The sequence below is a fragment of the Cricetulus griseus genome, chromosome 5, assembly GCF_003668045.3.
Source record: "Cricetulus griseus strain 17A/GY chromosome 5, alternate assembly CriGri-PICRH-1.0, whole genome shotgun sequence".
In the NCBI taxonomy this organism is placed as follows: domain Eukaryota; kingdom Metazoa; phylum Chordata; class Mammalia; order Rodentia; family Cricetidae; genus Cricetulus; species Cricetulus griseus.
In genome coordinates this window covers 147,502,411-147,564,614 of record NC_048598.1, presented here as the reverse complement: position 1 = coordinate 147,564,614, position 62,204 = coordinate 147,502,411, and the positions used below count along the sequence as shown (strand labels likewise).

Below are 62,204 nucleotides of genomic sequence, written 5' to 3'. Positions count from 1 at the left end.
CCTAATGGGGTCTGGTCAGTTTCAGGAACTTCCTGAAGCGATTTTGAGTTGTGTACCTCCTGGCTTAAGAAGTTTTAATCTCCCGGGAAAATGCCACACAACAACGCAGGTACGTGTATGTGTGTGCTGTGTGCAGGTAGCCAGAGTCCAACAGACGGGTGCCTGCAACCGGAGGAGGTACCGGCCGGGCGGGCGGTCATGAGCTGCTGGAGTGGGGTGCTGAGAACCCCCGCTCTGGTCCTCGGCAGGTGTGCCGGTCTCTCCGGCCTCTCACGCCCACTCTCGGTAGATGAGTCTGCCAGCTGACCCGAGCAGGTTTTTGAAGCCCAAGTCCCCTAGGTTCTCTCAACCCGGTTTTCTGCACCGTGCTCGATCTGCTTCACTCGGCCTTCAGGCCTCACTGGAATCGGCTTCTTAAAAGGTGGTTCCAGCTCGGCCCTTCTTCACACCCGCTGCCAGACACGCTGTGACTGCTCGGCTTTACGTCCTGTGCCTCCCACCAGGTAGGCGAAGTCCCCTTCTGGGCTTGGAACACCTCATGCTTCTGGCAACCCCCTAGTGCCGCCTCATTGGACTCCAGCGATGATAGGGAAACATTCGGTGTACTCCTCCCAGCAGTGACTCCAGAGTGACTGCGTTTACAGTCAATGACCTGTTCTACAGGGCTGCACAGGAGCGGAGCGGCCTTCCTAAGTGTGCCCCGTGGGTTCTTTTTGCTGGGTTTCATCCATTAAATCTAAAAGGGGGGAGGGGGCATGCGTGGGGGCTACAGCAAGCGAGTGTCCTGGTCACGGGCCGACTCCTGGGAAGTTGGTTTTCCCTTCCACTCCGTGGGGTCTGGGGAATCAGATTCAGGTTGTCTGCCTGGCAGCGGTTACCTGTACCCAGTGAGCCACCTTGCTGCCCCCTAACCATTTAGGGGAGGAGTGGGGGATGGGGTGGGGGTGGGGGCTGCATCTGTGTAGCCCTTGCCTGGCTTGGAGGAACTTGCTATGTAGACTAGGCTGGCCTCAAATTCCGAGATGGAGCCTGCTGCCGCTGGCATTAAAGGTGTACACCACCACACCCGGTGTTCTTGCCTGGCCTTAAATTCACAGCGGCAGTCCTGCACTGCCTTTCCCTGCCCTGCACCCTGAGACTACCATGCTAAAAGGCCAGAGACATGTCTCTTTTTTTTTCTTTCTCCAAGATGTATTTATTTTATCTATGAGTGCTCTATCTGCATGTATGCCTGCACGCCAGAAGCGTCAGATCCCACTACAGATGCCTTGAGCCACCGTGTGGTTGCTGGGAATTGAACCCCGGGACCTCTGGAAGAGCAGCCAGTACTCTTAACAGCTGAGCCATCTCTCCAGCCCCCTACATATGTTGTTTTCCAAGGTGTTGGTGAGACAGCCTGGTACACTGTCCTCTCATTACGTTTGTTATGCACCCACCACCCAAGGTCTGCTGGGTAGACGGTACCCCAGCCCCACAGGAGGTACTTTGACAGTAAATCCTGGGCCTGCCAAGTCGTCTTCGGGGCTAAACGCACTTGCTGTTATTATGGCTGGCAGCCCGAGTTTGATCTCCACAGTCCACTTGATGGAAGACTCACAGGAGGAGCCCTGGGACCATCCTCGCAGTCCCTGCCCTCACACACTACACACACACATTTAAATATAATTTGGGCCTGGCAGTAGTGGCTAATGCCCTTAATCTCAGCATTCGGGGAAGGCACAGGCCAGCCAGGCCTATAGAGCTAGTTCCAGGACAGCCAAAGCTACACAAAGAAACCTTGTCTCAAAACAAACAAGTAAACCTCAGGACCTGGCGGTGGACCAGCACTTTGGAGATAGATCTGCGATTTCGAGGATAGCCTGATCTACAGAGCCAGGGCCAGGACAGGCAAGGCCACACAGAGGATCCCAGTCTGGAAAAAGACAAGATTTATTTATAAAGTCTGTGTTGGAGAGATGTGTCGGAGCGCCCTGACTTGCTCTTCACTAGGACCCCCGGGCTCTTTTCCCAGTATCCACAACGAGGCTCCAGTTCCGGGGCATCCGATGCCCTCTTCGACCTCCACGCGTTCCCCGGTGCTGCACACATGTGGAACACAGACCGTGGTCAGGTAAAAGTATCTCTAAACAGTATATAAGATCACTCCACTTCTTTCCCCTCCAAAAGAGACAATTTTGATAACACAATAACCCACGTGGAAGAGAACCATCGTACATTTGGCCCTCTATCGCCCCTAGGCATTTACACGGCACCTTCACATTTCCAAAGCATGGTACCAACATTTATTAATCCTCACAACACCCCTGTGAGGTAGGTCAGCGTGTCCTTTATAGCAGAGAACTGAGGCAGAAGTCAAGAGAATCTTGCCCAAACCCGATTGAGGTCACAAGGGCAGCTGGTGAGGGCCGGAAGAGTCCAGAAGCAGGGGCTGTCCGGTCCTGCACTCACCCACCGGTGGACACCCTGTGGGTGCATTTCTATCAACGAAGGTCGCGTACAGGAAGGACGGAAAGGACCTTTCGGCCAACAACAGGAGAACCGACCCTGAACAGCACGCGGAAACGTGTCAGTCGGGGAGGACACTGACCAGCACGCCAACGAGGGAAGAGAAGAGAACACATGCGCTGAGCAAAGGCTGGGCGGGGGGTCACGGCGACCGACCACCGCCTGCGAGGAGGACCCGGCGACCTTCAGACGGTTTGGAAAACTACAGTTTTACAAACTAGGAACCCATTCCAGGGGTGACCAGCCCAAATCCCGTGGTTTCCTTCAAGAGAAGAGGACTTGGGAAAAGACAGAGGTGAAGTCCGCCCAACCTAACTTTACTCAGGGAATGAAGATCGTGCCAGCTCCCGTCAGAGAGCCAGGGAGTGTGTGACACGGGACCACCACCGGCACTCCGCATCCCGTCTGCACACCGACTTTTGTCCCCGGGAATCTACTTCCCTCCCCACACAAGAGCTCTTCCTTCCAGCAGAAGGCTTGCCCTCTGTGCCAGTCAATAGGCTGTCAGGGTGGTCGTGGTGACCACGGAGGGGCTCGGTGGACAGATGGCTGCGCCCAACTGGCTGAGCTAGGGACGGGATCCAGGGCTCTATGATGCTCCTGCATTTCGGAAACGGCAGTCGTCTGCCTCCGTCCTGCTGTCCAGCTGCACCTTCTGGGTGGTGCTCTCCGGTAAAGCGTTCGGTGAACCTGGTTCAGTTGGCCATTTCAAAAGAAAGAAGGGGAGGAAAACAAAAACAAAAAACCTGCACTGTAAAGCATAATACTGGAGTAGATTTATTATCGCTACCCCAAATTCCAGAGCGATACAAGGAGCATGGAGTTAAAACGCCGCTGGTATCGCCGGGCGTTTTACAATATTGGTTTAGTCCACGAGTTTAAGGCAAACATGTAACGCATCTGCTTTTCTTCAGAGATCATATAAAGCTCACAGAAACTGACCCAAAACTCTACGTTCATTAATTCAAAGTAAGTCTCATTAAGAAGGTTTACACGGATACATGAAAAAACGCAGGACACAGGATACTTAAAAAAAAAAAAAAAAAGAAAAAAATCTAGAAAGGCAACCTTTATCATGTGTGAACAATGGACTCTGAGAGTGTTAAAACTGGACAAGTGATTCATAGGTAAATAAGGCCGGCAGCCATGAGATCGCTACGCAGGAAACAAACGCAGTTAAGACAGGCTACTTAAAAGAGAGTTGAACTTTGGGCTTCTTGGAAGGTCAAGTGTGGGTGGCAGACCGCTGCCCCGTGGCCAGTGAGCCGAGCCCCGCTCAGAAGAGCCGATGCACCGCACCGTGCCAGCTGTTTCTGTTGTCCCCAGTGAGCTTAGATGCCAGAGGTCATCAAAGAAAACAAACGAGAGTTGAAGGCAGCCCTTTTCAACGGAAGGCCGAGTGTGGCCTATGTGTCTCCGTTTAAAACCGCAAGGCAGTTCTGCAGCAGTTGGAGGTTGCCCTAGAGGGAGCAAACAAAATCAAAATCAACCGTCAACTTTTTTAGGCCCAAAAGCTCAAAGAAAGAGTCATCGTTTGCAAACATTTTCATCCTCACGTGATGTGTATGGGTGTTTGGCTGCACTTGTGTCTGGGCACGTGTGTGCCCGCTGCTATCAGAGGCTTCGCCAAGCGAGAAAGAAAGGATGAAAGAGAGAGATCGTATTCTGGCGTCAGAATTCTAGAAACATTTCTGTCTCGGTTTAAAGACACAAATACCAGCTCGTTCACCAAATAAATTTCTACATAGACCAGTATTAATGGTTTAGATAGTCTGACTGTTAAGTAAAGATTTGGTTTTATTTCATGTGGACGAGTGATTTGTCTGTGTGTCTGAAGAGGGCATCAGATTCCCCCGGAACTGCGATTACTGACAGCATGAGCTACCAATTGGGTGCTGGGAATGAAGAGCCTGGATCCTCTGAGAGAGCAGCCAGTGCTCTCAACAGTCCTACCACGGTCTCTCTACAGCCTTGATGTGGTTTGACAAGGGTAAAATAAAGACCCCCGTGTCTGATGTTAACTGATGAATTTGGTTTCTGATTTTGTGACCGGCCATTAAGCTGGTATTTTTAAAAGAAAAGTGCAAACATCACACTCAAATATTCCACAGCATTCACATGCAGCTAGCCATTTGTAGAACATTTGAACTTGCTTCAAAACTTAAAAAGAGATTTCACTAAAGGTGTAGCATTCTGGAGTCAGACACAGGTGGATCTATGTTGATTGAGCTCTAGGGCAGCCAGGACCCTGTCTCAACTCCCCCACACCCAACTGTGATGGTGTGACGAAAGGCCTCCATAGACTCCTATTTGAATGTTTAGGGAGTGGCATTAGGAGGTGTGGTCTTGTTGAGGGGAAAGTGTCATTGTGGGTGGGCTTTGCAGTTTCAAAGCCCAAGCTAGGCTCAATGCTTCTCACTTCTCTCTACTGTTTGGAGATCCAGATGTAGGACTCTCAGCTTCATCTCCAGCACCATCTGCCTGCCTGCCTGCCTCACCGTGCCTCCCACCACGACGATGATGGACTAAATAAACCTCTATATGCCAGCCCCAGCTAAATGTTTTCCTTTAGAAGTGTTGCTGTGATCACGGTGTCTCTTCATAGCAATATAATACCAACTAAGAGTTCCCCCCTAGCTGGGCAGTGTTATTGCGTGCCTTTAATCCCATTACTTGGCAGAGGCAGTTGGATCTCTGTGAGTTCCTGGGCAGTCTGGTTTGCAAAGTCAGTTCCAGGACACACAGAGAGACCATGTAAATAAAAAAGACCCCCCCCAAAGAAATAAAATTCATTTTAGAGATGTATACTAATATAATTAGGATTTAGATCACACACTTTTAAAAATTTTATATGTATGAGCACTTTGCCTGCCTCTTTGTCATCCGTGTACCACATGTATACCTGGTGCTTGAGGATGTCAGAAAGGGCATCAGGTCTCCCAGAACTGGAGTTACAGAGAATTGTGAGCCTCCTGTAAGAACTGGAAACTCAAGTGTCTTGCCTTTTTTTGTTTTTGTTTTTCTCTTTTTGAGTCAGGGTTTCTCTGTGTGTCCCTGCTGTCCTGAAACGAGCACTGTAGGTCAGGTTAGTCTCAAACTTACAAAGATCCACATGCTTTTGTTCCCAGAGTTCTGTGATTAAAGGCATAGACCACCACACCCAGCATACTAAGTCCTCTTAATCACTGAGTCCTCTGTCCATTGCAGTCTTTTCCATTTTAAAAATATTTTTGTTGCATATTGTGTGTATATGTGTAGGAATCCACACATGCACAGGAGACTTGTGTCCTATATTTTTTAACTTAAAATTGATTTACTCTGTGTTTGAGAAAGGGAGGGAGGAGGGGGAGAGGAGGAGGGAGGAGGGAGGTGTAAGCACACCACAGCCAAGGCCCTCCCCTCATGTGGAGGTCAAAGGATAACTTGTAGGGGCCAGTCCTCACTTTGTGCCTTCTTCTGCTGCTGTGCTGCACACCTCAGTCTAGATGACCCACAACCTCCCAAACAGTTCTGTGTCTGCCTCTCATCTTGTCTTAGGAGTGCTGGGTTACAGATGTGCCCTGGGAGTGCTGGGTTATAGATGTGCACTTGGTTATAGATGTGCCCTTAGAGTGCAGGGTTACAGATGTGCCCTGGGAGTGCAGGGTTACAGATGTGCACTGGGAGTGCAGGGTTACAGATGTGCACTGGGAGTGCTGTGTTATAGATGTGCACTGGGTTACGGATGTGCCCTGGGAGTGCAGGGTTACAGATGTGCACTGGGTTTTAGATGTTCCCTGGGAGTGCTGGGTTACAGATGTGCACTGGGAGTGCTGGGTTACAGATGTTCCCTGGGATTGCTGGGTTACAGATGTGCCCTTAGAGTGCAGGGTTACAGATGTGCACTGGGAGTGCTGGGTTACAGATGTGCACTGGGTTTTAGATGTTCCCTGGGAGTGCAGGGTTACAGATGTGCACTGGGAGTGTTGGAGTGTTGGGTTACTGGACTGCTAAAGCTACATGATAGAGACCTGTTGTAAAAGAGCGAGAGGGAGGGAGAGACACAGAGACAGACTGACTGACAGACTGACTGACTGACTGACTGACTGGGACAAAGAACAATCTGTCAGTTCGTTGTGGTAGATTACATCTATTATCTCAGCACTTGGGAAGTTGAGGCTCGCAAATTGAGATTTTGAGGCCATCTTTGACTACATAATTAAATTGGAAGCCAGACCTTAACAAAGAAAATAACAGAGTGTGGGGGTATGCTTATGTCATTCCAGCAAGTAAACAAGAGCACTATTAGGAATTTGGAGCCTGAGTTATTTGTTAAATTCAGGCAAGGATGTCTACATGGTGATACCAAGTTAGCCTCAAACTCACAGAGATCCATCTGCCTCTGTGGTGATATTTTGCTTATGATCTAACAAAAATAATGTTTACCTGAAGTGCAAAGCTAGCCATACTAGTTAGCCATAGATGCTAGCCAGTGGTGGTACATACCATTAATCCTAGCACTTGGGAGACAGATTTCTGTGAGGTCAAGGTCACCCTGGGCTACACAAGATTGAATCTGTCTAAAAGAGAAATAGAACACAAAGTGATGCCACCACTTGGAGTGACGTGCCTTTAATCCCAGCACCAAGGAGGTGGAGACAGGAAGGCATATGGTTGGTGTAGAGAGCACTATAAAGCAGGAGGAGCTAGGAGATCAGAGCCACATACCTCTGCTTGGATTAAAGGCATATGCCACCACAATTGAAAGTTTTGGGGTTTTTTGTTTTGTTTTTTTCCGAGACAGGGTTTCTCTGTGGCTTTGGAAGCTGTCCTGGAACTAGCTCTTCTAGACCAGGCTGATCACGATCTCACAGAGATCCGCCTGCCTCTGCCTCCCAAGTGCTGGGATCAAATGAAAGTTTTGTTTTTTTTAAAAAGAGATAGTAAAGCCTGGACTACTGAGTAAGTTCCAGGATAGCAGGGGCTACACAGAGGAACCCTGTCTTGAAAAAACAAACAAAAAGAGCTATTAAAAGCCAGGTGGTGGTGGTGCATGTCTTTTATCCCAGCACTTGGGAGGCATAGGCAGGTGGATCTCTTTGAGGTAGAGGCCAGCCTGTTCTACAGAGCTAGTTCCAGGACAGCCAAGGCTATACAATGAAACCCTGACTCAAAAAACAAAACAAACAATAGACCCCAAACAAAACAAACAATAGACCCCAAAACAAATCAAACAAAAAGGATGTTTTTTTTTTTTTTTTTTTTTTTTGTGTGTGTGTGTGTGTGTGTGTCTGTATAGCACATACATCCAAGTGCTTATTTAGGCTAAAAAAGGATGTTGTATTTCCTGGTTGCACAGCTAGGATGGCTATGAGTTATTTGTTGTGGGTACTGGGAACCAAACTCGAGTCCTTTAAAGAAAGGCAAGTGATCTTACCAGCTGTATCATCTCTCCAGTCCCAAAGGTGTAGCCCAGGGTGGCCTTGAACTTGGGACCCTGCCTCTGCCTCTTCAGTGTGTCCTACAGGTATGCACTACCACAACTGTAAAACACCAGGCAGTATAGGCAGCATTTTTCTTTTTTTAGCATTATTTTGTGTGTGTACGCACCAGTGTGTTTATCTTGACATGTCTGGAGGTCATAGAATAACCTCCTAAGTAGAGGCTGAGGCAGGAAGATCACTGAGTTCAAGGTCAGCCTGGTCTACCTAATGAGCTCTAGCCTAGTCTGAAGAATGAGAAGATGCTTCGACAACAGCAAACAACCAACCTAACTCCCATTCTGTCAGGATGGGAATGCAGTTCAGTGACAGAGTGCTGGCCAGCAGGCACAGAACCCCACACTTAATTCTAGTACTGAAAACAACAAAACCCCAAGTAAGGGCCAGTAGAATAGCCAATGAAGGAAAAGCACTCACTGCATAAGCCTGAACCCTGAGTTCAATCTGGAAACTTATACAAGGCAGAAGCAAAACTCTAAAGGTGTCCTCCAACCTCCACACATGTCCACACACACAATGTAAAAGAAAATATCCAAATAAACCAAGGACAGTTGTGTCATTCCTCCTATAGGAGGCTGATCAAAGGATCAGCGTAATTTAAAATTTAAATGATTAAATATAATAGTGACACTACCTTTGCATGCTTTAGTTCTAGTTCTGCAAGTTCCACCAAATTTTTTCTGAATGCGGCCACTCTTCTCGTCTTAAAATCTATCAGTTCTGTAAACAAAAGCAAAAAAATTAGGACACAATCACAAAGCCCACCTTGCCCAGGAAGTGAAAGATTTTAGTTTGCTGAGAGAAAAAGTTTCCCACAGGCCTTGGCCCAGGACAAGAAAGTTGGTCCCAACCTGAGGGCAGACAAACAATCCTTTTTGGGTTACACCTGGCCAACAGACAATCGGGGACTTTCCAGGGTACATTCTACGGTTTTTCCTTTATAGAAAAGCAGGTCACACTTGGGTGACCACTCTAACATGAGATCATAATCATACTTTGTAATCAATCACTTTGTGCCCCTTGCCTGTATGCTGATCTGCACACACCATGCTGGGGTGTGCAGCTTTCCCAATATTGCTGATACCCGAATTCGCATTCATAAGATAAACTCTCTTACTTTTATAGCTCTTGGTCTGGTTTCTGAGTCTCGGGGGCTCCTCGGGATCCTGTGGCCCTTAGGGGTCTGGGGTCTTTCAGAAGGTGTGTTAACTGTACCTTGTTTTGCAGATTCAGATATTTTTTCAAACTTTTGACAGCACAACTGTTGGGAAGTTTCAGCCTGTAGAACATCTTTGTTTTTTGCTCTTGCCTTGTCCAGTGCTTTATTGGCATTCTCGTAGTCCACCAGTGACCTTGACCTTCTATAGAGGAGGTCCTGCAAAACACAGCATTGGCAGTCTATCATGTGCCCTTCCTGCAGTTAGACGCAACCTCCACAGCAGCAGCAGTGGCACTTAATCGGGAACTTCTAAATGCAGCTGGGAGTAAAGGTGTCCGTCTATCCCGCCCCTGCACCCCCGGCTGTGGTGCACATCTTTAATCCCAGCAAATGCCCTACAAACCATTGTCCTGCACATGTTACATAAGCTCACCATCACTAATTTGGAAATTAAGAGTATTCTCGGTGCTTTTTAAAATATTTGTTTTCTTTTTCTGAGCCTTTGCTGCTGATTACTCAGTCTTTTATACACAGCAGGAAATGTGAGTCGTAGTGTTCGCATCTCAGTCAAGGACTTATATCAAATTAGAAATCAGTACATATCCAAATCTTATTTGGGCATTTTGCTTTTTTAGGTTTTTTGAGACAGGGTTTCTCTGTGTAGCCCTGGCAGTCCTGGAACTCACTCTGTAGACCAGGCTGGCCTCAAACTCACAAATATCCACCTGCCTCCTTAGTGCTGGGGTTAAAGAAAGGTGTGTGACACTATGCCTGGCTCTGAGAAAGGTAATTTCATATAGCATTTATTTGTTTTTGAGACCAGGTTTCACTACAGAGTCCAAGCTAGCCTCACCTCATTTCTCCTGCCCCAATCCACCAAACGCTGGGATCCCAGCCAAACAGCACGGCACTGTTTGAGAATACAGACCAATATGCCCATCATCAACTCTTCACAACCTAAACGAACCTTAGCTGCTTGCGACTCCCTTAAGTAGTACTTGAGCAGGTCAGAAAGCTTGAGGTCCTCATCAGCAGACACCCGGGCCTCTATTTTCTGAAATGGGAAACGGCATTAAATCACCTGTTGTTACATTTGGCTCTACATAAAAACTTTTTTTTTTTTTTTTTTTTTTTTTTTTTTTTTTCCCAAGACAAAGTTTCTCTGTGGCTTTGGAGGCTGTCCAGGAACTAGCTCTTGTAGACCAGGCTGGTCTCGAACTAACAGAGATCTACCTGCCTCTGCCTCCCAAGTGCTGGGATTAAAGGCATGCGCCACCAATGTCTGGCCCATAAAAACATTTTTAATGTGTAGCTACATATAATGTGTTTCCACTCTGCTTTATCTGGGTGTCTTTCAAAATTCCAACAAGAAATGAACAGAAAAACAACAATGAATTTATGAAGAAATTCTACATTTGGAAACTTAACTTCCTTACCATTTTTAGCTTTGCTATTACAGCAACGGCAATTGATAGGTGCTTATCAACAGATGAAGGAATTTGAGACGAAATGGAAAGGGAAGCTAAAAAGAACTCTTTGGGGGGCTGGAGAGATGGCTCAGAGGTTAACAGCACCGTCTGCTCTTCCATAGGTCCTGAGTTCAATTCCTAGCAACCACATGGTGGCTCACAACCATCTATAATGAGATCTGGTGCCCTCTTCTGGTGTGCATGCATGCAGATAATTGTTTATGTAATAACAAATAAATAAATAAAATGTACACGCCATGCCTGCCAAAAATCTTTAAAAAAAAAAAACTCATTGCCAGGTGGAGGTGGAGCACACCTTTAATCCCAGCATTCAGGAGGCAGATGTTGGATCTCTGAGTTCAAGGCCAGTCTGGTAAACCAAGATCCCTGGAACCCACGTAAAGTAGAAAGCAGGGAACCAATTCGCCAAAATTGTCCTTTGACCTCTCTATGTCAGAGCATGTGCACCCACATACACTCAATACACATGCACACTAATATATACTTAAAATAATAATTTAAAAATTTAAAAAATCCTCTTTAAATTATCTGAGCCAGATGTGATGAAACATGCCTATAATCCCGGCTGGGGCAGAAGAATCTTGAGTTCTGGGCAATATAGTGAGATAGTTTCTCAAAAACATTACCTTTTTTTTTTTTTTTTTAGGTTGTTTTGGTTTGATATGGTTTTAGTCCTGGCTGGCCTTGAACTCAGAGAGCCAGCTGCCTCTGAATCCTGAGCGTTGGGACTAAATATGTGTGCCACCACATCTGGCCTAAGAGATGTTTTATATCAGCTAAATGCAATAAGAAATTAATCTGTCTCCTGACTTGTTACCATGAAGTCACTTAAGTAGGAAGAAGCAATGGGGAAATCTGTACTTGGTGACATTGAGAAAAACAATATCACTGGTTATATTTTGAGGCAGGGTTTCTCTGTTGGCTGTCCTGGAACTTGTTCTGTAGACCAGGCTGGTCTCAAATTTAAGACATTTGCCTGTCTCTGCCTCCCAAGTGCTAGAATTAAAGGCACGTGCCACCACCACATGGCCTTTCTTCTTCTTTTCCCCCTTTTCATTTTAGTATTGGCTATATTAAAAAATAATTATCAGCCTTAAAGAATTGAGATGTGCCGGGCGTTGGGGGCGCATGCCTTTGATCCCAGCACTCGGGAGGCAGAGGCAGGCGGATCTCTGTGAGTTCGAGACCAGCCTGGTCTATAAGAGCTAGTTCCTGGACAGCCTCCAAAGCCACAGGGAAACCCTGTCTCGAAAAAAACAAAAAAGAAAGAAATGTTCATTTTCAGGAAACCTTGGTGATGTGTATGTAACTTTTTCTACTACTCTATATTCTTTTCTATAAATCTGAGACTAGGTCAGGTATGGTGGTGCACACCTGTAATCTCAGCACTTGAGAGGTGGAGATTCGGCTTTATAGAGTTCAAGGCTAGCTTGATCTAGACCCCAACTCAAAAATAAATATCTGAAATCACTATTGGAATTGTTTGCTTTTCTTAAGAGGCATGCTCACTGAGTACTAAAACACGGGTAAACCACCAAGTGCGAGCATGCTCACAGAGCAACCTGAATGCTTACATTCTTTCTAGTGGGAGTAAAGCGGGTACACATGTGCCAGTGCTGAAGGTCTGAGGTCAGCCTTCTTCCGTCACGGGGGTTCTAAGATTGAACCCAGGTCATGACAGCAAAGGCCTTCAACTCCTGAGCCACCTCACTAATCCTAATTAAAAAAATGTTTTTTACATTTTTCTGGGGGTGGAAGTAGGTCATGCTATATAGGTCCAGGCTTGTCTTGAAATCAAAGTCCTCCTGTTTTAGCTTTCTGAGTGCTAGGATTACCACAGCTGACACTTTCAACAATATTTTTATGTTAATTTTATTTTGTCTGTCTCAGAGGCACATGTGGAAGCTGAGAACTTAGGGAGACACCTCCTGTGTTTCAGTTTTAGGGGCACAATACAATATTGTTAACACAAGTATGATTCTATGCAGTAGTTCTTTCATGGTTAATACTTACTCTTGTTTTATCAAACAGTTCCGAAACTTTGAGGAAAAATCTGCAAGGGAGAAATACTTTCATCAGAAGTAGCATTTGATTAATTTTTCACTTTAAGTGTTTAGACATGATAACCCCAAACCATATTAACAAAGGACATTCTTGTTTCATCAATAAAGCACCCAGTGGTCTTGTTAACTGCACTTTTTACAACAATAAACTGAATAATACTCTTTTGATTTCTCAGAAGCTATATGGTGTAGGAGAGAACAGATCCCCACAAGTTGTTCTCTGATCTCTACACTCTTGCTATTACATGTGTGCCCCACCCCAAACAAATAGACAGGCCTGGTGGAGCACACCTTTATTCCCAACACTCAAGAGGCAGAGGCAGGTGGATCTCTGAGTTCCTGGCCAGCCTGGTCTACAAAGACATTTACAGGGCAGCCAAAGATACAGAGACATTGTTCTCACCCACCCACTAAAAAATGTTTAATGTTAACTTAAAGAAGTAAAACACTGAAGACGGAACAATTCTTAGAATCCTCTGGAAATATTGTTTGTTGTTTATTTTTGGCTGTTAAGAAAACTGAGCTCAGGGCCTCACACATACTAGGTAAGGTTTCTACCACCAAGCAACAGCCCCAGTTTAAACATTTATAGATATAGAAACTTTGTCCTGAAAACAAAAATGAATAACAATTGCTATCTCAGAATACACTCTCAAATAGACAGCATGGCAAGTCTATTATCAGTTTTAAAATATTCTAGGCTGAGCAAAGTGGCTCACACCCTTAACCACAGCACTCTGGAGGCAGAGGCAGGCAGATCTCTGTTAAGAGGCCAGCAAGAGTTACATAGTAAAACTCTATCTCAACACAGAGGATGGGGCCTGGAGTAATGGCTCAGCAGTTAGGAGCCTTGCTTCTATTCCAGAGTACCTGAGCTCTGTTCACAGCACCCATGTCAGGCGACTCACAGTAACCTGTGACTCTCGTTCCAGGGGATCTGACACACTCTTTGGCCTCCAAGGGCACAAGCACACAGGTGTGATACACTCATGCAAATACTTACACATACAAATGAAAAGAAAAAATATGTATGTAGTTTTTATAGAACAAACAATGAGTGTGTGTGTGTGTGTGTGTGTGTGTGTGTATGTGTGTATGTATTCATTCCTTAAATTACTTGTTTTTATATGTGTGTTTTGCCTGTATGTAAGTACACACAAGTTTTTAAATTTATACATGGGTATGCCGTGGGACCACCACATATATGTGCAGAAGAGGGTGTTGGAGCTCCTAGAACTGGAATTACAGGTGGCTATGAGCCACATACACACATACTAGGAACCAAACTAAGCCTAGTTTTTGTCCTTCTCTTTTGGTTTTATGAGGGTCCAGGCTGGCCTAAACTCAAAACTGCTCTGCCTTAGCCTCCCAGGTCCTAGGTCGAGAGGCCCTCTTTCTTTCTTTCTTTCTTTTTTTTTTTTTTTGAGACAAAGTGTCATGTATACCAGATTTGCTTCAGCCTCGTGTCCATGATCTGCTGTGATACACATCCCTAGCACATATATATACACACAAAATAAATATAAAGTGTTTTGTTTATGTTCAACTGGAGTGCTAGGAATAGAGGTGTGTGCCTATAAATCCCAAAAGCCAGCATTCAGGCAGCAGAGTTAGGAGAATCTAGAGACCAAGGTCATTCTTAGCTACATAGCCTGTTTGAACACTGTGGGCTACGTGTGACAAAGTGTGGAGAAGAGCTGGGGGAGGGGTATATTGGGTATTTAGCTCAGTGCTAGACTACTTGAATTGAAAAAAAAGTTTAGTTTGACTTCCAATGAAATAGATAGCAAATTTGTGAAATGTTCAATATTTATTTACAGACAGGGTCTCACCATGTAGCCATGGCTGGACTAGAACTAATGTAGACCAGGCTAGTCTCAAACTCTAGCCTCAAAATCACAGATATCTGCCTTCTGCCTGCCTTGGCTTCCTAGGTGCTGGGATTAAAGGCATGCACTACCATCAGCCTGAAGTGTTGAATATTTTAAAATAATAATTAGAGAATGAGAAGACAAAAAAGAAACCAACTACTTTATTTTAATAAAAAAACCAGTTTATCATGAATGGGTTGATAAAAATACCCTACAATGGCTATGTAAATTATAAGCACTATTTCCTCTGCTGCCAGCAACCCTTCCTCTGATTTACTTGTACTCAAGTTCTTAACTATAATTCTTACTTGCATATATCTGTAGAGTCCTGAGTTCCTAAAGCATATAATGAAGACCCAATTCTATTGTAATCATCAGCAGCACCTATGGAGAAAGTTTTGAGAATTAAAAACCAAGTTTTAATAATATATTAATTTAAAAATACTTACTGATCACCTATCTGCAAAACGTAATATAAAAAAAACGCAGTAACAAAACAAAACAAACAACTGTAATGTGATATGATAGATACATCAGACATGTAAAAATTGCTTTAGAAGTATGTAATGCAGTTGGAGAAGACCATGGAAACTAAAGAATGAACTGAAGTGTGGCCGGGCGTTGGTGGCACACGTCTTTGATCCCAGCACTCGGGAGGCAGAGGCAGGCGGGTCTCTGTGAGTTGGAGACCAGCCTGGTCTACAGAGCGAGTTCCAGGATAGACTCCAAAGCTACACAGAGAAACCCTGTCTCGAAAAACTAAAAGAATGAACTGAAGTGTGTAGGGTGGGCAAATCTTCACTAGGCAAAGAGAGCACACACTAAGGGAAACGGCATGGAGAAGGTCACACGCACAAACAGAACAACACACTCAGAGCAGGTGAGACTCAGTACTGTTGGAAACCAGGGGGAGTGGATAGAGTGAAGACAAACTAGAAATGTTTTGGAAGTCAAAGTCTTGCAAACCAAAAGAGTTTGGGTTTGTGGGATAGATATCACTAAATATTTAAGTTGAAAGGTGGCAAACTCAACCTAAAAAGAATTTTAGAGATCCTCCACCCCCCGAAATCTGCTATATACAGTCTAAAAGGGGAAAGACAGAAAAGGCAAGAATGACCAACCAAGAAACTGCTACAATAATCTGGGTAAGAGATACTAGCAAAGCTGCAAATCGCTGAGGAAGTCCCTACAGGTAGGAATCATGAACAACACACTTGATATACACAGTACACACACACAACATGATAATCTCTTTACTCAGATGCCACAGGGCAAAGGACTCAACTTGAGCAAGCTATCCACTTGCTGGAGGAGGACTACAGTAAGTGCTTCTTTTATTTCATACAACATGAAACCACCCGTATGAGGATAACAATGGTACCCACATAATTTATGTGGAGGACTGAATGTGTTACTAAATATTACAAAGTATTTGGATACTATACATGTTAATTACCATATATTAGCTAGTAATAAATTCCAAGATACTTATCTGAAATATAGTAGCAGTATTTTTACTAGTATCTCTCTCTTTTTGGTTTTTCAAGATGGTTTCTCTGTGTAGTCCCGCCTGTCCTGAAACAAGCTCTGTACAACAGGCTGGCCTCGAACTCACAGAGATCCTCCTGCCTCTGCCTCCAGAGTGCTGGGATTAAAGGTGTGCACCACCACTACCCAGTCTAGTGTCTGTCTCATTTTTTAAATTTCAAGATAGTTTATTTTCAAAATGGGTCACAACATTAGCTTCTGGCACTCTGCCAAATGTACAAGCTACAAATGCTTGCTCAGAAGCTGAGGGGCACACGTTAGTACCATGTCTGAAAAGTGATTAAAAATCCAAATAAAACAAATATTCAGTTTCCATAGGACCCATCTCCTAGCCTCCCATACTGCACCTGTGCCACAGTGCCTGTCTCTTAACAAAACAGAAACCCTTATATTTATTCTGCATAAAATTACTTTCAACTGATAAGCACTAAACTATTATTGCTATTTAAATTAGATTTGTTTTCATTGTAAATTATGTGTACCTGTGCATGGATATGTTTTCTTGAATACAGATGTCCTTGGAGGCCAAAAGAGGATGAACATTAGATCCCCTGGAGCTGACATTAAAGGTGGTAAAGGTGGTTGTGCGCTGTCCAACATGGGTGCTGGAGTCAAACTTAGGCTCTTTGGAAGAACAGCAAGCGCTCTTAGCCACGGAGCCATCTTTCTAGTCCCAACATGTCTATTAAATTTTGAATAAATTAGGTGTGGTGGTGCATATCTGCAATTCCAGAATTTATTATGAAGTAGCCTAAGGCTCACCCATAATCTTCCTGTCGCTGCCTCCACAGTGCTGGGATTATAGGCATGCTACCGTGTCGGCCTCATTTTATTCTGGGGTTATCAGTACAAATACACATTCATCGTTGTTCTTTAAGCACCACCTATTTGGCCAAATGAATAGGAATCACCAATATTTTCTTCAGTTCATTGCCTTCCTGTCCCTTTCCTCCTCCTCCACCTCCTCCTCCTCCTCCCCCTCCTCCTCCTCCTCCTCTTCCTCCTCCTCCTCCTCCTCCTCCTCTCCTCTTTTTCTTCTTTTTTTTTGAGAGAGAGTTTCTCCGTGTAGCTTTGGAGCCTATCCTGGCACTCCCTCTGGAGACCAGGCTGGCCTCCAACTCACAGAGATCTGCCTGCCTCTGCCTCCCGAGTGCTGGGATTAAAGGCGTGCTACCTACACCCAGCTCCTCTTCTTTTTCTTACTTAAAATGTATCTATTTAAACTTTGTATTATTATCTGATGTTTGTGATGTGTGTTTGAGTGTGGGCAGGGCAGGGCACGGCACGGCACAAATGTGCAAGCCAGAGGACAACTTTGTGAGGTGATTCTCTTCTTCCACCTTTCTGTAAGTTCCAAGGATGGACCTGAAGTCATCATGCTTGTACAACAAGCATCTTTCTTTACCCACTGAGCCTTCAAGGCAAGACTGAATCAGAACTGCTGTGGGGACTAGGACTGTAGCTCAACTGTGTGTGTGTGTTAGCTTACATTTACATAGTTCTAGGTTTGACAGCCAGCACCACACGCCTGTAATCCTAGGTTAGGCAAAGAAAAGGTAGGGGGATCAGAGGCTTAAGGACATTTTTGGCTACACTGTAATACACTCTGTTCCAAAGAGGACACTTGGAGGGAACCTGAGTGTCACAGACTACAATTTAAGAACCACTATTCAGACTTTCATTAAAAAAAAAAAAAAAAAAAAATACAAAAAGAAAAAAGAACTGTAAGTAACATGTCAACCTTACAATTATTTCAACTTAAATGTAAGGTTTTTATGGGGGGAATGGTTAATTGATTAACTTAACCCAGTGGTTAAGTGCTAGTAGAGGACCTGGGTTTAGGCCCAGCACCTGTATCAGGTAGCTCACAACCACTTATAATAACCCCAGTTCCAGAGGAGCTGATGCCCTCTTTCTGGCCTCCACAGTACATACACATACACTTTTGTTTGCTTGTTATTTTCGAGACAGGGTCTCTCTACAGATCCCTGGCTGTCCTGGAACTCACTGTGTAGATTAGGTTGGCCTCAAACTCAGAGGATCTGCCTGCCCCTGCCTTCAGAGTGCTGGAACTAAAGATGTGTTATAGCCGTGTCCATAAAACAAACAAATCTTAAAGTTTTACCACAGAAGTCTTACTTTTGTGAGATCTTGTCATCCTGTCAGATTTAGCAGATGCATCTTTAACTCGGTTATGATATTCTAAAAGGAATGTTCGTTCATGCTCAAAGAAGTCATCTACGTCCTGTGGGATGAGGAAAGAGCTGTTTACACACGTGCTCTAATGTGACTGAAACCTTGCCATCATTACAGAACCGATGTCAGCAAAGGAGGACAACTGTCTTCTAGCACTCAGGCTTTACACCGCCCTCCTCCACACAGTCAGACTTTACCAGACAAGCAATGGTTTACAGCTGAAGGCTAGAGTGCCCTGTGTGCTAATCCTGACCAAGCCTATGCTCTGCTGCTACACTGCTGCCCAGAGTGAGCAAATGCTTTTGAGGAAAAAGGAAAAACATTCTGGTAGCTAGAAATGAAAAAACAAACAAACAAACAAACTTATTTTTCCTAGTCTATTATGTATTTCAGGGGTTACCTATACTAGCTAGCTACTTAGATGAACTTAGTCAAATAAGTCATTTGGGAGCAAATGATACAATTAACTACCATTTTCAATCTTTTTTTTTTTTTTTAAATTTTAAACGTTGACTTTTATTTTATATGTATTGGGGTTCTGCTTACATATGTCTGCATACTACTCGTGTACCTAGTGCCATAAGAAGAGGGGTGCTAGATCCCCTAAAACTGAGTGGCAGACCACAGAGATAATGGGGATCAAACCTGGGTCTTCTAGAAGAGCATCTCTCCAGCCCCTAGATATATGTTTTAAAATTTTAAAAAGTCACTAATAGTGCTTTCTAGCAACTGTTCTTAGAAAGTATTATAATATAATTAGGATTTATAGCAATAGAAACTGAACAGCCAAAAGTCTGCACTAAAAAGTGTCATTTAACCATCACTTCAAATCTGTCAGTTTTCTTAACCATAAAAATGGTGATAAGTATATCTAACATGCAAGGTTATAATGAACACTGCAATCAAAAGCTACAAATTAATATATTATACATGCTAAAAATATCTGTTGATTATGAAAATCACAACTAACAGTGGTTTACATTTACTAGCTAAGAAAATGTTAACTGCAATACAGAGAAGCCTGATATGTCACTAGAGAGAAGTTTGCACTTGGACTGTCAGCACAAGCTTTCATGCAGATATGAGAGCAGGCAGTAACAATGAAACGGAAGCACTGTTCACCTTTCCTAGTATCTGCTGATATTGTTTACTGAAAAAAGGTACCAGGGAAGTAAATTCTCATACCATTTGAAAAACATCATTAAGGAAAAAGCTACTATTTAGTAACTATTAGAATATTTTCACACACATTTAAGTCCATTCTTACCACGATACTGTGAACCAAGTGGTATTACTTCATTTTGAAGATGGAAAAACAGTTTTTCTCAAGATCATACATTTAAACCAAAGACACTACCAAAACCTCAGCTGAGATCTGACTAAACCCAATCCTGGGGCTGTCTATCCTGCACCTGAAGGCAGGTGTGAGGCACACATCCTTAATCCTAGAATTTGAGAGGCATAGGCAGGAAAGTATAACTTTACCTTCACTCCTGAAACGATGACTCCATCTGCTGACTTAACCATGTTTTTAAAGAAATCCTCCAGCTTTTCTTTTTTATTTTTTCCTCGAACACTCAACTGAAGAAAAAAAAAAAAAAAAGGCAATTTAAATTAGCATTTTTGGAAGCTACAAACAGTAATAACCCTTCTACTCTTAGACATTTAAATGGAAATCTTTTGTTTGTTTGTTTTAAAGATTTATTTATTTATTATGTATACAGTGTTCTGCCTATACTTCTGCAGGTCAGAAGAGGGCACCAGATCTCATTGTAGATGGTTGTGAGCCACCTTGTGGTTGCTGGGAATCAAACTCAGGACCTTTGGAAGAGCAGCGAGTGCTCTTAACCTCTGAGCCATCTCTCCAGCCCCTAAATAGAAATCTTAAAGGACCTCAGTTTCTAAACTTAAAGTAGCCCTCCTGCCCCCTTTGGTTTTCTTGAGACAGGATTTCTCTGTGTAGCCTTTTGCTTTTCAGGAACTCACACTGTAGACCAGACTGGTCTTAAACTTAGAAATCCAGAGATCTGCTTGCCTATAGCTTGAGTGGTAGCATTAAAGGCATGCACTACCATGCCTGGCAAAAGTAGCAATCTCTTGTGTGTATATATAAGAGTAACAGCCATGCTGGGCAGTGGTGGTGCATGCCTTTAATTCCAGCACTGGCAGGTGGATCTCTGTGAGTTTGAGGCCAGCCTGGTCTACAAAGTGAGTTTCAGGGCAGCCGGTGCTAATCAGTGAAACCCTGCCTCGAAAAACCAATAGATAGATAGATAGATAGATAGCGAGCCATGGCATAACTGTATGTCAACATGCAAAAGATTACAAATAGACTGATATCACTATGCACAAAACTCAGCTCCAAGTGGATCAAAGACATCAACATAAACCAGTTACACTGACCCTGATGGAAGAGAAAGTGGAAAGTAGCCTTGACCGCACAGGAGACCATTCCTTAAATAGAACACCAGTAGCACAGACACTGAGAGCAACAATTAATAAATGAAACCTCCTGAAACTGAGAAGCTATTCCTACAGAATGGGAAATATCTTCACCAACACCTGACATAGGGCTCATCTCCAAAATACATAAAGAACTCAAGAAGCTAGATATCAAACTACCAATTAAAAGATGGGGTACAAAGCTAAACAAAGAATTCTCATCAAAAGAATCTCAAATACCCAAAAGACATCTAAGGAATTGCTCAGCATCCTTAATCATCAGGGAAATGCAAATCAAAATGACTCTGAGACACCATCATACACCTGACAGAATGGCTAAGATCAAAAATACCGAGGTCATCTTGATGTTGGAGAGGATGTGGAGAAAGGGGAACACCCCACTAATGCTGGTGGAGTACAAACTTGTACAGCCATTTGGAAATCTGTATGGTGGTTTCTTAGAAAATTAGGAATCAATTTACCTCAAGACCCAGTAATACCACTCTTGGGCATATACCCAAAGGATGCTCAATCATACCACAAGGATACTTCTTCAACAGTGTTCATAGCAACATTATCCGTAACAGCCAGGACCTGTAAACAGCCTAGTTGCCCATCAACCAAAGAATGGATTAATGTGGTACATTTACACAATGGAGTACTACTCAGCTGTAGAAAACAATGACATCATGAAATTTGCAGGCAAATGGATGGAACTAGAAAAAAAATCATCCTGAGTGAGGTAACCAAGACTCAGAAAGACAAAAACAGTATGTACTCACTCATAAGTGGATATTAGATGTAAAGCAAAGGATAACCAGACTACAATCCACAGCTCCAGAGAAGCTAGGTGACAAGGAGGACTCTAAGAGGGACACATGGATCACCCTGGAAAGGGGAATTAGATAAGATCTCCTGAGTAAACTGGGGGTTGTGGGGGGTGAGCAGTAAAGGGGAGGGGATGGGAGATGAGAACACAGGGAACAGATGGTTGAGTTGGGGAAGGGACCGAGTGGGAGAGCTATGAAAGAGATACCTTTATAGAGAGAGAGCCATTATGCATTTAGGGAAAAAAAAAAAAAAAAAAAAAAAAAACTGGTGCTAGGAAGATTCCCAGAAATCTACAAGGATGACCCCAGTTAAGACTCCTAGCAATAGTGGAAAGGATGCCTGTACTGGCCTTCACTTGTAATCAGATTGGTAAATACCCCCAACTGTCATCATAGAACCTATATCCAGTAATCAATGGAACTAGATGTAGAGATCCACAACCACCCACCAGTCTGAGCTGTGGGAATCCAACTGAACAGAGGGAGGAGGGAATAGATGAGCAAGGGAGGTCAAGATCATGAAGGGGAATTACAGAGACAGCTGAACCAACTACAGCTGTTGAGACTCCATGGGCCTGATCTAGGCCCTATGCATGTGGGTGACAGTTGTGTATCTGGAACTATCTGAGGGGCCCCTGGCAGTGGGCCCAGGATCTGGTGCATGAGCTAGCTTGTGGGAGCTCTTTCCCTATGGTGGGATGCCATGCTCAGCCTTAACACAGGGGGGAGGGGCTTGGTCCTGCCTCAACTTATTGCGCCAGACTTTGTTGACTCCTCATGGGAGCCCTTGCCCTAGGGAGGAGTGGGGGGAGGGGTGGACTGGGTAAGGGGAGGGAGAGAAAACTGTTTGGAATGGAAATTGGAAAAAAAAAAAAAAGAGTGCCAGCCATGGTGGCACATATCTGACACTTGGGAGGTACAGGAGTTCAAGGTCACTCTCAGCTGCACAGCAAGCTTTCCTGCAGCCTGGACTACACAAGAGCATCTCAGAAAACCCTGAAACCTTTTTCTTTTTAATTTTAAAAGTAAAAGCGGAGCCGGGCATTGGTGGCGCACGCCTTTGATCCCAGCACTTGGGAGGCAGAGGCTAGGTGGATCTCTGTGAGTTCGAGACCAGCCTGGTCTACAAGAGCTAGTTCCAGGACAGCCTCCAAAACCACAGAGGAAACCCTGTCTCGAAAAACCAAAAAAAGGTAAAAGCGGAAATTAGTAGAAATACAAATGCTCAAGTGTCATGCTCCAAGATTCAGGTGGTAAAGGCCTACTTAATTTTACAACATTATCTGATAATTCAGTTGCAAGTAGCTCTCTCATCTTTCTCTGTCAAATATTGATATATACTAAAGTGGCAAGTAAACATTTAATTCAGAGCTTGGTGTGGTGATGCATACCTTTAATACCAGCACTCAGGAGATAGAGGCAGGTAGATCTCTTAGTTCGAGACCAGTCTGGCCTACAGAGCAAAGTACAAGACAAACAGGGCTACTCAGTGAAACCTTGTCTGGAAACAATATAACCCCCACTGAAAATGAAATACAAGCCGGTCGGTAGTGGCACATGCCTTTAATCCCAGCACCCAGGTGATCTCTGTGATTTCCAGGCCAGCATGGTCTACAGAGCAAGTGCCAGGACAGGATCCAAAGCTACATAGAGAAAAACACCCTGTCCCAAAAAACAAAACAAAACAAACAAAAGAAATATACTAGAGTAAGTACAACACGAAATACATTAGGCAAATTCTTTATTCCCTTTACTGTGAATAGAACTTTTTGTCTCATGTTTCGGTCAGCAACTTAAACTACAAGTGAAACAAAAGATAACTCTGAATGATTACTGGGGGGAAACTAACAAAATTCCAAGTATCAAACATGAGACACCCTCTTTTGAGTTGTTGGCCAGGAATGTCTAAGAGACTCCCAAAACATAGTCTATTGTTGTTGTTCTTGGCTATATCCCACTCCCCAGAGGTAGGAGTTAAGTCCCTATTGCTAAAGATACCATGCAGAGTTCAAAAACAGGGCCCAGAGGCTTCTGAGCTAGAAGTGACCTGACTGTTCCCTCCCTCAGGCCTGGCTTTCATGGTACCAGAAGATGCCATGCAAGCTTCCAAAGGAGGGAGGCAACCAGCAGTCCCACCCAGCTCTGATGCCTATGAACCACAGCAGCGCCCAGCACAGCATGATAACGCCAGGGGGCAGTAGTGGCACACATGCCTTGGTGGTAACAAACAACTCTCTAATAGGACTTAAGACCCTCTCAGCAAGAGGGGTATCATGCCTGGTGCTGGAAAACAAGCCAACTACTCAGTGATGGTAAAGTCATTGTTACTGGAGCGAATCTACAACCACTAATTTACTAAACCAGCACAGTCCCTAACAACAATCTAAAGACATTTGTCCTTGTACCACAGATAATTGTAGTCCCCATCCTTTACAATAGATGGAGACCACTACAGAAAACCACAACCAATCAAAATATAGAGCTGTGGAGCCTAATCCCAGTGGACTCAACATTTCAAAAGTGGGGGTGTATAAAGATTTTAAGAGCCAGAGGATAAGGGAGGTTGCTGTAAGATTGTACTTCCTAGTAACTATAATACCTCAGAAGCTACACCTTAGAAGTCTCACTAACATACCTGGCCAAATATGACCTGAAATAGGATGACATCAATGAATGTGCTGAACTGGATGGAAAAAAGCCCAGCAGACTTCAACCCTACACAAAGAATTATAGGCAACTGTGGTAGCTTGAATAAGATTGGTCCCCATTAGCCAGGCTACACAGAGAAACCCTGTCCTGAACCACCTCCCTAAAAAAAAGATTGATCCCCATAAGCTCAAATGCTTAGATAATGGCATTAGGAGATGTGGTCTTATGGAAAGAAGTATGTCACTAGGGGTGGGCTTTGAGGTTTCAGAAACTCAAGCCAGGCCCAATGTCACTCTCTCTTCCTGATGCCTGCTGATCCAGATGTAGAACTCTCCAGCACCATGTCTGCCTGCATACCGCCATGCTTCCCACTATGGCAATAATGGTACTGAACCTCTGAACTGTAAGCCAGCCTCAATTAAATGTTTTCCTTTATAAGAGTTACTGTGGTTATGGGGTCTCTTCACAGTGATAGAAACTGTTGGAACCCAGCCCCCATGGGGTCTCTAAGAGTTGTTTTCCAGCATAACCACAGGTACCTACTGTTTTCCTGACCTCACCCCACTGGGATCAATATCCTGTTGTGAACCCTTTGACCTGGGGGTTTTTGTAAGATTGTAAATAAGGCTGTTCCACAATAAAAGTGGGAGACATTCTCTCAGAAAAGGACTAGGGGTCTTGTCTCCAGGCTTTCGCCCAATACTTGGACTTAGTGGCCAAGAGCAGCCACAAGTGGAGGTCCTATCGAGATCGAGAAAGAAAGGGAGAAGGCTGCAAAGCAAGTAAGGAGTTGTAAGGGTGGATTGCAAAAGGTACTAGAAAATAGGTACCTCAACTCCTGAGAGAGTTGGACTGCAAAGGCACTGGAAAAGAGGTGCCTCAACTCCTAAAAGAGTTGGATTGGAATAGAGATCACAGTCAATCACACAGAGAAAGTTTAAAGAGACAAGGTACTGGTAAGATTTCATTTTAACTTTGGATAAGAAAATTATTAGAGAAATACAGGAAATCCTCCACTGAGGAATCCCTCCCCCTTGAGCTGTGCACCAGCAGCCAGCTGACCCAGCAGCCCATGCTCTTGTCCACTCGAGCCTGCTGCAGGCTCCAGTCAGCTGGCAACGATGTGGTGTGCACAGGCTGGCTGGAGAAATGCCTCCTGAGAAAAAGTTGGGGCACTATGCTTGGAAGAAACGCTGGTTTATCCTGCAGAGAGGTCAAATGAGTGGTGACCCAGATGTTCTGGAATACTACAAGAATGAACACTCCAAGAAACCCCTGCGGGATATCAACACCAATGAGCTCACCTTCTACCTGGTGGCTGAGACAGAGGCTGACATGAATGGGGCAGGTCCAGAGCACCTGCCAGATCTGCGGCTTCAGTCAGACTAAAGAGAACACTGATGCCCTAAGAAACCTTTCTTCAGTCAATCATAGTCTCTGCTCTTCTCCAGCTGAATTCAGCAGCTCCAGTCAGCCTCTGCTCCGAGCAAGAAAGTCCTCGGCCCTTTCACACTCTAGCCAGCTACGTGTGTCAAGCCACATCCACCCTCCCTTGTCCACCAGTGCACCTCAGGAGTATCAACACTTGCACCAATGCATAAAATGCAAGGGATGCCATCTTCTCTCAGAGCACCGGACAGGAGAGTGACAAAACTTGCCCAGGGCAACAGACACTGTACAACACTGTCATCAATGAGCTCCCTTTCAAGACACCTGTCACCAAGTCTTTGTCCACGATCAACCACACCTTTAACTCCAGCTCCTCCCAGTACTGCCATTCCATCTCCAATACAGACTCCAGAGACAGTGATGTCCCTATGCAGAACCCAATGTCTTCATCCCCTGTATCCAGTGGCACTAACAGCCCAGCTCCAAAAAAGAGTCTGGCAATGTGAATTCCCTGGACTTTCAGCCGGTCTCCCAGAGCCCCCATCGCAAGCCATCCACATCATCTGTCACATCAGATGAGAAAGGAGAATATGTCCAAGTGGATAAAGAAAAGACCCAGGCCCTACAAAAGACCATACAGGAATGGACAAAGATGCGGCAGTCCTCAAGACCCTCCAAATATGACACCTCCTCTCCTTTGTGACTTTTGTTCAAAAGATATATGTGTGTGTGTGTGTTCTGTGTGGCCACACATGTGTATGAAGTGTGATCATAAATGTGTGACTGTTAACAAAAGAATGCTATTGTGTTGTCTTTAAATAGTTAATTGCTGGGGAAGGAGCAACAGTTGTTAAAGTACAGGTTACTTGGGGTGGGAGAGATGTCTGCTTTTGTTTCCATGGAGGGGTGAAGGGTTGTGGATTCCTTCCAGACTGGTATGGTTTCATGGGGCAGGACCCCCTGGAGCAGTGGCCCAGGTGATCGGAATATTTGTTTTCATTTAAATTTGGTTGGTTAGAAATGGTAGTGGTCACAGTCAATCACTTTTAAAAGGAAAAAGGAGGAGTATGATACAGAAATGATACTTTGTATTGGAATGGATCCTCATTTGTTAATACTTTGTATTGGAATGGATCTTCATTTGTTCATACTAGTTAGGTTTTCTAGATATATAGATATTCTTCAAATCATTCAAAGACCTACAGAAAATATGGCATTTAAATGGTTCAGGGTTTTTCTTGACAGTGAGACACAACTGCTCCTGGCACACCAATTACATCTGAGAGGAAGATGGGCATCCAAGAAACTCATTATAGAGTTTGCCTTTGACATGGCAAGACCAGCCATTTGGGCAAGAAGCTACTCTTGCCTGAACTATTTAACTGTTGCTTTATAAACTGGACATGCAGGACCCACAGGAAAATGCCTAAAGGGTTCCTGCTTCATGGAGGAGTACAAACTACCAATGCAGGACAGTTTAGAATACCCTGCTTCATGGAAGACTCTGCCAGATATTCTACAGGACACAGAAAAAAGATGTCAGACTAACTGCCAATGCAGGTGGACAGTTTAGAATTTCCTGCTTTGCTGAGAAGTCTGCCAGATACATTGTGGCATGTAGGCTAAAGATGGATGCCCCAACATTACCAAGAAACTTTGGGTGACTGTCTAGGAAGCAAGATGTCTCTGTCAGTTCTAGAGTTTATATATTATCCTTCTATGGTTTTTGATGGAGTTGAAGACAGTTATAGTAACACACTAAGATAGAATGGTTAAAATATTATAGTTCTTACTTGATAACTCTTTTGTTATATATAAAGAAGGGGAAGATGTTGGAACCCAGCCCCCATGGGGTCTCTAAGAGTTGTTTTCCAGCATAACCACAGGTACCTCCTGTTTTCCTGACCTCACCCCACTGGGATCAATATCCTGTTGTGAACTCTTTGACCTGGAGTTTTTGTAAGTTTGTATATAAGGCTGCTCCACAATTAAGGTGAGAGACATTCTCTCAGAAAAGGACCAGGAATCTTGTGGTTCATCCAAATCTGCAGGCTTTCGCCCAATATTTGGGCTTAGTGGCCAAGAGCAGTCACAAGAAACCCTAACTAAGAAAGCAACTGAGTCAAGCTAGGAGTGGGAGAGGTGGTCCTCCCAGGGAAGAGCACACCAACTGGTTGTCCAGTGCCAAAAGGTGAGCCCAAAAACATATATATAAGTAAAATTATATGGACTTTGCTGGGTGGTGGTGACGTATGCCTTTGATCCCAGTACTCAGGAGGTAGAGGCAGGCAAGGAGGATCTCTGTGGGTTCGAGGCTAGCCTGGTCTTCAAAGCTACACAAAGAAACTGCCTCAAAAACTAACTCACACACTCTCTCTCTCTCTGTATATATATACACACACACATATATGCAATATATATATATTGCATATATTCACACACAAAAACACACACATATGGACTTAACAGGTTATATTTATAGATACATATGTATGTACAAATACATACATACATGCAACAATAATTACTGATAAAAGAGGCCATGAGTTTGAATAGGACTGGGGTGGGTTATATAGGAGGTTTGGAGGGAGGAAAAGGATGTGAAAAATGTAATTAAATCATAAAGTCAAAAACAAACAAAAAACCCCAAACAGCCAGGTCACAGTGGCACAAGCCTTTAATTCCAGCACTCAGGTAACAGGAAAGTGGATCTCTGAGTTCAAGGCCAACCTGGCCTACGGAGTGAGTTCAAGGACAGCCAGAGCCACACAGAGAAAACCCGTCTGAACCCCCCACCAATAAACTAATATAATTATTTTAAAAATGGGCTAGAGAAATGGCTTAGCAGGATCACAAACAAAAACATTAAAAAAACAAAACCCCTATAAGCCAGGTGTGGTGGCACACACCTTTAATTCTAGCTCTGAGGCAGAGGTAGATGATCTCTGAGTTCAAGGCCAGTTTGGTTCCAGAACAGCCAGAACTACATGGTGAGACTGTCTCAAAAACAAACAAATAAATAAATGAACTATGGCCAGGCATAATGACATACACTTTTAGTCTCAGCATTCTGGGAGGCTGAGATAGGAGGATCTTTGAGTTAGAAGCCTGTCTGGTCTATAGAGCAAGTTTTAGTACAGCCAGGGCTACTGAGGGTGACCCTGTGCTGCATAAACCACTGTCTTTTACTCAGTCTCCAAATGAACACCATGAAAGGCACACTGAATGGTCAGTAGCAGGTGCTATTTGTAACCTGATCTCCAGCTAGGTGTAGTGATATATGGCTATAATCCCAGCACTGGGAACACAAGGCAGGAGTCTGCAAATTTGAGAGTAATGGACCCTGTTTCAAAAAGCCAAAATAAAATAAAAATCTTATCTCTATTAATGACTTTTTTTGAGATGGGGCCTCTCTAAACAGCCCAAGATGGCCTTGAACTCTCAGCCCTATGCACCGCACCGGCTCTATTAAACAACTCTTGAAAGTACACACCTTCTTTTCTCTGACAACTCAAAACAGCTACCAAGAGTTGTTTCAAATATTAGTGAAAATAGAAGGGCATGAAAACCATATTAAATAAGGACATAACCCACATTATCAAACTAGGAAGATGGCTGAGCAGGTAAAGGAACACTGAGCCTAGCAACCTGCCTTCATTCCTGGAACCCACATGGTAGAAGGAAATACCTCCACAAGTGCACCCACATACAATAATGTAACTAAAAAGTCTTTAAAAAGTGCCAGCTAGGTGTGGTGGCACACACCTTTATCCCAGCACTCTGAGAAGCAGAGGCAGACAGATCTCTGTGAGTTCAAGGCCAGCCTGGTCTACAGAGCAAGTTCCAAAACAGCAGGGGTTACACAGAGAAATCCTACCTCAAAAAACAAAACAAAACAAAAAACCCATGCTGGAGTCACATATGATGGTGCTCCCCTTTAATCCCAGCACGAAGGAGACAAGCTGGTGAATTCCCTATGTATAGAGTTCAAGACCAGCCATACATAGGGACACTCTGTCCAAAAAAACGAAACAAACAAACAAAAAAGGCCTGGGACCTCATAAATGCAGATCATCACATGCCAGGTGACCGACCACCTACCTACAATTGACATGCATCTCTACCCCTTCTACAATTATTTACTTCTTATTTCATGTCAATTGGTGTTAAGCCTGTATGCCTGTGAGGGTATTGGGTATTAAGAGAAAAGATTATATGAACTTAGGGACAGAACTCATGTCAGGTGTCTTTCCTCTCAGAGCCATCTCACAGTCCCTGAAATTTATTGAGCATGAAAAAGTTTAAAAAGAAACTACCACGGAACTCCTACAGCTGATAAACAAAGTGGCAGGATTCAAGATTAACTCAAAAAAATCTATAGCCCTACTATATACTGATGACACATTGGTGGAGAAAGAAATTAGAGAAACATCACCCTTTACAATTGCCACAAGCAACATAAAATACCTTGGGGGTAACACTAACCAAAAATGTGAAAGACCTGTACCGTAAGAATTTTGACTCTCTAAAGAAAGAAATTAAAGAAGATACCAGAAAATGGAAAGATCTCCATGTTGATAGGTAGGATCAACATAGTAAAAATGGCAATCTTGCCAAAAGCAGTCTACAGATTCAATGCAATCCCCATCAAAATCCCAACACAATTCTTCACAGACCTTGAAAGAACAATTCTCAACTTTACATGGAGAAACAAAAGACCCAGGATAGGCAAAAACAACCCTGTACAATAAAGAAACTTCTGGAGGCATCACCATCCCTGACTTGAAGCTTTATTACAGAGCTATCGTCCTGAAAACAGCTTGGTTTTGGAACAAAAATAAACAGGTAGATCAATGGAATAGAATTGAAAACCCTGATATTAACCCACACATCTACGAACACCTGATTCTTGACAAACAATCCAAATTTATATGCTGGAACACAGAGAACATCTTCAACAAATGGTGCTGGCATAACTGGATTCGAACATGTAGAAGACTGCAGATAGACCCAAGCCTATCACCTTGCACAAAACTTAAGTCAAAATGGATCAAAGACCTCAATATAAACCCAGCCACACTAACCCTATTAGAATACAAAGTGTGAAATACCATTGAATTAATAGGTAAAAGAGACCGCTTTCTGAACATTATACCAGTAGCACAGACACTGAGATCAACAATTGATAAATGGGACCTCCTAAAACTGAGAAGCTTCTGTAAGGCAAAGGACACAGTCAGCAAAACAAAAACAGCAGCCCACAGACTGGGAAAAGATATTCACCAACCCCACATCTGACAGAGGGCTGATCTCCAAAATATACAAAGAACTCAAGAAGCTAGTCTCCAAAACACTAAACAATCCAACTAAAAAGTGGGGTACAGAACTAAATAGACAATTCTCAATAGAGGAATCTAAAATGGCTAAAAGACACATAAGAAAGTATTCAACATCCTTAGCCATCAGGGAAATGCAAATCAAAACAACTTTAAGATACCATCTTACTCCTGTCAGAATGGCCAAATTCAAAAACACCAATGACAGTTTATGCTGTAGAGGATGTGGTGAAAGGGGAACACTTCTCCACTGCTGGTGGGAGTGCCAACTTGTACAGCCACTTTGGAAATCAGTATGGCAACTCCTAAAGAAAATGGGAATGAGTCTACCACAAGATCCAGCAATTCCACTCTCAGACATATACCCCAAAGAAGCACATTCAAACAACAAGGACATCTGTTCAACCATGTTCATAGCAGCACTATTTGTAATAGCCAGAAACTGGAAGCAGCCTAGATTCCCCTCAACCGAAGAATGGATAGAGAAAATGTGGTACATTCACACAATGGAGTTCTACTCAGCAGAAAACAATGGAATCTTGAAATTTGCAGGAAAATGGATGGAACTAGAAGAAACTATTCTGAGCAAGGTAACCCAATCACAAAAAGACAAACATGATATGTACTCACTCATATGTGGATTTTAGTCATAGAGTAAAGGATTACCAGCCTACAATCCACACCGCCAGAGAAGCTAGTAAACAAGGAGGACCCTAAGAGAGACATACATGGTCCCTGGAGAAGGGGAAAGGGTCAAGATCCCCTGAGCAAATTGAGAAGAGGAATTGAGAACAAGAATGAGAAGGGAAGAAGAGGAAGGATGCAGAGGTCATGAGGGAGCAGAAAGGTTGAGTCAGAGGAAGAATAGAAGAAAGGATAGGTGATAGGTAGGGTTTTAGTTGGGAGGGGGGTGGTAGGGGAGGACGGAGGGAGAAGGGAACTGGGATTGACATATAAAACAATCTTGTTTCTAATTCAAATAAAAAAAATCTGAAAAGAAAAAGAAAAGTTTAAAAAGCATAAACACTTTAGAATTCATTCTGGCCCTGATGGTGCATGCCTGTAATGTTAAGAACCAAGTAAGTAAAAGAGAGTATTGAGAGTTCAAGGCTTGCCTGAAATGTAGACTAAAAAATGGGAAAAAAGGGTTTTGGTCTGGGGATGTAACTCAGTCCATAGAGGCACCACATAAAAACTGGGCAGAGTAGCACATGCCCATGATCACAGCACTCATGAGGAGGGGCAAGAGGATCAGAAGCTCTGTATCATCCAGGGCTGCACCTGTGATACCTGGGCTACTGTCTCAGAATACAAAACAAACTTGTTATTTTCAGGTTTTTGGATTATGGAAGTTCAATTTATAACTAGATTTAACTGATCCACTCAAGTTCTTTGCTTCACTACTAAAAATGTGGCTACCTTGAAACATCAGAGCATTTGGGCCAGTGAGATGGCTCTGCCCTTTCTATGATTATAAAACTTTTGGTACAGGCTATCAAACCCAGGGTCTTGCTCCTGCCAGACTAGTGCTGTCTCCTCCACCCTTCCAAACTCTGTAATTCAACACTTACATCTTGATTATACTCCAAGAAGACGTGGAAATTTAAATCTTTTCTCAAAATAGGATGTGCTGCCACACGACACAGGAACACCTCATGCATTGCAACTGTCTTCTTAAAAATTGCCAGATATTCACTAGAAACAACACAGAATTAAGGGTGAGCAATGATGTCAACTACAAGTCATTCTAGCAACAATTCTCTGGAGCATTATAAACATAAAACCAGGAAGGCAAAGACATAATTCATATCAACAAAGCTTTTAGTTGAACTGTTTAGTAAAAATATAAAATTCAATCCTGAAAAGCCTCATGCTATTTTAGTATTTATTGTATCTAAACGTTAGTATCTTAAGTCTTACAAACTTTTCTATTATGCAAGTTGATGTTAGGTCACTATTGGGGTATACGTTTTTTAGCTCTAGAGAAACTATCTGATACAACCACAAAAATTCAATTTTTATTTAATTACAGCCTGACACACCTGAACACAAAAAATACCTAAATCGTGTTAATCATATTTTCAGTTAATTATTTTCATATAGTAACCTAAAATATGTGAGAAAGACCAACCACGGAACATCTATTTATGACATTATATTGAAGAAATGTGTTTAAGATGTATTATCAATGCCTCCAAGCAACCATAGAGCAGCACATGACAGTTGGGGGAGGAGCACTAGAGGAAAAGGCCTGATATTCTTGCTTCAACTTCGAGCAAGAAGCATACGTTTTACATACCAGCACACAGCAGGCTCAGTGTTGGGAGCAGTTTGATCTCTGTGAGGGAAGCCATTCAGTGAAGACAAAAAAGAAGGGTGCAGAGGATGTAGGTGGCAGTGGACACACCCAAGGCTCTGCTATCCAACCCCTAACCAGACCACAAAAGAACCACAATCAGGGCCCCTGGAAACCAGGGGCTTCAGGAGTGATGTGTCTGCTAGTTTCCAGCTCTCAGTATTCTAAATGTTAACTATATTAGTGTGTTAGACTACTGCACCCAGAATGGACAGAAGTTCAACGTGTACTCTGTAACAAGGACCTAGTTCATTTATCTTTTCACAATAACTTAGCATTCTGAAAAGTTTAGCAGCACTGTGAATAGATGCTTGAAAACACACTAGAAAGAAGAGTAAAGAAAATGCACCAAGGAGAAAAGAGAAATGGAGGTGGCAATACAGGAAAATGTGTCCCTCAGACAGTGCTCAGAGCACTGACAAGGTCCTGAGTGCTTTCACACACATGGCCTGCTGCTGTCACTTGTTACTTTAACTGAGTATGTGTGCGTGCGTGCGTGTACACATACTTCCATGTGTGGGGTCAGCTCTCTCATTTCACCTTCTATGGGTTCTGGGGACTCAACTCAACTGCTTTGCCTGTTGAGCCACCCCATTTCCAGCAGGGTTGACACTGTATCTATACTTTCCCTTTTGTTGGTTTTTGTTTGTTTTTGTTGTTGTTGTTGTTGTTTTTCGAGACAAGGTTTCTCTTGTCTTTATATTCTTGCATATTCTTATCTGTCCTGGAACTCACTCTGTAGACCAGGCTGGCCTCAAACTCAGAGATCCACCTCCTCTGCCTCCCGAGTGCAGGGATTAAAGGTATGTGCCACCACCACCTGGCTACTTTCTCTTTGCTTGCTACTGTGAAATAAATAATATTATAAATAATATATTAAAAATGTGAAGTTCACATTCTGTTTTCCATGACTATCATTTAAGATCTGGAAATGTGACTAGCAGGTATCTTTGTTGCAGGTAGCTGGATGGACGCTCTGGGATGGACGATCACATATTGATGACTGATGCTGGCCATCATAAAATTAAACTTTCAGGCTGGAGAGGTGACTCAGAGGTTGAGAGCACTGGCTGCTCTTCCCAAGGTCCTGAGTTCAATTCCCAGCAAGCACATGGTGGCTCACAACCATCTGCAGTGAGATCTGGTGCCCTCTTCTGGCCTTCAGGGACACATGCAGACAGAACACTGTGTGTGTCTGTCTGTCTGTCTGTCTGTCTGTCTGTCTGTCTGTCTGTCTGTCTATCTACCTATCTCACACCTCCAAAAAGTAGAAAGTTCAAGTTTAATTAAAGGAGGGTGAAACTATTTTCTCAAATATGCTAAAAGTGAAAATTTAACAAGTTTTCAAGGACTTAATATGTTCTGAGTATATATAAAAATAATAATCTTGTCTACATGTGTTTGTGCACATATTTGACTGCCAAGGGGGCCAGAAGAGGATATCAGATCCCACAAAGTTGGGGTTACTGCTGTAAGCCACCTGATAATGCTTCAGTCCTCCCCAACAGCATCAAGCACTCTTAACTTCTGAGCCATCTATCTCTCTGGCCCCCTAAAAGTAATTTAATGAGATAAAAAAATTCTTTTAACTATTCACATTAGTTTGTCCCTGTTCTTTTTCTTTAGGCCAGAGCCAGCAAAGGAAAGGAAATTAAATATACACTTTTTGTTGTTTTGAGATAGTGTTTTATGTAGCTTTGATCTCACACTATAGATGAGGCAATGAGGATAATGTGCTAATGGTGTGTGTGTGTGTGTGTGTGTGTGGTGTGTGTGTGTGTGTGTGTGGTGTGTGTGTGTGTGTGTGTGTGTGTGTGTGTGTGTGTGTGTGTGTGTGTGTGTGTGTGTGTGTGTGTTGCTGGAGTTTTCTTGTCCCACCAGGTCCCACTGCTGCTGCAGCCCTAAATAAACAAACACGATATTAATTATTAAACTGTTGGTCGATTGTTAGGGCTTCTTATTGGCTAGCTCTGTCTTAATTATTAATCCATTTCTATTAAATAAGTATTTCTACATGGTCTTAACTTACAGGAAAAGGGTCCAGACCTGTTACTACTTCTTCCACTACATGGTTTCTCTCCACCTACTTTTCCCAAAATTCTCATCTCTTAGTCCCGCCTATCTTCCTGCCTCTATTGGCCAAACACTGTTTTATTCATCAACCAATAAGCGAAACACATATACAGAAGGATATCCTTCATAATATGTGTGTGTGTATGTATGTGGGTTTTTTTTTTGGGGGGGGGCAGAGTTTCTCTGTACATCCCCGGCTGCCCTGGAATTCATTGTGTAGACCAAGCTGTTCTCAAACTCAGAGAGATCTATTTGCTTTTGCTTCCCAAGTGCTGGGATCAAAGTTGTACACCACCATGCCTGTTACATATTATTACCTATTTTAATTTTTATTATTTATTTATTTTGGTTTTTCAAGATAGGGTATCTCTGTAGTTTTGGAGGCTGTCTTGGAACTTGCTCAGTAGACCAGGCTAGCCTCAAACTCTCTGCCTCCCAAGTGCTGGGATTAGGTGTGCACCACCACTGCCCACCTCATTTTAATTTTTAATGAAAGCATGTAAAGAGTTGCTCAGCACACTTTCCCTACAAAAAATGAAAGCTGTAGAGTAGGTACATTCTGAAAAAACAGAGACTAGACTAGTAACAACTGAGGTGCTATAAAAAACAATTTTTAGAAATTTTATACTTTTTTTGTTTTGGTTTGTTTTTGAGACAGGATTTCTCTGTGGCTTTGGAGGCTGTCCTGGAACTAGCTCTTGTAGACCAGACTGGTCTCAAACTCACAGAGATCCGCCTGCCTCTTCCTCCCAAGTGCTGGGACTAAAGGCTTGTGCCACCACTGCCCGGTAATTTTATACTATTTTAAAAAGTCATGTTCTCAGCCAGGCAGTGGTGGCTCACAGCTTTATTCCCAGCACTCAGGAGGCAGAGGCAGGTAGATCTCTGTGAATTCAAGGTCAGCCTGGTCTACAGAGTGAGTTCTAGGATAGCTAGAGCTATTATACAAAGAAACCCTATCTCAAAAAACATCAATGAATCAATCAATTAAAAATAAGACATGTTCCCTTCCTAACATGTTAATAAGGTTTTAGATCCTCCAGGGGAGACAACTGTGTAATTTTCATGAAGAGGTTCTAATCATGATCATTATTAACACAGGCTGTTAGGGCTTAATCTGGATTTTTCAGAGTCACTACAGTGACATGGTTAAAAGAATGGGTATCAGAGAGCTCAGAACAGGCATTTAAACAAGCACAGTTAACAAGACTGACAGAATCCCATCACATACGCTTCCAGTTCCTGCTTCATCTTTGTGAATTCTTCCTTTGTCATTGACCCTTCCCCTTCTCCAAGCTTCTGCAGTTTTTCCCGTGAAGCATCAAAATCAGGTCTTGGTGGTGCTGGTGGGATCTATAATAAAAACAAAACACCAACTTTAAGGAACTAGTTCTTTCTTTTTTTAGCATTTATTTTAGGTGTGCATACACACACTTGCCCAAGCATGTAAAGAGGTCAGAGAACAACCTGCAGGACTTGGTTCTCCCCTTCTACCATATGGGACCCAGGGCTCACACTCAGGTCTTCACGGCTTAGTGGCAGATATCTTTTTACCTGGTGAGCCATCTTGTCAGCCCTATTTCATGTCTTTCAGCACTGTACCACACTGCCTGAAGATGGCAGCTCCCTGTACTCAGGAGGCAGAAGTAGAACAGCTGCAAATTGGAGACCAACCTGGCTTACCTAATACTTTTCAGGATAGCCTTAATTACAAAGTGAAACACTGCCTCAAACAAAACAAAACTCTGAATTGATAATGACAAGATGTAATAAATGAATTGAGCAAGGCTGGAAAGATAGCTCAGTTGTGAAGAGCACTGGCTGCGCTTCCAGAGGTCCTGAGTTCAATTCCCAGCAACACATGGTGGCTCACAACCCTCTATAATGAGATCTGGTAACATGTAACACCGCATATATAATAAATAAATCTAAAAAAAAAAATGAATTGAGCACCTGACATACCAAAATTATTGAGATCAGAAAACTTCACTAGTTTTAGAAACCAAGATCTGTGGGGTTCCTTTATAAGAAAAAATATAGTATAACATTATTTTATTAGCTTGCAGCTCAAGATGACCTACAACTTGCAGCAAACCCTCTTGGTTCACCCCTCCACGTGCCCAGCTCCCATAATACTATTTTTTTTCCCAATTAGGGTTTCTCTGTCACTGTGACTGTCCTGGAACTCGCTCTGTAGACCAGGCTGGCCTCACACGCATAACAGATCAGTGTCTTGCTCAGCCATCAGAGAAGCTGATGGCAACAAATACAGAGACCCACAAGGACAATGCATAGAGAGTGAGAGGCCTTGGAACACCCAATCCTACCGTGAGATGTCATTATTAAATCCCCCCTCTTGGGGCTCAGGGACCTGTCTGGAAGACGAGATGGATGACACCAAAGAAACAGGGCCTTCTAAATATAACAGGACTGACACACACATGAATTCAGAGATGGTCTGCACAGGTCCAAGCCAGATGGGGTCCCAGAAATGACAGGAGGAAGTAGACGTGATCTCCCATCCCTAACCCAGAAGCTATCTCCAACTGATAACTTCTTACAAAGCAGTCTCACTGGGTATACAAACCATGCTAAAGGGCAGGCCTCATGCCCAGCAGTAGATGGCCAACATAAAAGGAATTCAAGAGTATCTTTAGAGATTTTCTGAGTGTGTGTCTATGTTTTATTGGTCTTTTGCTTATATATTATGGCTTCCAACCTATGTGTGAATATGTCCACCGCCCTCTATTTGTTGTTTTATTTGCCTGTAGGTTTTCTGAAGAGGAAAAGAAGGTGTGGGGCTGGATGGGTGGGGAGGCAGAGAGGATCTGGGAGGTGCTGAAGGAGAGGAAGCTATGATCAGAATATATTGTATGGGAAAAAATTACACTTCCAACTTTTAAAAAGCCCAAATAAATAGATAAATATTCATTGATTTGTTTGCTTGTTTGAGACAGGGTTTCTTTGGGAAACAGTCCTGGCTGTCCTGGAACTCACTCTGCAGATCAAGCTGGCCTTCAACTACTCACAGAGATCTAAGTGCTGGGATTAAAGGCGTGTATCACCACCCCCCAGCTCATTAAATTTTTTAATTAAAAAAAAATGATGTGCATTCTTGTTTTGCCTGTATGTATGCCTTTACACATGTGTGCCTAGTGTCCACAGAGGCCAGAAGAAAGCATTGGGTCCCTGAACTGGAGTTCCAGATGATTGTGAGCTGCCATGTGGATGCTGGGAACTGAACTTGGGTCTTCTGCAAGAGCAGCAAGTGCTCCTAACTGCTGAACCATCTCTCCAGTCCCCCTAAATTAAAAAACATTTAAAACTAAAAAATTGCTATGAGAAAAGGGACAGAGTCAGAGAGCAGCAGGTACAGTTCCGCATATACTCCCTGAGCAGCTCTGACACAGCAGGTACAGTGTGGAATCCATGGTATATAGACATCAATCAGACAGTCTAATGTCTACTGATAGACAAACTAGAAAAAAGGCATCTTCACACAAGAAGGTGGGGGAAAAGATGCAATTAGAATGCAAAAAGAAGACTGTATTATTGGTCATTCACCAAAATCTAAGCTACAGAAAGGAAACACTTGACTCAAGTGGTTGCTGGCCTCTGGATGGAAACAGAGTCAGGCCATAATGACCTCAAGGAAATCATAAATTTCAGGACTCTGAATGTGCTCAACAGCTGAGGAAGAATAACCGCTTACTCTTGATTACAACATCTTAGGCACCTTCTAATCTCTAGATTTCTCTCCATTCAAGCATCTGAAAACCAGTACAGTTTGTAACATACCTAAATTAATCACCTACACCAATACTAATTATCCATGTTTAGGAGGGCTCATGCCTATAACCTTAGCACTTGAGAATCAGAATCAAGACTGTTACAAGTTCAAGGTCACTCTGAACTACACAGTGAGTTCCAGAACAGCAAGGGGCTAGACAACACAGCAAGACTCTAATTTGAATAAACAAAAAAAAAAAAAAAAAAAAAAGAATTCAAGGTTAAGCAAAAAAGTATAGTCTTTTCAAAGTAAGACAAGACAGCTCAGGATAAGAGGCCAATGCCTCACAACTGGCATTTTTACAAATCACATCAGTTACTAAAATGCTAAACAAAACCACCTGAGTTTCTAAAATGTTCTTAGGAAATGAAACTCAGGCTGGGGAGACGTTTAGCAGTAAAGACACAAGTTCTTGCAGAGGAAAGGAGCCAAGATCAGTTCCTAATACTGTTGGGTGGCTTACAACCACCTATAACCCCAGCTCCAGGGACATCTGAGGCCTCTGGTCTCCGCAAGCACCTGTACTAACATGCACACAGCCACACACATAATTTAAATAAGAGATGGAGAGATGGCTTAGCAGTTTGGTACTTTCCCACAGGACCCTAGTTTGGTTCTTAGCACCCATGTCAGGCAGCTCATAAAGTTCCTGTAACTCCAACTCCACGGAGTCTCTTCTGGCTTGTGTGGACATACACACACCCCTAGATGCATGCACATTAAAAAAAAAATCTTAACAAGAAAATAAAACCTAATACTTACAATGTAACCTGCATAGTCTTCATTTTCAACGAAGGAATCATGGAGCCAGATAAATTCCTCATGTTGTCGAACGACTGAAAATTCATTTTGTTTAAAATTTGGCAATGAACTCTGCAAAGACAGAAATTTTTTTGAATAAAAGTAAAATTATCCTTGGATCTTTGAAAAAAACCATCAACAGGCACCCATTTATTGTACCATTATCATCACTTGAAAGTTACACTATCAGTTGGGTATGGTGGCACTCACCCAGAAGTCAAGAAGCAGAGGCAAGGCAGATCTACAAAGTGAATTCCAGGACAGCCAGAACTACACAGTCAGACAGACAGACACAGACACACACACACACACAAACGTAGAAATTAAATTTATAGTTGTTGTCTTAATTCCTAAAATCATAAGTAACCTCTCCTGCCTGGTCTATACAGCCAGTCCCCAGACAGGCAGAACCACACATCCAAAATAAGCAAATAAATAAATAAATAAGCAAAGCAAACCAACAAAAAGTAACTTCCCTAAAAGTTCCAATCAATATATTACAGAAGTAACAGCATTTTTAAAGGAATACAAACTACAAAGTCCCACTTTACCTTCGTGTGAACAGTGAATTTGACTTTATCCCTTTCGCTAAGAGCATCCGAAATGTCCACTTGAAGAGCAGCATCACTTTGGAGATCTACATTTATTGCTTTAAGCTAAAAAAAGAAAGAGAGCACGGCATAAAGAAATTTCTATTTTAAATGTATGTGCGCATTTGTCTGCAAGTATATAAGTACATCTTGTGCATGAAGGAGCCCATCGGGGTCAGAAGAGGCGTGAGATCCCCTGGAACTGAAGTTACTGCAGTTATAAACTGCCATGTGGGTGCTGGGAACTGAACTAGGATCCTGTACAAGAGCTGGAAGTGGTCCTAACCGATGAGCCATCTTTCCAGTCCCCCTTTCTCTTTTTAAAAAGATAGTAGGTTGCCCTCAAACTTGTGATCTTCCTGTATCTGCCTTCTGAGGGCTGGAACTAAAAAAGTGTGCATCACCAAACCTGGCTCTGTGTACTTGTATGTAACTTCATTCTCCTTCCAACAATAAGACAACACAAAACCAAAACAGATAAGGGCATGAACTCTTCTGAGGTCCCAGCACTCAGAAAGCTGAGGCAGAATGATAAACACAAGACCAGTTTGGACTACATAGCTAGACCCCAACTTAATCTCTACCATCAAAAATGTAAGGAATCTTTTTACTTTTTGGTTTGTTTTTTAATCCATGTCCAAACCACTTTAAAAATAATTACTGTGGCAGGCTGGCTAATGGCTCCTAAAAGTATCTCTACCCAAATCTGCAATCTGTGAATGGGCCTTATGTGGACAAGAAGCCTTTGCAGATTTGATTCAATTAAAGAGTTCTGAGATGAGATTATTCTGGTTCATCTAGGTATGCCTTTAATCTTTAAAGACAAACAACTCCAAATGATGGGCCCAGTCCTTTGGAGGCAGAAGTGGGTGGAGCTCTGTGCTCTATAAGTTACAGGCAACCTGATCTACAGATCAAGTTTCAAGCCAGCCAGGGCTATATAGTTTTGCAATACTGTCTCCAAACAGGACTGACTACTTCAACTGAGAGAAAGCAACATGACTACAAAGATGGGAGCACTGCAGCCACCAGTAAGGACTGAAGAGAAAGGAAAAGACCCCACAGAAGATACCTGGGTTAATGCTGATTTATTTATTTTATTTGTTTATATTTCATGTATGAGGCTGGAGAAATTGGCTCAGTGGTTATGAGCACTGGCTGTTCTTCTAGAGGACCTGGATTCAATTCCCAGCACCCATGTGGCAGCTCACAGCTCACAACTGTAACTCCAGTTCTAGGAGATCTGACACCCTCACACAGACATGGTGGCAAAACACCAATGCATGTGAAATACAAATATATTTTATGTATGAGTGCTCTGCATGTATACCTACAGGCCAGCAGAGGGCACCAGATCCTATTAAGATAGTTGTGAGCCACCATGTGGTTACTGGGAATTAATGATGGACCTCTGGAAGAGCAGCCAATGCTGTTCTTAACTGCTGAACTATCTCTCAGCCCCTAATACTGATTTCTAACTTACAGAATTATGAGAATAAATTGATGTTGATTTAACCCATTTGTGGTAATTTGTTGCAACACCCAGAGCAAACTAGTACATCAGGCATACAGGTTTTTGGAATAATTTTACATTTCCCTATTTTGCTCTTTTTTTTTTTTTTTTTTTTTTTAAAGCACAAGCTAGGTAGGGGTGGGTGGGGTGGGGTGTCAGGGTTGATTCTTGCACATGGTAAGGAAGTGCTCTACTACTGAGCTACATCCCCAGTTCACTTTTCCTCATCTGTCATAGTTTCTTTTTCTTTCTTTTTTAAAGATTTTATGTATTTATTATGCATACAGTCTTCTGCCTGCATAGGGCACCAGATCTCACTCAAGGTGGCTGTGAGCCACCATGTGGTTGCTGGGAATTGAACTCAGAACCTCTGGAAGAACAGTCAGTGCTCTTAACCTCTGCTCCAGCCCTTCCTTCCCTCCCTCCCTCCCTTCTTTCTTTTTTTTTTTTTTGGTTTTTCCAGACAGGGCTTCTCTGTAGTTTTGGAGCCTATGCTGGAACTCGCTCTGTAGACCAGGCTGGCCTCAAACTCACAGAGATCTGCCTGCCTCTGCCTCCCGAGAGTTGGGATTAAAGGTCTGAACCACCAATACCCGACCAGCTGTCAGGTTTTCATTGCCTAGATTAGCATTTCCCAAACACAACTGCTCAGAATCAACCTGACACCAGGTGTGTTGGTGCACATCTGTAATCGCAGGAGGTACAAAAGGAGTGAGTTTGAGGCCAGCTTAGGTTACATACTGAGCAATGGGCCAGTCTGACATACATGCTAGGACCCTGTCCCAGAAAACAGAGATTACTGAAGATTATTAAAGTAATTTTTTCTTTCACTTCCCCTTCTTTCAGTATCAAATACAATGCCCTCCCCCTTTATGGACAGCACAATGCTTGGCTTTTCCTTGTTTGTTCTAAGTTTTCACTATAGCCCAGGCTGACCTTGAATTCAAGGACTCCTAAGTGCTGGCCTTTATAGGTATGATGGTATTATAGGCACCTACCATCATGCCAGCTAACAACTGTCATTTTGATTCTTCAATCTCTATAAATATCCCTGTGGCACATAATGAATACTTATTAATCCAGTGGCTCTCAGCCTTCCTAATACAGTTCCTCATGCTGTGTCGCTTGACTCCACAACCATAAAATTATTTCACCGCTTTTTTTTTTCCCCTTGGTTTTTCGAGACAGGGTTTCTCTGGATAGCTTTTGGAGCTGGTACTGGAACTCGCTTTGTAGACTAGGCTGGCCTCCAACTCAGAGATCCACCTGCCTCAGTCTGCCAAGTGGCGGGACTAAAGGCACACGCCACCAACGCCTGGCTCATTGGTACTTCTTAACTGGAATTTTGCTGCTATTATGAATCATAATGTAAATATGTGTTTTCTGATGGTCTTAGGTGACCCCTGTGAAAGGGTTGTTCAACCCCCAAAAGGGGTCTCAGCCACAAGTTGAGAAATATTTAGTCCATGATTCAAATTTTTAGGTAAAATTTACATATAATATACAAGTCTTAAAATTTGAAGTCTTAACAAACACACATGTTGCAAAATGTCAAAGTGAAATAATGAACATTTCTATCACTTCCAGAGAGTCCTTTGTGCCCCTTTAACAAAGTCAACTTTTCTGCTGTTAGTCTTGTGTGTGGCTTATGCATATGTAAGGAGATGCTTGTGCTGTGAAGGCAAATGCCAATGTCAAGTGTCGTCCTCTGTCACTCTCCACCACATTTGGTTTTGCTTGGGATAAGGTATCACTGTATAGCCCTGGCTACACTGGAACTTGCAATGTAGATCAGGCTAGGATCCCCTCCCAAGAGCTACAATTAAAGGAGTATGACATCATGCCCAGCTCATCATATTTTTTGAGATAGCATCTCTCACTAAACCTGAAGCTGGCAGTTTCGGCTAGCCTGTATGGTCAACCACCTCCTAGGATCTACCTGTCTATGTCCACCCAGCCAGTTCGGAGTCACAAACATTCACTGCCATGTCTAACTTGTTTTTTCAGCAGGTTCCAGGAATCTGAACTGAGATCCTCAAGCCTAGATTTTCAAGGTTGTGCAGCAAGAACCTCACCTGGTGAGTCGTCCCCCTGCCCTAGTTAACTTGCTAACTTTTCTGTCACTTCTCTTTTGCATATTATTAAAGCATATTATACTTTTCACTAATGCCTTAACAGTGATTAATTCAATCTACCATGTCTTTTTCACTCTTTAAAAATTGGAGTTTACCACTCATTCCAAAAGCAATACCTAGTTTTAGAACTGATCTTAGAAAGTGCATGCCAGCTGGGTGGTGGTGGCACATGTCTTTAATCCTAGAACTTTGGAGGCAGAGGCAGGTGAATCTCTGAATTCAAGGCCAGCCTGGTCCAGGGGTACACAGAAATAGCCTGGCTGGGAAAACCAAAAGAAAGGGGAGTACAAACCAGTCTCCGGTGCTGAAACTTTTCTCAGCTCTTCATGACACAAATGCAACACTGACCCCCTTCTTTCATTTGTATTTCATCACCAATACAAAATACCACCCAGAGGGCTCCTTCCTATAGATTCTTCCTATAGTTAGTTTCTGCATTCACCATGCACCCCAGTAATTACTTCCCAGTTCCTGAGCACACAGAAAGGTAGACATAAAGGATTGTTTTACATGACAAGAAGTTGCTCTTCACATAATAAGACTTTTTACAAGTCCTGTTAATAATAACCAAGGTAACAGGAAAGTCAGTCTCTAAAATGAAAGTCCCCGTGCTTCCTTACCTCAGGCAGCACTGTATCATAAAATAAAATCACTCCCACATCAGCACAAAGTTTAGCTGAAAGTTAATTTGCTAAATTGCTTTAATGCATTTTCTCCTGGTTTTTGAGATATGGTTTCTGTAACAGCCCTGAGTGTTTTGGAGCTTGCTCTGTAGACCAGGCTGGCCTCAAACTCACAAGACATCTACCTGCTTCTGCCTCCCCAGTGCTAGAATTAAAGGTGTTCATCAACCCAACCCACCCCCGTTGTTCAGTGCATATTTTTATATTTTAACATACAGAAATAGAGCTTTTCAGGTTTTTTGTTTTATTTATTCATTTATTTTTGTTTTTGGAGACAGGATTTCTCTGTATTGCTTTAGAATCTGTCCTGGAACTTGCTCTGTAGACCAGGCTGGCCTTGAACTCACAGAGATCATTCTGCCTCTGCCTCCCAAGCACTGGGATTAAAGGCGTTCGCCACCAACACCAGGCAGAAATAGATCTTTCACTCAATGGAAAAACTACATTTTAACTATATTTTCTTTTTTTTTGGTATTACACTGAAAAAAACTTTAAAACATTATATTGTAAGTTTTATGGTAATTACACAAATTATACAGATTTCCCAGGTACTCTTTTCCATTTTGGGGATGGGGGGAGGGAAAGTAACTTTAGAAGTGTTTATGAAAGGAAAGACTTCATGCAAACAACCTGTGATCACCAACATTTAATTAAATTTTTCCAACTAGTGAGTTCAGTCTCAAGAACTTTCTAATTAGACTTTAACTGGTTTAATCTTTATTTGGACCAATAAACTTTGTACTTTTTTTAGTTAAAGACTGAACAGGTTACACATTTGTGTTGTTCATAAGAAAGACAAGAACACAAAATGTGTATTAAGCAAAAAATACAGTATCATTAAAAATAATGTAAAGAGCCGGGCGTTGGTGGCAGATGCCTTTAATCCCAGCACTTGGGAGGCAGGAGCAGGAGGATCTATGTGAGTTTGAGACCGCCCTGGTCTATAAGAGCTAGTTCCAGGACAGCCTCCGAAGCCACAGAGAAACCCTGTCTTGAAAATAATAATAATAATAATAATAATAATAATAATAATATTAATAATAATTTAAAGGCCAGGGAGGTAGGTGGCACACACCTTTAATTTGAACACTGGAGGCAGAGTCAGGCAGATCTCTGAGAATTCCAGCCTGGTCTACACAGCAAGCTCTGTCTCAAAAGATACATACAAATAAGTAAATAATACAAAAATATAAAGATCTTAGGCTGGAGAGATGGTTCAACTACTTAAAGTAACTGCTATTCTTCCAGAAGACAGAGGACAGGAATTTGATTTTTAGTACCCACATGACAGTGACAACCATTGAGAACCAGCTCGAGTTAGCTTCCAAGGGTATCTGCACTGCAGGAGCTTGCACAAGCATGTACACATGAGCTCGAGCGCGCGTGCACACACATGCATGCACACACACACACACTTTATAATACTAATGATGATCATTTAAAGACTCTAAGTCAGGTATGGTGGTGCACACATCTCAGCTTTTGGGGGGTGGAGTCCCGAGAATCCCAAGTTCAAGGTCATTCTTATCTATATAGGAAGCTAAGGCCAGCCTGTGCTATGCAAGACCCTGCCTCAAAGCACCAGAACATGAAAAGAAAAAGATGGTGACGGGTAGAGGTGCTTGTGGTCCAGTCCCATGACCTGAGTCTGATCCCTGGAACCCACATAGTGGAAGGAGGACTTCAGCAAGTTGTTATACACTTGTGTGCACACACAAGATACATAAAAAAGCATTAGCAAATGTATAGAGGTACATGAGAAAGAAAAAACAACCAACTACTGTAATCTGTTGGAAATTGTAAGTTCTTGCTTCTTTTTCCTTCTTCAATCGTTCCTTATAGATCCACCACTACAATCTCATTACTCTAGATAACAGTCCTGTGTTCAAAAGGGTTCCATTCCACTTGGAAAAGCCCAAGTCCTTACAGCAGCCCACCAGAAATTCTAAAATCTCCCCTCACACCATCCCTAATTCAATATGCCTGTGGCTCACTGCAGTCTGCCAGGTCTCCCAGTCATCTCTAGAACACACAAGCAAACTGTTACTTCAGGATTCTTTGCATAATGAAAACCTATGCTTTCTATTCTAAGTAAAGCTGTGTGTGTGTGTGTGTGTGTGTGTGTGTGTGTGTGTGTGTGTGTGTACAAACACCATGCAACAGTTCTCTCCTGCCATGTGGGTCCTGGATTGAACTCTGATCATAAGGCTTAGTAGCAAATATCTTTACTTGCTGAGCCGTTTTGCTAGCCCCTAAAATTGTCTTATATATTCTGGTTAAAGAGCTGGCTTAGCAATTAAATGCACTTGCTGTTTCTGGACACAGGTTCAGTTCCTACTACCTATGTGGCAGCTTACAGCTGTCCTTAACTCCTGTTCAAGGGGCTCTACCACTCTCTTCTTACCTCGGCATTTATCAGGAACACACAAAGTAAACTTACTCTTTTTTTTTTGTAGAAAGTTATGGGGGAAGGGAGGAAAAGAAGGGAAGAGAGGGGAGAGAAAAGAGAGAGACAGAGAGCAACAAAGTAAACTTACATACACGCAAGAAAAACATTTACTCATACACACTAAATAAAAATAAATCTTAGCTGGAGCATAGGTGGCAAAGGCCTTTAATCCCAGTAGTTGGGAGGCAGAGACAGGTAGATTTCTGTGAGTTTGAGGCCAGCCTGGTCTACATAGCTAGTTCTAGGACAGCCATGACTACGCAAAGAAACTCTGTCTTGAAAAATAAACAAATGAGTTCTTTAAAATTAAACTAAGTGAGGTCTGGTGGGATATGCCTTTAATTCCAGCACACAGGAGGCCAGCCAAAGCTACATAGTGACACCCTGTCTCAAAAAACCCAAACTAAATAAATAAAATAGAAACACCTTTTGCATAAAAGTAGAAGGGAGGGGCTAGTTGGATAGAGGATGGGGCTCATGGGAGTGAGTAGGGGTACATAAGAGGGTGATGAATGGCGAATATGCTCAAATACACTAAATATATCTATCAAAATTTTATGAAGTGGGCCAGAGAGATGCTCGGTGGGTAATGGCACTTACCACCAAGCATGATGACCTACACTGGCTCAGTAAAAGAAAACTGGCTCCTGCAAGTTTTTCTCTATTTCCACAAGTACACTGTGGCATGAGTGTGCCTCTTTCCTCCCTTACACAGAAAATAAATACATATAATCAAAAACAGCCAGGCATGGTGGCACATATCTTTAATCCCAGCATTTTGGAGATGGATTTCTGAGTTCCAGGACAGCCAGAGCTACACAGAGAAACCCTGCCTCAAAAACCAAAATAAATAAATAAATAAAAAGAAGGGTCTAGAGAGATAGCTCAGCAGTTAAGAGCACTGGCTGCTCTTCCAGAAGACCCAGGTTCAATTCCCAGCCCCACACAACAGCTTACAACTGTCTGTAACTCTAGTTCCAGAGAATCCTACACCCAATGTGCTCACGCGCATACACACGCGCATACACACACACAATATATTTTAAAAAATAAATAAATGAAAAGAGAAAGAAAATTCTATAATGAAGCTGGACACCAGTACTTGTACTTAGGAGACAGAGGCAAATGAATCTCTGTGAGTTTGAGAGCAGCCTGGTCTACAAAGTGAGTTCCAGGACAGCTAGGACTGTAACACAGAGAAACCCTGCCTGGAAAAACCAATAACAATAACAACAAAAAGCCACAATGAAACCTATTGTTATGTATGCTAATAAAAAAAAACTTATTTTTAAAGTATTTTTGTGCATCAATCTGATAGTAATTTCCCTGTATAATACATTCATGTAGCTAAGTCTCTAACTTTTACTAACCAGATCAAGTTGCTAGCATTTGTTGGTATAAGTGAGCATCATAATTATTGCAAGTTGAGTTTCAGCCAAATACACGCATAGAACAGAGTCTAGAATGTATGCTAATTTCAGTTATGTATGTTTAACTTTTACAAAAATAAAGTGCTTTTAAAACAAATAAAATAGGGCTGGAGAGACATCTCAGTAGTTAAGAGCACTCAACTGCTCCTGTGAAAGACCCAAGTCCAGTTCTCAGCACACAGGTCCAGAGGCTTACAACTGCCTCAACCTCCGGCTCCAGGGGATCTAGTGTCCCCTTATAACCTCTGAACTCATGCACCCATACCTACACCAAGAAATACATATAACATGTAATTAAAATAACAAAAATGAATCTTGTCTGGCACTGGTTGGCTTCTCCATCCCAGGACTCTGCCTTCTTCTTAAAAAAAAAAAAAAAAAAAAAAAAAAAAAAAAAAAAAAAAAAAAAAAGAATTTATTAGTATACAGTATTACTGTATTACAGTATACAGTATTATGCCTATATGTATGCCTACAGGCCATAAGAGGGCACCAGATCTCATTACAGATGGTTGTGATCCACTATGTGGTTGCTGGGAATTGAACTCAGGACCGCTGGAAGAGCAGCCAGTGCTCTTAACCTCTGAGTCATCTCTCCAGCCCTAGCTCTGCCTTATATACCTCAGCTGCTATGCTCCAGTTGCCTACTAACACTTTCTTTGCTTTTCTGAAAGGAAGCATCAATCCTCTCTCCTCGTTAAGAGTAAGCTACAGTACTGTTAGCATCTAAACATATGTATTTCCTAGGTTAGACCCCTCAGCACCCCCCAGAGCCTGCAGCGTTTGCCATTACGGACTTTATGTTCAAACTTCTAGTCATACCTATCTTGGCAACCTCCACCTCAGTAAGATCAGGCACTCCAAGAAGAACCAAAGTACCCTCAGATTATCCTTTCTACCAGCAGTCTTCCCCTTTCTCTCAGACTTTACAAAATAATAGATCAATATTCAGGAGTTAGCTCATTTTGGTGACAACAAAGAGGTTACGAGTCCAGACTCTGGAGCTCAATAGTATGTGTCTGACTACAGCTCCTTTAAGCTGTATACGACTGTAACCAGTTATTTAATCTTTCTCAGTCTGTGTAAATGTGTAAATACTGTACAGGCAAAAAGATAATGCAAATATTTGTACCAGTTTTAAAAATACCATTTCCACACCAGGCATGGTGGCAAAGGCCTTTAATTCCAGTACTCAGGAGGCAGAGGCAGGTAGATCTCTGAGTTTGAAGTCAGCCTAGTCTACAGGACAACCAGGGCTACACAGAGAAATCTTGTCTAAAAAACAAAGTGCAAGTCCCAGTCAAAAAAAAAAAGTGTGAGGAGCAGCCCACAAGCATTTAAATATACACAGTACACCACGGGCAGAGGAGCTACCGCAAAGACAAGCAAAGTTTGTGTGGGGTGGGGTGGGCGTGACATGGACTAGCCAGCCCCAAGGGTTGTCAACAGTGGTGACTACAGCACTAAGATGTTTGGGCCTTACCCCAAAAGAAACGGGATACAAGGAAGTACTCTTGGAAAGGGAAATGATTTAATAATTTTAATTATGAAACGTTATAATGGGTATTGCTACAATCCTGAAAAACACCAAAGCCATGAAAAGAAAAATAGGGCAGGGCCAATGAGACGCTTCAGTGGATGAAGGTACTTGCCACTTGTGCTGGGTTTTGTCAGCTTAATACAAATTAAGAGTCACTGTGGAGAAAGGGGAACACTCCTCCACTGCTGGTGGGAGTGCCAACTTGTACAGCCACTTCGGAAATCGGTATGGTGATTCCTCGGGAAAATGGGAATCAGCCTACCACAAGATCCAGCAATTCCACTCTTAGGTATATACCCAAAAGATGCACATTCATACAACAAGGACATATGTTCAACGATGTTCATAGCAGCACTATTTGTAATAGCCAGACACTGGAAGCAGCCTAGATGCCCCTCAACCGAAGAATGGATAGAGAAAATGTGGTACATTTACACAATGGAGTACTACTCAGTGGAAAATAAATGGAATCTTGAAATTTGTAGACAAATGGATGGAACTAGAAGAAACTATTCTGAGTGAGGTAACCCAGTCACAAAAAGACAAATATGGTATGTACTCACTCATATATGGATTTTAGACATGGAGCAGGGGATGTCCAGCCTACAATCCACACCACCAGAGAGGCTAAAAAACAGGGAGGACCTTAAGAGAGACATGCATGGTACCCTGAGAAGGGAAAGAGGGCAGGATCTCCTGAACGATTTTGGTCAGTGATTTATACAATAGACAGTAAACTTGAACAGCACTCAACAATGAGTCTGATGACCTATCCTTGGAGCCCATGTAAAGATGGAAAAAAGAACCAACTTAATGAAGTTGTCCTCTAATCTCCACACTTCCAGTAACAATAAATAAAAGTTTTAAATTTTTTAAAGAGAGCAAATATTCCCAAGGATAAACTAAGCTGGCCTCAGTGACTGTTCTGATATGAGGATGAAATATCTGTATGATTCAGAGGTTCTTTGCCCACGTGGAAAATGATTCCACTAAGATAAGGAATGAAGAGGAGCAGCAGGACTAGGAGTCCAGAAGATGCCGTCACCCCACCTAAAGTCAGTTTTTTAAAAAACAGCATACCATTTAGAATTGAAACCACATGCTGAGACATTAGGCCTTCACTCTCACATGCACTGCACATCAAAACAAAGAGCTCATTTGTTTATTACTATGTTCATTTCTCTGCATGTGGCTTCTAAAGAGCAGGGCTGAAGTAAACAAAGCTCAGCCAATAGCTTCCAATACTGTCAAGTTTTGTTTCCTTTTTTAACTTTTTGGGGGTAGGGAAACACACTGAGATAGGGTCTCACACTCTAGCCTAGGCTTACCTCAAACTGGTCATCCCCCAACCTCCGCTCTCCCAAAAGCATGGATTATAGGTGTGTATCACCATATCTAGCTAATGCTATTTTATTCTTTCTAGTTGCCACAAAACATTTTCTTCGTGTCTTAAGAGCCTATCTTGATAAAAAAAAAAAAAAAATACTATGATGAGCTGGGAGTGCAGACCTATGCCTTTAACCCCAGCACTTGGAAGAGACAGAGATTAGAACCCAGACCGATCTAGATTGAGTTCCTGGACAGCTAGGGCTGTCACACAGAAAACCCTATCTCAAAAAACAAAATAAGCCTTTAATCCCAGCACTCAGGAGGCAGAGGCAGGTAGATTTCTGTGAGTTTGAGGCCAGCCTGGTCTACAGAGTACCAGGACAGGCTCCAAAGCAATACAGAAAAACCCTGTCTCGAGAAAAAAAAAAAAAAAAAAGAAAAAATAAATAAAAAAATAAAAACACCATGATGAAAACCTATGTCTGCTTTAAGACATTTAAAATACTGGCTATAGTTTTTCCTACTTGTTGCTCTGTAAACCTGCTTTATTTCTGGATCTGTGATCTGCCTCTCTTTGCAACATGGATCAAATGTTCAGACTTTTCTCTAAGACTCCTCTCCAAAAGCTGGATGTGGTGGTGCTCACAGGTGCTACCACGTGGGAGGAGAAAGTAGAAAAACCAAGATTTGGGGGCTATATAGAGAGACCTATCTGGAAAACAACACAAGAGACAAGGGGGAAGAAGACGGGCTGGTGCAACGGGCCAGTGGGTAAAGGAGCCAACAACCTGAGTTCCCACAGGATGGAAGGAAAGAACCGACTCCCACTGGCTGTCCTTTGCCCCCCCACACACAAAACAAACAAAATGTGAGAGAAGAGAGATTCCTTTTTCAAATGCTGAGCAAAATGACCTAAAGCAGTGATTCTAACCTTCCTAATGCTGTGAGCCTTTAATTCAGACAGGTCCTCATATTGCGATGACCCCAACCATAATATTATCTCGTAGCTACTTCATAACTGTATTTTTGCTTGATGACCTGAGTCCAACTCCAGGGACCCAGAGTCCAGGACAAAACCAACTCCTGATGATTGTCTTCAGACTTCTGCACATATAATAAAAATAAAAATGTGTAAAAACTGGGTTAGAGGGATGGCTGAGTGGTTCAGAGAGCTTGCGGCTCTTCCAGGAGACCCAAGTTTGATTCCTAACACTCTCCACACATAAACAGTAAGATAAATCCTAAAATAAACTTTGAAAATAGTTGTCCTCTCCAACCAAGAGACCCCAGAATAATTAGAGCAAGGACCCCAATTTTTGTGTTTTACTTTTCAAACATCCCAAGTGATTCTGGTCTGGGTGGACCTTTTTGTTTTTTGAGATAGGGTCTTGCTTTGTAGGCCAGACTGACTTTGAATCAGTCCTGCCTCAATTTCTGGAGTGCCATAGGCATGCATTACTACATCCAGGACACCAGGTAACTCTGTTCCAAGTATTTTCTTTTCTTGGCCAGGGGTTGAGATAGGGCTTGATTTGTAGACTAGGCTGTCCTAACACTTCATAGGTAACACAGTCTACCCTAGAACTCAAGGCAATCCTCCTGTCAAATGCTGGAATTACAGTCATGTACTACCATAACTAACCCGATGCAGAAGTATTTCAAGAATACTTTACTCACCAGGCGTTGGTGATGCACGCCTTTAATCCCAGCACTCAGGAGGCAAAGGCAGGTGGATCTCTGTGATTTCAAGGCCAGCCTGCTATACAGAGCGAGTGCCAGGATAGGTTCTAAAGCTACAGAGAAACCCTGTCTCCAAAAACAAAAACAAAAACAAAAAAAAAGAAAAGAATACTTTTACTCATGCCGGGCAGTGTTGGCACATACCTTTAATCCCAGCACTCAGGAGGCAGAGGCAGGTAAATCAGTGAGTTTGAGGCCAGCCTGGTCTACAAAAGTGAGTTCCAGGACAGCCAGGATTGTTACACAGAGGAATCCTGTCTCGGAAAAACAAAACAAAACAAACAAAATACTTTACTCTCTGCTGTGTGACACCAAACCACTGAAGTTCTTCAGAAGTTTTAAATTTCTCAACTCTAAAGGCTGGTGTGAAGCTCAGCAGGTAAAGGTGCTTGCCACCAAGCTTAATGACCTGAGGTTGATCCCAAGGGCCACCTTATCCTCTGACCCCCATAGGTATGCCCTGGCATGTATGCCCCACATAAATACATGCTCACTCTACATTTTTTCTTTCAAGACAGGGTTTCTCTGTGTAGCCCTGGCTGTCCTGGACTCTCTGTAGAGTCACAGAGACCCACCTGCCTCTTCCTCCCGAGTGCAGAAACTATGTGCCACCACCACCCAGCCATATAGACTCTAAATAACTAAATGTAAAGAGAAAAAAACGAGGCTTCAGACCAAACAGTTTGTAGTGCACTTAACACCATTTGGTTATAAATGCTGATTCACCAGTTCCACAGCACCAAAATAAGGAAGTCCTGGATGGGTGTACAGAGCCATCACCACATCCTAAAACACTTCTTTCTAGAGATTTAGGCTTTCTTCTTTTTAAGAAACATTTTACTTTTTTGCCTACAGGGTGGTGATAGAATTGGACAGGAACAGATATGTATGTGGAGAGCAAAAGTGGGCAACACAAGAAAATTGGTTTTCTCTCCATCTTCTGGACCCCAGGGATTAAGCTCAGGTCTTCAGTACTGATAGAAAGTGCCTTAACCCACGGAACCACCCTACAGTCCAAAATTTCTAACTCATGATGGTTTTTTCCTCTTAGGGGAGAGGAGATCAAACGCCAAACCACATACCAAACTGGGCAAACTACCACTGAACACCTCCAGCCTCTGTTCTATTTACACATTTCTTTTTCCACGGTCTTTCTCTTCTTTGGTTTTTCAAGACAGGCTTTCTCTGTGTAGCAGCCCTGGCTGTCCTGGAACTCTCTTTGTAGGCCAGGCTGGCCTCGAACTCACAGAGATCCACCTGCCTCTGTCTCCCAAGTGCTAGGATTAAAGGCATGGACCACCACCGCCCAGCTGTTTTTCCACTTTCATACTAAAAATTTTTACCTAGGGTACTCCTCCTTGGAACCCTTCTTACTCCCTGCAGTCTTTTTCACTTTTCCTTAATAAATCAACATTTGCTCTACTAAAAACAAATAAACTTTGTTTCCACTTATTGTCATATCTGACAATAAGCCCTGGTCAGCTGTGCTCTTTGCTTCCTGTCCCTCTAATTTTGTGACATGTGAGAAGTTCTCGGACATATCACTTAAGTACTTTCAGTTCTGCAAACAAATTTTACAAAGGCAAAAAGCCAACACAAAATATGCAGCAGAAAACATTCCACTTTTTATATCATTGATGCAAAAAATATTTTTAAAAAATTAACACTTCTGATGAACAAATCCAGTTTGCTTTTTATGGCAGACCACTAAGGCCAGTTTTTAATCTAAACAAAGCTACCTGCTTTTGGAAAACCAGTTTAACAGAGCTGAAACTAAACTCATTTCATCAATAACTGCTAGCTCCTCCCATTTTCTTTTCTTTTCCAGTACCAAGAACTGAGACCAAGGTCTTACCCATGCCAGGCAAGTACACTCACTACTGACTTACAACCCCAGTCCCTTTCCTACCTGAAATCTAAAATACACCAGGTGGTAGCATACCCCTTTAATCTTAGTACTGGGAAGGCAGAAGCAAGCACATATCTGTTGAGTTCCAGGACAGGCAGAACTACAAAGTGAGATCCTGTCTCACAACATCAAACACAACCCAAAATACAATTAGTAAATTCTGTCTTATCCAAGAATTGCACATATATATATTATACATGAACATTGTTTTGTAGTTACTAGAAGTTTTAGAAAGCAGAAATCATATGATGCTCGTATGTAAATGGAGGGAATTGATTTATCATTTACAAAAACATCTGGTTGCTACTCTCAAGTCTCCCATGATGAGTCTATAACCACACTATGAGGTCTTTGGAGCTTCCTTAGAACCCACACCCTATGCTCTTGGGTGTGTCTGTCTTTCTGAGAAAGTGGCTCTTTCTCAAACCTCATGCTTAAGTCTCTATTAAGTATCTTTATAAAACCCCATCTTGGGCCAACAAGATGGCTCAGTAAGTAAGGCGCTCGATGTGCAAGCCTAACAATCTGAGTTCAATCCCAGAACCTATGTAAAAGGTGGAAGGGAGAGCCGACTCTACAAAGTTGTTCTCTGCAGCAGAATGCATGTATGACACAAAGGCAGAAAGGAGATGATTTGGAGGGAGAAAAGGGGTCAGCATTAGTATGTGCCCCTCCATGATAATAAATGTGAAAGATTTCTGCTTCCGAGGCTGCTGAGATGACTTCAGTAGCTCAGAGTACACTGCTGAGTTCAGCTCCCAGCATCCACATCAGACTGCTCACAACCTCAGGGAACTCCAGGTTCCAGGGACCTGACCCCTTGTGGCCTCTAGAGGCATTTGCACACAGATGCACCTGCCCAGAATTAAAAATAAATCCTTAAACTCCTCTCTCCCCGGGGTCTTACTAGGTAGTCCTTGCTTACTTGGAACTGGCTATGTAAACCAGCCTGTACTCTAATTCAGAGAGCCACCCTCCTCTACCTTGCAGAAAAAAGCGTGAGCCACCTTGACCAGTTCATCAACACCTAACCTCTTACCAATACCCTGCAATCTTAGTTTTATCATCTGTAACATTAACCAACACCTATATCTCTCACATTATCTATGTAAAAGCAGAATGGAAAACAAAAGTAAAAAAACTAGGCTGGGTGGCATCTACCTGTAATAATCCACACAGAGGCAGGAAAAATGCCTTAACTTCCAGGCCAAACCAGACTACATGAAAACTGGTCTCAAAAAAAAAAAAAAAAAAAAAAAAAAGTAGGTGGTGGCTTCACAAGTGATCGCTACACTACAGAGGCAGAGGCAGGTGGATCTCTCTTTGAGACCAGCTTGGTCTACAGAGTTCCAGGACAGCAAGACAGCAAGGACTACAGAGAAAGCCTGTTGGGGGAGGGGGGGACTAAAAAATAAAGTGTGGGCTGTTAAATTAAATGGTTAAACAAATGTTAAACAAAACTTTACTTAGTGGCGATCATACATCAGAATCAGTATTTTTCAATACAGTACTTGTCCAAGGCACTACATGCATAGCTACCCTTCAAAAACAAATGGAGAGAGGGTGGGGAAGGAGTGGGAGGAAGAAATCAGAGCTGTAAACCAGGGGCAGGCCTGGGAAAAGGGCAAGAGAAAGGATACAAACTTTCAGTTCTAAGTTCTGGATACTTAATATACAGTACAGTAATCAATACTAATGTATATTTGAAACTTGCTGAGAGTAGACCAAGTGTTCTCATCAAAAAAGAAACTGAAGGGACCTGGGTGAGGCATATGCTAATTAATTTGACAATGGTAACAATTATTTCACAACCTCTGCATGCATCAAAATATCACGCCGCACATTTTTAATCTATAAATGATTATCTTGTGAGTCACATCTCAATAGAATAAAGCTAGAGAAAGGAAACAATATCCGGAGAACCAACCACCCCCCACCCCGAAAAGGATGAGGGTTGAGGGTTATACTAGAAAAAGTAAAGACATTGAAGGGCTACCGGTTCTTTGCAAAATCTGTTAGTGCACAGCTGAGATTTGCTGACTGCAAAAAAAAAAAAAAAAATCAATCACTAGAGAAGGGTAAATTTAGCCTAAATCCATACCATTCAGCAAAGAAAAGGGGAACGGAGATTCCAGAAAGCCTCAGAAACATTCCGACGGTACCTCCAGGAAAGTCTAAGGATGGGGGCGTTCCAACCTGGCCTGCACCTTGGCCACCCCACCTGCAGCGGGGCCTGGGAAGAGCAGGCTCAGCACAGGGTTGGATCGCCCGCCCAAGGCGAGCAAGCGGCCGCGGCTCCAGAAGCGCACGACCCCAGGGAAGAAGGGCTGCAGAAGGGCGGGGCGCGCGCCGCGGAGGTCGCAAGGGCGACAGCGCAGCCAGGGTCCCCTCCTCAGGCCACGGCGGGGAAGGGGCCGGGATCCTACGCGACAGAAAGCACAACTTACTCCGCGGTCTTCCTCCGAGAGGAAGTCGGGGCCGTCATCCAGGCCTTCCTGCTGAGTCCGCGGGCCCGGCGCACCGAGGGGGAGGAGGGGAATAAGGGAGACACAAAGAGAGACATTAGCGCCCGGCCCGCGCCGTCCCCGCGCCCGCCCGCCGCCCGCCGCCCCACCGCGCGCCCCGGGTTCGGCGCCGCCGTGAACACCCACCATCATGGCTGCTTCGGGTCCAGGGCTTCGCGCAGACGCACAAGCGAGGCCACGAAACGAGCTGGCCGAGAGGGTGGGGCTGGAGGGAGGAGCCTGGCTCCAGCCCCGCCCCTGACTTCAGGACGGCAGAGGGGTGGGGGTGTCCCTGAAGGAGAAAGGACACTGCATGCTTTGCTCCAGGTAGGAGGGAGGGTCCGGAGCCACCGGCAGCCGCTTTCTGCTGGCTAGCTCAGGCTTGGGAAGGCCCCAGGGCCACCAGGAGAGCCGATCAGATCCCTGGCCCCGAGGGCCCAGAAAAACTGTGCAAGCATCCTCAGGAAGCCACAGTGAATATTCTTGTCTTTGTATTGAGCTACATGATGATTAATCACCATTAATACCACACTGCCTGTGGAAGTTTGAGGAACCGAGGAACAGTTAGCAGACAGGGGCTATAATCAAGATTTTACTGCTGGGGAAGTAATAACTACCTCAGCTTTGGGGTGCTAATGACTGAGCACTATAAAAATGAGCTGTTCTCATAACAAGACTGTTCCTTGCCTTTATAATAAGAAATAAACCCAGACTTGCTCTAACTGTCCAGCTGGATAGCACCAAACCAGTAGTATCCATAGGCGCTTCAAAACAAGAAAATAATTTCTTGAGCCAAGCAGTGAGGAAAGGTAAGTGAGGTACTTGCTGCTAAGCCTAAGGACCTGAGTTCAATTCCCAGGACTGATCCACAAGGTAGAAAGTTACTGCACCTTGTTCTTTAGCATACACACACACACACACACACACACACAGAGAGAGAGAGAGAGAGAGAGAGAGAGAGAGAGAGAGAGACAGACAGAGACAGACAGAGACAGAGAGAGAGACAGACAGAGAGTGACAGAGGAGAAATACATTTTTTTTGGTTTTTTGAGACAGGGTTACTCTGTGGCTTTGGAGGCTGTCCTGGAACTAGTTTTTGTAAACCAGGCTGGTCTCGAACTCACAGAGATCCGCCTGCCTCTGCCTCCCAAGTGCTGGGACTAAAGGAGTGAGCCACCAATGCCCGGCTGAGAAATACAATTTTAAAAGAAAAGAATTCTAACATAATGCCTGTCACTTTTACAAAGGAACATTCACACAATCCTTATGTCCCCATTCATTTAATGACATCAGCACCTTCAATGTTTAAGCCAGAAACCTATCCTATTCAAACCCTTTATCTTCCTCACTCCTCAAATCCAACCAAATACCATTATGTCTACAGTTGATTCATTTTTCCACCTCCCTTCCTAAATATACACGTATCAATCCCCTGGCCACACATGTATCCATCCTCTCCCTACTCCTAGCCTCTTAGCACCCCAGCCTTCCTAGGCCCTGACAATGACACCCTAATTTCAGCTAAAAAGCAGTAACAGAAGAGATTACATCACCCCTTATCATCAAAAAGTCTAAAATGTCAGATCCAAAAAACTGCAGACAAATGGCTACCTGTGATACCTATTAGTATACCACAGCCATGCTGGCCTCTGGGCTCTCTGAGGATGCAAGTACCTATTACAGAGTCCATCCTGGCATCCTGACTCCTCTCAGCTCTTCTCACTCCGCCCCCTACCCAAAACTTCTCCAGCTCACGGCTTCCCTTTGCCCAGCTTCTCATTTCCATATAACCCTGCCATTCTGACCATGTGCTCTCTTAGTCTTGGCTCTCTCCTCTTTGCTCTCTGTCTCTTCTCTTCCCCTCTCAGTCTCCCCACCCCTCCCTCATGGCCTGGTCCAGCCAGCTGGCCCATGTTCAGTCTACTACTGTCTCCCTGCTCTGGAATCTTCCAGATGCGTCAGGTTCCACCCTCCCTCACATCGACAATAAAAACCCTCCCCTCATGCCCTCACTTTATAGTTGTTGAGACATGTAGCTCTAGCTGCCCTACCTGTGTCAACAAGACTGGACTCAAATTTGCAGAGATCCTCCTGCTTCTGCTTCCCCAGATGCTAGGATTATAAATTCTGGTGCCACATCTGACTTATTTTTTGAAAAGTATTTTGAATCCCCGGTAGTCAGGCAGGTCAGTGGACTGGACTTTAAATACCCTGTAGGTGAGGTCATGAGCAGCTCTGGGGGACAGGGGGAGCTGCCACTTGGCTGGCTTCCTGAGAAGGGGCAGGGCTTGGAGAAAAAGGAGGGGGGTTGAGGCAGAGCTTCCAATGGAGCATTTTTGTTATGTTGTTTGGTGTTTTTTTTTTCCCCCTTTCTTTATTCCTGTAATATTTTTTAAATTGGTCTGTATTTCCACATTAGTCACCATCCATGTCTCTGGCCATTCATAATTATCGTTCTTTCAGGTGCTGAGATTATTCTTTTCCCAAGATTTTTCAGGTCACTGTGTAGCCCAGTTTGTCCTTAAATTGGTGATCCTCCTGCCTTGGCTTCCTAAATGTTAGAATTGTAGATGTGTGCCATCACCACTGAATATCTCCTAGTTTTTCCAGTTGTCAGTCTTCAGCACAGGTGTGGATGATTTCCAGGTGACTCCGCTCAATAATGTGTGTAAGTTCAAGCAGTGGGTGTGTGCATGTGTATGCATGTCTGTGTACAGGTGTGTGTATGTGCATATGTGAAGGCCAGAGGTTGAGGTCAGGTATTATCTTCCTCTCTCGCCTGTTTTCCTCATCTCTAAAGACAGGGTCTCTCACTGAATCTGTCATTCACCTATTGGCAAGGCTGGCTAGCCACTGAACCCCAGTGATCCTCCTGTCTCTGCCCCCTCAGTCCTAGGATTGCAGGTTCACATTCTTTTGTTTGTTGTTTGCTTCTTTTTGTGGAATTGCTGAGTGTGGTGGTTTGAAAGAAAATGGCCCCCAAAAGGAGTGGCATTATTAGGGGGTGTGGCTTTGTTGGGGTAGGTGTGGTCCTATAGGAGGAGATGCATCACTGTGGAGGTGGGCTTTGAAGTCTCATATGTTCAAGCCAAGCCCAGTGTCTCAGATCATTTCATGATGCCTTTGGATCAAGCTGTAAGGACTCTCAGCTCTAGTACCGTGTCTGCTTGCATGCTGCCTTGCTTCTCACCATAATGATAATGGACTAAACCTCTGAACCAAACCCAATTAAGTGTTTTCCTTTCTTTTTTTTTTTTTCATTTGTTGATTATGTATACAGCATTCTGCTTCCATGTATATCTGCACACCAGAAAAGGGCACCAGATCTCATAACAGATGGTTGTGAGCCACCATGTGGCTCACAATTGAACTCAGGACCTCTGGAAGAGCAGTCAGTGCTCTTTGAGCCATCTCTCCAGCCCCAAGTGTTTTCCTTTCTAAGAGTTTCTGTGGTGGCACACACCTTTAATCCCAGCACTCAGGAAGTAGAAGCAGGCAGATCTCTGTGAGTTTGAGGCCAACCTGGTCTACATGGTCTACAGAGCAAGTGCCAGGATTGGCTCCAAAGCTACACAGAGAAACCCTGTCTGGAAAAACAAAAACAACAACAACAACAAAAAAAAGGCAAATTTAAGCTGGGCAGTGGTTTCCGCACATCTTGATCCCACTCTGTAGGCAGAGGCAGGCAGATCTAAGTTTGAGGCCAGCCTGGCCTACAGAGCTAGTTTCAGGACAGCCAGGGCTACACAAAGAAACCCAGTCTCAAAAAAAAAAGAATACACAAAACAAACAAAAAAAGAAATAGCAAATTTGTTAATAATTCCATCTAATTATTTTGTGTACAAGGAGAGCTGAAGCAGACAGCTAAATTTAGTTCCTGCCCCAACAGTTACTCCCCATAATGATGTGAAGGAGGACTTCACATTTTGTCTTTTGTTTCTGCTTCCCAGAGCATTTTAATGGCTACTTAAGAGATCTTTTTAAAAAATATTTGTATTGCTGGGTGGTGGTGGCACACACCTTTGCTCCCAGCACTTGGAAGGCAGAACCAGGAAGATCTCTGAGTTTGATTCCAGCCTGGCCTACAAAGAGAGTTCCAGGACAGTCAGGGATACACAGAGAAATCCTGTGTTAACAAACAAAACGAAACAAAATAAAAAAAATTATATGCATATGCACATGTGTGTACATGTGTGGAGGCCAAAAGACAACCTCAGGTGTCCTCAGGAAGGCTATTCACTTTCTATGACACGAGGTCTTTCATTTGGCTGAGGTCACTAATTAGGGTAGACTGGCTGGCAAGGAAGGGTTCTACCTCAACACTAGCATTACAAACAGGCAACACCATGTCTAGCATTTTCTCACAGGTTCTAGGGATGGCATTTACTGACTGAGCCATCTCCA

General features: G+C 43.1%; 1 protein-coding gene across 2 annotated transcripts; it reads right to left on the bottom strand.

The window, feature by feature from the left end:
• Positions 1 to 2,259: 2,259 nt before the first annotated feature.
• Snx6 (sorting nexin 6) lies at positions 2,260 to 58,045 on the bottom strand. 2 transcript variants are annotated; one of them, XM_027419712.2, is made up of 14 exons: positions 57,948 to 58,045; positions 57,744 to 57,791; positions 40,530 to 40,634; positions 39,940 to 40,050; positions 36,619 to 36,740; positions 32,530 to 32,653; positions 19,798 to 19,893; positions 18,256 to 18,361; positions 14,877 to 14,952; positions 12,648 to 12,687; positions 10,112 to 10,198; positions 9,201 to 9,360; positions 8,620 to 8,705; positions 2,260 to 3,965 (listed from the first exon to the last, which is right to left on the bottom strand). In XM_027419712.2, the coding sequence occupies exons 1-14, from the start codon at positions 57,951 to 57,953 to the stop codon at positions 3,912 to 3,914; spliced, it is 1,221 nt and encodes a 406-aa protein (XP_027275513.1). In that variant the 5' UTR covers positions 57,954 to 58,045; the 3' UTR covers positions 2,260 to 3,911. The 2 variants fall into 2 exon arrangements, with proteins under 2 accessions (XP_027275513.1, XP_027275514.1); XM_027419713.2 differs by having other exon boundaries at positions 57,744 to 57,794; positions 57,948 to 58,031.
• Positions 58,046 to 62,204: the final 4,159 nt, after the last annotated feature.

Excerpts from the sequence above, each read along its gene's own strand:
- Snx6 (XM_027419713.2), bottom strand. Across the intron at positions 19,894-32,529 it reads TCTTGGAGTATAATCAAGAT|TTGAGTGTTCGAGGAAAAAA; the intron begins GTAAGTGTTGAA and ends TTTTTTCTTCAG. Across the intron at positions 18,362-19,797 it reads TCATCGTTTCAGGAGTGAAG|GACGTAGATGACTTCTTTGA; the intron begins GTAAAGTTATAC and ends CTCATCCCACAG.